Source organism: Aegilops tauschii, chromosome 5 (assembly GCF_002575655.3).
Source record: "Aegilops tauschii subsp. strangulata cultivar AL8/78 chromosome 5, Aet v6.0, whole genome shotgun sequence".
In the NCBI taxonomy this organism is placed as follows: domain Eukaryota; kingdom Viridiplantae; phylum Streptophyta; class Magnoliopsida; order Poales; family Poaceae; genus Aegilops; species Aegilops tauschii.
The window spans coordinates 24,000,971-24,073,059 of NC_053039.3; the positions used below are offsets into that span (position 1 = coordinate 24,000,971).

The 72,089-nt window shown below is 45.5% G+C and overlaps 1 protein-coding gene, 1 non-coding gene and 1 pseudogene across 10 annotated transcripts; 1 reads left to right on the forward strand and 2 right to left on the reverse strand.

Moving 5' to 3' along the window:
* Positions 1-16,137: 16,137 nt before the first annotated feature.
* LOC109786840 (protein FAR1-RELATED SEQUENCE 5-like) lies at positions 16,138-19,807 on the reverse strand (annotated as a pseudogene).
* A 612-nt stretch (positions 19,808-20,419) lies between these two features.
* LOC123493930 (uncharacterized) lies at positions 20,420-26,133 on the reverse strand. Its single transcript, XR_012183941.1, has 4 exons — positions 26,003-26,133; positions 20,901-21,072; positions 20,693-20,806; positions 20,420-20,598 (listed from the first exon to the last, which is right to left on the reverse strand). It is a non-coding gene; the product is annotated as an uncharacterized protein (transcript).
* LOC109786841 (uncharacterized) lies at positions 22,093-25,082 on the forward strand. 9 transcript variants are annotated; one of them, XM_073499665.1, is made up of 4 exons: positions 22,093-23,206; positions 23,284-23,386; positions 23,828-23,893; positions 24,651-24,994. In XM_073499665.1, exons 1-2 carry the CDS (start codon positions 22,162-22,164, stop codon positions 23,295-23,297), a joined length of 1,059 nt encoding a protein of 352 aa, XP_073355766.1. In that variant the 5' UTR covers positions 22,093-22,161; the 3' UTR covers positions 23,298-23,386; positions 23,828-23,893; positions 24,651-24,994. The 9 variants fall into 9 exon arrangements, with proteins under 9 accessions (XP_073355766.1, XP_073355760.1, XP_073355763.1 ...); XM_073499659.1 differs by having other exon boundaries at positions 22,093-23,386; positions 24,651-25,082; XM_073499662.1 differs by having other exon boundaries at positions 22,093-23,386; positions 24,688-25,082.
* Positions 26,134-72,089: the final 45,956 nt, after the last annotated feature.

The following is a 72,089-nucleotide window of genomic DNA, read 5'->3' on the forward strand; positions in this document are numbered from 1 at the left end:
CGAGCAACTAGCAAAGCAAAGATAGAAGTGATTTCGAGGGGTGGTCATCTTGCCTGCAAGGTTCTCAGAGTTGTCGAAAGCTTGATCCTCGTAAGCGTACTCAACAGGTTCCTCGTTCACGAACTCGTCTCCCGGCTCTACCCAAGACAAGAACACAAACAAACGGAACCACAATCAACAACGAGAAATGCGCAAGCAACTTGATGCAAAACATGTATGATATGCGAGATATGATATACGATGCATATGCGTGCTCCGGAAGGAAAATGATGAACATGGCAGTAACTTGGCAAACCAAGCATGCCACTGAAAAGATGAGATGATTTCGGTCGAAATCGATATAAAGATCACCGGAAACGGATGCAAGGTTTGCAAATGGCAAGCAAAACAAGAATGACACGAATCTGCGATTAACAACAAGATAGCACTTAAAAAGCAACAAGCAACAATGCTACAGCACCCCAACATAGCAAAAAAGCACATGGCAGTGATCTACAGGAGATTCTTGACAAAAGATAAACACTGAGCTACGGCTAGTTCACAACATTTCAAGCTCAAACAAGCATGGCAAAAGTGCAAAAGATAACAGGTTCACAGACTTTGTGAAAAACTGGACATGGCAGAAAACAGCATCAGGTAGCAATGTTCGGAGCATGAAATCAATATGCTACTGGAACTTAACATAGCAAAACAAGGCATGGAAGTGTTCTACTAAATGCACATGACAAAAGTCCCTTACTGACCATAATCCAAAAAGGACCAGAAGATATGATGGCAAGCATGTAAACATAGCAAGTTTCGTTATCAGGTTTCAGACTTAGGAGAAAACAGAGCATGGCAGAAATATTAATATGTAGGCCTCTTTGTGAGCTTGATGCACTCACTACATAGCAATGCGTTAAAAACCAAGTACACCTACAGCAAGATGGCATGTTTATGAAGCTATCCATGGAAAGAACAATTGCATATTATGTATGGATCAACTACAATAAGCTTGGCAATATTGCATATCATGTTAAGAATCTGCCAGAAATATTTTATATCAAAAGTAGAGCAAGATTGAGTAATGCTATGGCACTCCATAATTGCAACACATTGCAGGAACGGATCAACTACAACTATAGCTACAAAACATCCTTACTGAACATCTCAAAAATATGCATGGATCTCTCTGTAGCATCAAGTTTACATGGCAACAACATAACAGCAGACAAGGACTTGAGAAATCACCAAGTCCCTGAAATCAGAAATATTACGGGGCCTAGTTTGCATGCTTGTGCTAGTCACCGCAGAGATCACAAAAATAAATGGGCTACTCCACTGGAAAGATGTCATGGCATACTTCAAAACACATGTAGAGCTCATGCTCATAAGATGCACAGATTAAATGATACAAAAATGAAAAATCTCCAAGTTCTGATAAGAACCAGAGAATAACAGCAACTAGCCCTCGTCCAACAGAGATTTGGGCATCAAGATGACCTCTACTGAACATGGTGCAATTGAACAAAATGAAGAGCATCACGAGACGAACAATTTGACATATTACACGCGCGAATCGGATCTACATGCATGGAGTTACGCACTAAGGAACATAGGCATATGCTGAGAAAAAATCAATGACTTAGAGAAAAAAACGGGGGGCTCGGGTCAACCTTGGTCAACGGATCTGGATCGGGCCCTTCGAGCTCGTGCTCATCCGGAGCGACGCCGGAGGAAGGAGACGCCAGGCCGGCGGAAGGCGGATGGCGCGGCGACCACCGGCGACGGGGCGGCGCGGGGCGGCGCGGCCACGGCGGCAGGGCACGGCGGGACAGCGGCGGCCGGGGCGCGCAGCGGCGGCCGGAGGCAAGGGCGGCGTCGGCGCGGCGAGGAGCTGCGGCGGCGCACGGGCGAAGGCGGCGGGCGGAGGCGTGGGCGTCGGGCGGCGGAGCTGCGGGCCGGGAGGGCCGCGGGTGGGCCAGCGGGCCTCGGCGGCGACGGCGGCGGTAGCGCGACACGTGGCGGCGGAGGGCGGAGTGGACGCGTCCGGCCGGAGGCGGACACGTCTGGCGGCGCGAGGGAAAAACGAACTAGGGTTTCGTCTGCAAATGTATTTCGGGATGCCCGCATATTTATAGGTAGAGGGAGCTAGTAGGCTTCAAATGAGGTGCGGTTTTCGCCCACACGATCGTGATCGAACGACCTAGAGCATGGAAGAGAGTTTGGTGGGTTTTGGGCTGGTTTTAGAGGGTGTTTTTGCTGGACACTCAAATGGACTTTGCGGATGCCCGGTTAACCGTTGGAGTACCAAACGACCTCCAACTGGAACGAAACTTGACCGGTGGTCTCCGGGTGGTATATTAAGGCCACTTGACAAGCCTCGGTCCATTCCGAGAAAGTTTGACACACGCACACGAAGGAAAACAAGAGGGATGCACCGGAGGAGATAGGAGCGCCGGATTGCAAAACGGACAACGGGGAAAATGCTCGGATGCATGAGACGAACACGTATGCGAATGCAATGCACATGATGACATGATATCAAAATGCATGACATGACAAAATACAAAACGAAAGACAAAACCCGACAACGGAGGGAAAATCATTACACATAGCCGAAAATGGCAAGAGTCGGAGTTACAAATATGGCAAGTTACATGCGGGGTGTTACAACACTCCACCACTACGAGAGGATCTCGTCCCGAGATCTAGGACTGAAAGAACTCCGGATATTCGGAACGGAGATGGTCCTCGCGTTCCCAGGTGGCTTCCCGGTCAGAATGGTGCGACCACTTCACTTTAAGAAATTTGATTGACTTGTTGCGAGTCTTGCGCTCAGTTTCTTCAAGAATAGCAACGGGGTGCTTATGATAAGACAAATCTTCTTGGAGGTCAATCTCTTCGAAGTTGATAGTGCGCTCAGGCATCTTGAAGCACTTGCGGAGCTGTGACACGTGGAACACATCGTGCACGTTCGCGAAGTTGGAAGGAAGCTCAAGTTGATAGGCGAGGTCGCCTCTTTTGCCAATGATCTTGAAAGGACCCACGTATCTAGGGGCAAGCTTCCCTTTGATACCGAAGCGACGAGTGCCTTTCATTGGAGAGACGCGGAGGTAGACATGGTCTCCGATCTCGAAAGCCAAATCACGATGCTTACTATCATAGTAACTCTTCTGGCGCGATTGCACGGCTTTGAGATTATCACGGATGACTTTACACATTTCTTCAGCTTCTGTGATTAAGTCATTGCCAAGAAGTTGGCGTTCACCAGTCTCTGACCAATTGAGAGGAGTACGGCACTTTCTGCCATAGAGAATCTCGAATGGGGCCTTGCCCGAACTCGCTTGGAAGCTGTTGTTGTAGGAGAATTCAGCATAAGGAAGACAATCTTCCCATTTCATACCAAAGGAAATGACACAAGCCCTGAGCATATCTTCAAGAATTTGGTTGACTCGCTCGACTTGGCCACTAGTTTGAGGATGGAAAGCTGTGCTGAAGCGAATGTTTGTGCCCATGGCCTTCTGGAAGGAGTCCCAGAACTTAGAGGTGAAGATGCTTCCACGATCTGAAGAAATCAATTGTGGAATGCCGTGCAAAGAGACAATTCTGGAGGTGTATAGCTCTGCTAGCTGAGCTGCTGTGATGGATTCTTTGATTGGAAGGAAATGAGCCACTTTAGAGAGCTTGTCGATGACAACGAAGATAGCATCATTTCCGCGCTTGGACTTTGGAAAACCAGTCACGAAGTCCATTTCGATGTGATCAAACTTCCATTCCGGAATAGCAAGAGGTTGGAGGAGACCAGCTGGTCGTTGGGGTTCTGCTTTCACTCTTCGACAGACATCACATTCATTCACGAATTGAGCAATTTCTCGCTTCATTCGAGTCCACCAATACGACTGCTTGAGGTCATGATACATCTTCGTACTTCTAGGATGAATGGACAGGAGAGAATTGTGCGCCTCGTTCATTATGACTTTCCTTAGATCACCTTTAGGAACCACAATCCGGTCCTCGAAGAATAAAGTGTCTCTGTCATCAATGCGATAGCACTTGTATTTGGAAAGGCCCTTGTCGATACCACGTTTCACCTTCTTCACCATGGCATCAAGGAGTTGTGCCTCACGAATTTGATCTTCCAAAGTAGGAGAGACTATGAGGTTGGCAAGAAAGCCTTGAGGAACAACTTGGAGATTCAGCTTGCGGAAAGCTTCACAAAGATTCGGTTGGAAAGGCTTGAGGATTAAGCTGTTGCAATAAGCCTTCCTGCTTAAAGCATCTGCAATGACATTTGCTTTGCCTGGAGTATATTCAATACTCGGATTGTACTCTTGAATCATTTCGACCCATCGAGTCTGCCTGAGGTTGAGGTTGGGCTGAGTGAAGATGTACTTGAGACTCTTGTGATCAGTGAAAATGTCCACTTGTCTTCCCAACAAGAGATGTCTCCACGTTATTAATGCATGGACAACTGCCGCCAACTCAAGATCGTGAGTGGGGTAGTTCTTCTCGTTGGGCTTCAACTGACGAGAGGTATAGGCCACAACTTTCTTCTCTTGCATTAATACAGCACCGAGACCTTGAAGAGAAGCATCACAGAAAACTTCATACGGCTTGGATTCATCAGGAGGAGTCAAGACAGGAGCGGTGACTAGTTTCTCTTTAAGAGTGTTGAAAGCAACGTCACACTCAGGAGACCAGACATACTTCACATGCTTCTGGAGGAGGTTGGAAAGGGGCTTTGCAATCTTGGAGAAATTCTCAACGAATCTTCGGCAATAGCTTGCAAGACCCAGAAAACCGCGAAGCTGCTTGACATTTTGAGGAGGTTCCCAATTCACAACTGCGGACACCTTCTCGGGGTTAACAGCGATGCCCTTGGCAGAGATGATGTGACCAAGGAAAAGAACTTCATCGAGCCAGAACTCACATTTGGAGAACTTCGCATAGAATTGATACTCTCTGAGCTTGTCGAGCACCAATCGCAAATGTTTGGCATGATCCTGCTTATTCTTGGAGAAGACCAAGATATCATCGAGATACACCAGAACGAATTCATTGGTATAGGGGTTGAAGATGAAATTCATCATACGAGAGAACACCGGAGGAGCATTGACAAGGCCGAAAGACACGACAGTATATTCATAAGAACCAAAGCTTGTTCTGAATGCTGTCTTGGGAATATCTTCTTCACGAATGCGAGTCTGATGATAACCCATACGAAGGTCAAGCTTCGAGAATACTTTAGCCCCTTTGAGTTGCTCAAATAGCTCATTGATGTTGGGAAGTGGATACTTGTTCTTGATTGTCTTCTTGTTCAATGGACGGTAGTCGACACAAAGTCAGTCCGTGCCATCCTTCTTCTTGACAAAAAGAACACCACAACCCCATGGAGAAGAACTCGGTCTGACCAAACCCAGACGCTCTTGTTCATCGAGCTGTTTCTTCAATTCCTTCAGCTCGTTGGGTCCAAGCTTGTATGGACGCTTGCAAACAGGTTCAGTACCAGGCTCTAGTTCGATAACGAACTCAACTGGCCGATGAGGAGGCATACCCGGAAGCTCTTCTGGAAAGACATCTTGATACTCGCAAACGACTTGAATTTGAGAGATGGCATTCAATTCGCCCTTCTCATTGAGAGAGAAAAACCGAATGGTTTCATCACGAGCGGCATAAATAATCACATCCTCAGACGAGTGTGTCAATTGAATTTCCCTGGCAGCACAATCAAGTTGAGCCTTGTGTTTAGAAAGCCAGTCCATCCCGAGAATAAGATCAATATCCGAGTCACCAAGAACAATTGGAGAAGACTGAAAACTATAGTCGCCCATCTTGATGGTAACATTCGGAACCATGGAACTTGCATTCATGAATTTACCCGGAGAGACAACTGATAGCGGTCTAGGCAAATCTTGATAAACCAACTCATACTTAAATGCAAATGGTCTTGATATGAAAGAAAGCGATGCACCAGTATCAAAAAGAACTTTTGCAGGAATATCATTAACAGGAAGATTACCCATTATCACATCAGTAGATTCCTCCGCTTGAGCTGCATTCATCATGTTCACATTAGCAGACTTTGGATTATGCTTGACCACTGCATTGCTGGAAGATCTGACAGGAGGAGGAGGAGGAAGGCGCCTTTGGTTCAGGCACTTGTTAGCATAGTGACCTTTCTGCTGACATTTGTTGCAAGTCACCTCTGAGAGTGGACGGTGATAAGGAGCATTGGACTTTGGAGCTTGATTCTGAGACTTGTTCTGATAGCCAGAGTTGGAAGAACCATGGCCACCTTTGTTCTTCTGCTGGTAAGGCTGACGAAACGGAGGAGGAGGAGGCAACCAGAACTTCTATTGCTTAGCTGTCACACGTGAGGAAGAAGAAGACTGAACTGCGTCTCTGACTCTCTTCTTAGAAGCCTCACACTTGAGCTGAGCAGCCTCTTGCTTCAGTGCCATATTGTAGAATTGATCGAACTGAGTAGGCTCAACAAGAACGAGAGCTAACTGCAGATCCTCTTTAAGGCCACCTCTGAAGTGATAGATCATGCTTTTTTCATCAGGAACGTCTTGTTTAGCGAAGCGAGCAAGTTTCTGAAATTGAATGTTGTATTGATACACAGACATGTTGCCTTGCTTGAGATTGCGGAACTCCTCACGCTTGCTCTCAACAACACTTTGTGGAATGTGGTGCGCTTTGAAGTCCCGACAGAAGTCAGTCCAAGTGATCACACGACCTCCTCTGGAATCTTTGTATTGTTGATACCAATCAGCAGCTTGGTCCTTGAGCTGGATAGAAGCGAACTTGACATAGTCCTCAGGCCTGACATTGCTACATTCAAAATGCTTGTTGATGTCCACGAGCCAATCATCGGCATCCGTGGCCTCGGCACAGTAGCTGAAAGACTTGGGCTGATTTGCGAGAAACTGGTTGAGAGTGGCAAAGTGAAACTGATTGTTGCCTTGACCTTGATTGCCTTGATTGCCTTGCCCTTGAGTACGTTCTTGCAAGAGTTGCAGAATCATCTGAGCATTGGCGTTGGTGGCTGCCATGATTGCTTGCCATGCCTCCGGAGGTGGAGGTGGTGGCGGAGGGTTCGCTTGACTCCCTTCATTGCGATCCGGATTCTGATGCGTTGGCGGAGCCATCCTGAAGAGGGTGACATCCGTTAGCATCTTGATGGACAAATAGATAAGTAGAATCAACGGATAGAAATTGCAACATATAGTCTACACAATAAGCATTCGAACGAAGATGAACGAATGAATTCCGTAGTAAATCATCACACTTCCATAAGTTGAGAAGCCACTTGAAAAAGATATGGAATGAACATATGAATTCGAAGCAACTCGAATACAACAATACAAAATAAAACAAAGTACTGGCTTGTAGAATAAGCCGGAACAAACATATGATAGAGATTTCGTCCGAAGTTTTCGTGGTGGGGCCCACACGGGCTCAATCGTACAGCACCATCATGTACAAGGTTGTGCACATGACATACGAAGCGTCCCCGAGTCGGCCTAGCCATGGACTCTTTAAGACACTACGAGACCACTGTAAAATCAACCGTATACAGGCGGACCACTAGACGTCGAACCCCAATCTCATATCATGCGTCTGTCGGAAAGATATCCTAAGGCTACTTGAATTCCCACTTATAAACTCCCGAAACTTTCTGGTTATGCAATCTGGTGTAGGGGATACAGGGGACACAGAATATATCACCCAAACTAGCAATCCCTAGATCCAGCTGTATCCATCCGTCAACACATAACCAAGAAACCTTCGGAAATCGTTTACCTCAACCTTCGAAAAACATCCGTTATACAAGTTATGGCAATACTCCCGAACTCCCGCCCAGTACTGGGTGGCGTCAAGGTGATCTCACCAATAACTGCATAAAAGAGATTTCGATGTCGGCGAAACTCAGGTATTCCAGAACTGCAACGATAAAATTGTGACGACAACACCTCGGAGCTCAACTACCCGGGACACTGCCACAACCCCTAAATGACAGGAGGCACCAAGAACAATGTTCTCGTCACAAAACCATCGGAACGATTCCAAGATACCCGCGTGATCCTAAAAAAATAAATTTTAGTGAAATTTGAGGAGAGGATAGTCAAAACTTCTACGTCAGGAGACCTCACCAGAGCGACAAAAAGACTGGGGAGTACAAAGAATCCTACTCTCCGATATATATAATCCTAAGACTCAAAACATTTTTGTTCTAGACTCAACAACGCCAGCGATTCGATCAAGCAGGGGGCTCCTAAGTCGGGGATGGCTCTGATTACCAACTTGTAACGCCCACGATGCGGCTATATCTCCCACGTGTCGAGGCACGACTTAGAGGCATAACCGCATAGTGGTTTTGTCGCAAGAAGGGTCATCTTCACACAATCCCATGTAATGAACAAGAATGGGATAAAGAGTTGGCTTACAATCGCCACTTCACACAATACATAAATATTATTCATACATCATCCAAAATACAATCATATAGACCGACTACGGTCAAAAACCAGATGAAAATAAGACAACCCCAAATGCTAGATCCCCGATCGTCCCAACTGGGCTCCACTACTGATCATCAGGAAAAGACACATAGTAACGACCACGTTCCTCGTCGAACTCCCACTTGAGATCGACGCCATCATCTGCACTGGCATCGTCGGCACCTGCAACTGTTTTGGTAGAAATCTGTGAGTCACGGGGACTCAGCAATCTCACACCCGCGAGATCAAGACTATTTAAGCTAATAGGAAGGATGGTGTACTGAGGTGGAACTGCAGCGGCAAAAGCATGTATGGTGGCTAACTTGCGCAAATGAGAGCGAGAAGAGAAGCAACGGAACGGTCGTCATCTAGCAATGACCAAGAAGTGATCCTGAACACCTACTTACGTCATACATAACTCAGACCGTGTTCACTTCCCGGACTCCGCCGAGAAGAGACCATCACGGCTACACACGCAGTTGATGTATTTTAATTGGGTCAAGTGACAAGTTCTCTACAACCGGACATTAACAAATTCCCATCTGCCTCATAACCGCGGGCACGGCTTTCGAAAGATAATACCCTGCAGGGGTGTCCCAACTTAGCCCATCATAAGCTCTCACAGTCAACGAAGGATAAACCTTCTCCTGGAAAGACCCGATCAGTCTCGGAATCCCGGTTTACAAGACATCTCGACAATGGTAAAACAAGACCAGCAAAGCCCCCGAATGTGCCGACAAATCCCGATAGGAGCTGCACATATCTCGTTCTCAGGGCACAACGGATGAGCCAGACGTCGGGTTGGCATAGACCCTGGTTGCCCAGGGGGCGCCGGACATCGCTCGGTTTGGGCCAGCACTCGAAGGAGCACTGGTCCAGGGGTTTAAAATAAAGATGACCCTCGGGCTCGCGAAAACCCGGGGGAAAAGGCTTAGGGAGCAAATGGTAAAACCAAGGTTGGGCCTTGCTGGAGGAGTTTTATTCAAGGCGAACTCTCAAGGGGGTCCCATAAATCACCCGACCGCGTAAGGAACGCAAACTCAAGGAACATAATCCCGGTATAACAGTAACTAGGGCGGCAAGAGTGGAACAAAACACCAGGCATAAGGCCGAGCCTTCCACCCTTTACCAAATATATATAGATGCATTCATTAAGTAAGAGATATAGTGATATCCCAACATATCCATGTTCCGGCATGGAACAAACTTCAACTTCACCTGCAACTAGCAACGCTATAAGAAGGGCTGAGCAAAAGCGGTAACTTAGCCAAACAACGGTTTGCTAGGAAAGGATGGTTAGAGGCTGACATGGAAAAATGGAAGACATGATATAGCAAGTGATAGGTAGTGGAGCATGGCAATAGAGCGAGCAACTAGCAAAGCAAAGATAGAAGTGATTTCGAGGGGTGGTCATCTTGCCTGCAGGGTTCTCAGAGTTGTCGAAAGCTTGATCCTCGTAAGCGTACTCAACAGGTTCCTCGTTCACAAAGTCGTCTCCCGGCTCTACCCAAGACAAGAACACAAACAAACGGAACCACAATCAACAACGAGAAATGCGCAAGCAACATGATGCAAAACATGTATGATATGCGAGATATGATATACGATGCATATGCGTGCTCCGGAAGGAAAATGATGAACATGGCAGTAACTTGGCAAACCAAGCATGCCACTGAAAAGATGAGATGATTTCGGTCGAAATCGATATAAAGATCACCGGAAACGGATGCACGGTTTGCAAATGGCAAGCAAAACAAGAATGACACGAATCTGCGATTAACAGCAAGATAGCACTTAAAAAGCAACAAGCAACAATGCTACAGCAATCCAACATAGCAAAAAATCACATGTCAGTAATCTACAAGAGATTCTTGACAAAAGATGAACACTGAGCTACGGCTAGTTCATAACATATCAAGCTCAAACAAGCATGGCAAAAGTGCAAAAGATAACAGGTTCACAGACTTTGTGAAAAACTGGACATGGCAGAAAACAGCATCAGGTAGCAATGTTCGGAGCACGAAATCAATATGCTACTGGAAATTAACATAGAAAAACAAGGTATCGCAGTGTTCTACTAAATGCACATGACAAAAGTCCCTTACTGACCATAAGCCAAAAAGGTCCAGAAGATATGATGGCAAGCATGTAAACATAGCAAGTTTCGTTATCAGGTTTCAGACTTAGCAGAAAACAGAGCATGGCAGAAATAGTAATATGTAGGCCTCTTTGTGAGCTTGATGCACTCACTACATAGCAATGCATTAAAAACCAAGTACACCTACAGCAAGATGGCATGTTTATGAAGCTATCCATGGCAAGAACAATTGCGGGACGGCGGCGGCCGGAGGCGAGGGCGGCGGCGCGGCGAGGAGCTGCGGCGGCGCACGGGCGACGGCGGCGGGCGGAGGCGCGGGCGTCGGGCGGCGGAGCTGCGGGCCGGGAGGGCCGCGGGTGGGCCGGCGGGCCTCGGCGGCGACGGCGGCGGCAGCGCGACACGTGGCGGCGGCGGGCAGAGTGGACGCGTCCGGCCGGAGGCGGACACGTCCGGCGGCGCGAGGGGAAAACGAACTAGGGTTTCGTCTGCAAATGTATTTCGGGATGCCCACATATTTATATGTAGAGGGAGCTAGGAGGCTCCAAATGAGGTGCGGTTTTCGCCCACACGATCGTGATCGAACGACCTAGAGCATGGAAGAGAGTTTGGTGGGTTTTGGGCTGGTTTTAGAGGGGGTTTTTGCTGGACACTCAAATGGACTTTGCGGATGCCCGGTTAACCGTTGGAGTACCAAACGACCTCCAAATGGAACGAAACTTGACCGGTAGTCTCCGTGTGGTATATTAAGGCTACTTGACAAGCGTTGGTCCATTCCGAGAAAGTTTGACACACGCACACGAAAGAAAACAAGAGGGATGCACCGGAGGAGATAGGAGCGCCGGATTGCAAAACGGACAACGGGGAAAATGCTCGGATGCATGGGACGAACACGTATGCGAATGCAATGCACATGATGACATGATATGAAAATGCATGACATGACAAAATACAAAACGAAAGACAAAACCCGACAATGTAGGGAAAATCATAACACATAGCCGGAAATGGCAAGAGTCGGAGTTACAAATATGGCAAGTTACATGCGGGGTGTTACATCCATCCCCCCAAGATGATTTCCAAGACAACACATGCATAGACACTCAATGTAGCTGTGTTGGTGATGAGCACGTCTCCCCTAGTGCACCATCACAGGTGCTCCCTCTAACTTGGCACTGTTATATGTGCTTGCATGTTATGTATGATGTCTAGCTTGTATTGCTTCTAATTTTGTTGAATTTCATCTGCTTACTTTACACATTATACTTGTGACTAAGACACGTGTTCCTGTTTCTAGAACATACAATATCTGTCTATCACACCATGTTCTTACATCAAAGTACATTTTTTCTGAAGAACTAAATTGTTATTCGTTTTTCTTGTCGGCTTGACTCAACATGGCACAGAGAAAGAGGAAGCAAGACAAAACGACAGGGAAAGGGAAGCGGAACAATCCTGCAGATTCTGCTGGTACTGATGGTGCAATAGAAGGTCAAAGTCCAGCGGAAAATTGTACCGACAGGGTATCCCATGCTACACGAGCTGCAGAACAAGCTAAACAGAAACAAATAGCTGCCACCAAACAAGCAGAGACAACCCTAGTTGTTGCAACACCTTCCAGAGTACCACCAGTTGCACGATTTACTCGTTCGTCAACTCAGCTAGCAGCACGTTCCCAAGCTCCCTTGCCACCTGACACTACTTCCGAAGCACTCTTGACACAAGATGAATTGGCTAGATCAGATGAACTTTGTGAGCTTCAACAGCAAGAAGGTAGTTGCTGGAGTCAAGTTACAGTTGCATGCTTCTTTATATGTAGTCTCACAGTTTGATGTACACTAACACTTCCTATGTTTGTTGTTGGACTAGCACCTAGGCGCAAGAGGAAACAAACATCAGGGATAATGCTCGATAGGTTAACTAAATCTAGAGGAGGAAGAATGGAGATCTGTTTTGCGGCAGGTTTAAAAAGGCCACGTGATGCTACAGAGTCAGCCAAGTTAGTATCAAAGGCAGCGGTTGCTGTTAGGTGTCATGTATGTATCCTCCCAACATGGATTCAGTACAGGAATGACAAAGACGAAACCCAGTTCAACACCTTCCTTGACCATTTATCTATAAGTATGGTTATGTATGGAAACTAGTAATATCGTCTTGCTCTGTCCAATACTTTCTAGGTTGTTGATAATGAGACTCCCATAATTTTCAATAGATGAGGTTCAAGTTGGATAGCCAAGACGATGCAACCAGACAAGCTTGCACCCATGTTTTAAAGTCTGCTCTGCGACAATATCGGTATAACTTGAGGAAAACTCACTTTGAAGGCAAGGCTAATAGTGAACTTGCCCAAACATCTCCAGTGGAAAATATATCTGATGAAGACTGGAGAGGCCTCGTTAAACACTTGTCCGATCTGAAGTATCAGGTACATTATATATATGTCATCAGATCACATGTTGAAGTCCTACTTACGCATGTGCCACACAAATCTATCTTCTTGTAGGTGAACTGTTCAAAGAACAAGGCCAACCGTACGAAAGTGAAATTCCAACAGACGACAGGATCTCGTAGCTATATTGCACACTACGAGGCTCTTGTAATTAGTTGTTGTTTCACTCTTTTCGCTGTACCATATTATCAGATCTATATTGACTTGTTCCAAATGCAGAGGAAAGCCCACAAGGACCAAAAAGTACCTGAACCAAATGTTGTGGAAATCTTCAAGGACTGTCACACCAGCAAGAAGAAGGGCATGACTACACCAGTCAAAGCCGCTGTTGTAAGTCCTTAATCATCATGCCTTTTAACTACTACTTACTCTGACTTGTGCCTTGAATTGCATGGTTTGCAGCCAATGTCTATTACTCTTTTCAATTTTATACACAATTGTCTTAGCGTATCATTGCACCTTACAAGGTTTTAAAGAGAGGAGTGATGTTCCTTTGATCTTGACCTGTAATCTAGTTCCGTGCTGGACTTGCCCACACAACATTACAATTTCCTGTTTGTCTGTTCTCAGTTGTTTTGTGATATGAATGATGTCATGCTATGCTTACCGTATTATAAACTTCGTCTCTTTATCCTTAGCCCTCAATACAATGTGAAGAAATAGACAATACATTAGCGATGGTACATGGTCATATGTTTGGAACCTGGTTTTATTATGTACTTTGCAATAAAATACAACTATTATTTTACATGGGTTCACCAGAATAAGTTCTGTATATAGACCAAAGCTATTTTGTTTGGTTTTGCTGCCTCCTTAATATCTTCTGTTCTGGTACTACTAATGTAAAACCACAACTTTTCAGCGAGCTATGGAAAAAAATGGTGGAACCGCCACCTTTTGAAGGTGGCGAGGCAACTATAACCGCAATGTCAGCTCTTGCTGCAGTGGGGCAGTACCTGTCCACTAACAGTGCCAAAAGCACGTTCCTGCGTAATACTAGCTTGGTTGTTAAGGCAATCTCATCCAAACTGCCTCATGATCAAGATATGCAAGCTCAAAACAATGTTGTATCTGCGCTCCAGACACAAGTCCATTCCCTAACAGAGACCCTTTGTGAAACAAGGAGAGACATTGTTCGATGTTGTCAAGATATGCATAGTTTTGAAACCAGACTATTAGACATTTGCTATGTTGTTCAGGAGCCTAGGAGAACTGAAGGCGAAGGTTATGGTGCTCCATCAGACAATACAGCATGAAAACGTAACAGTCAGGTCAAATGAACTGAGCTTCTAAACTTCTGCTGGTGCATTTATCTGCTAGACTGTTACCTTTTATGCCAACCTTCCTTTTGTTTTATAGTTGTAATTTGTTTTGGTGCGATACAAAATTTGTCCTTAATGTGCAGCCACCGGCTGAAGAAAATAGCAAGCCATTTTTGTATAGTGTAGGGTGTTCCCTATATTTGCACTGGTGGCGAACTTTAATGCCCACCGGCTGTAGTTAACATGGGCCTCCTACGGGCCGTAGAAACAATGGGCCTTCTAAGGTCCGTAGAAACAATGGGCCTTCTACGTGGCATAGAAACAATGGGCCTTATACGGGTTGTAGACACAATGGGCCTTCTATGGGTCGTATCATCAATGGGCCTTCTACGGGCTTATGATCAGTTGGCCAAACATGGGCCAATAACAGACCACATTATGGCCGTAAAATGGGCTAGAGTTGAAATCGTCCGTTCATGGGCCGACCATAACGGGCCGTCGTTAATCGGCCGTATTTTGATGACGCTATGAAAACGGTCCAACGTATTAACGGGCCACAAACGGGCCGACTGTAACCACGGGCTGAATGGCCCACAAGCAGAAAATGACAGTAACGGGCCGTAAGTAAACGAATGTGGAAATGAGCCCAAGAATAAATGGGCCCTGAGAAGGCCGAAAGATAACATGGGCTGGAAACGGCCCAACGGAATAATGGGCCGTTAATGGGTATAAAGTGATACACTGTTCATTATGGGCCAGTTTCACCATGTGCCGTTAATGGGTATAAAGTGATACACTGTTCATTACGGGCCAGTTTTACCATGGGTCGTTAATGGGCCGAGAGTAATAAGGGCCTCATATGGGCCGAAAGACGTCATGGGCCATACATGGGCCGGAAGTTAAAACGGGCTGGAATTATATTGGACGGCCCAGATGACGCTACTGGGCCTAATTCAGATAGGCCGTAAACGGGCCCTGGGTTAGCGGGCTGTAAATGGGCTATATGCGAACAGGCCGTTAACAGGCTTGCCGTGGGCCAGCCCGCTACCTTTTGACGAAGTCAAACGGGCCGGCCTTTTCACAGGAATGGGCCTCTGTTGGGCCGTGCCACGTGTCGACGTATCATAGGCGCTTTGGGTCCAATGAGTGGATGACATCTGTCCCAACGGTGAGCCGACACGTGTTTCCTCCAGCCAATGATGATTTTACACGTGGAAAATCCCCATTGGTCAGGGCTGTTAACGGGTTATCGGATCCAAAACCGGACCCGATAGCTTAACGGCGTTCCGTTACGGTGGATGCCACGTGTCGGTCACCCTTGACGAAAGCACTTCTGTGACGCGCGATTTATCGCCGTGGAAGTGGACACTTCCGTGATGATAATTTTGGTAATGTCATGGAACACTTCTACGACAGCACAGGTATGACTATCTTGATTCTGTCATAAATTTGTCATGGATGTACATGCATGACAGAAAACGTGACCTACTGTGACAAACACGTATCATCACGGAAGTGTATATTTTTTGTAGTGTCAGTCATGGTTAGTGAAAGTTATCGTTCTTTCTCGTTTGGCTTTTTTGGTTTTTTGCATTGCTAACTGTATTGGCTAGCATGGTAGTTTGTACACAGCCGTAACCTTACAGTTTTTGCACGTGATCGTTTCATCTTGTTTTCCATAGTTTGCACACAATACAATATGTATGAACTAAAATGTGTTGACCGAACACAGAAATATACGCGATGGCAGACTCAGTATAAATGACATGGCATATTCAGTAGAACTAACATGGCAGATTCAGTAGAAAAGGCATGGCAGATTCAGCAGAACAGGCATGGCATATTCAGTTGAAACAACATGGCAGATTCAGTAGAAAATACACGGCAGATTCAGATGAAAAGACATGGCAACTTCAGTACCACACACGATGCACCTCAAGAGTCATTCTCCCATTTTTACAAATTTATAACATCTAGCTTGCAAAAAATGTCACCAACAACCAAGTCACAGTGCTCCAACACAGATAGCCCGTCCCTTTCTTTGTTTTCTTGTGCTTTGCTTGAATCTCCAACCCCGATTTGTATCTTATCTCTTTTGGACGCCCCTTTGTGATGGAACGGGGCGGGTTCCTGACCTGGGTTTGTGTGCTTGCTGTTCCAGATCCTACCTCCGAGTTTTCAGATGATGGCCCCATGGACGAAGGCACACTTGTGGTCCGGGGGAACCTGTGTAAGGCTTCCTCAACTTTCCTCTTCTTGATCTCATCAAGCTCTCTTTTCAGGGCCTTCCTGTGTTTTTCTGCGACCCTCGCTGTCTCATCGCTCTTGCACGCTTCATCTATTAGCTCAGCATAGTTCTTTGTCAACACAACGTGCCTCACGGCATCCATGGTTGACTCTAGTCTCTCATCATGCACACCCAAAACTGCATTTGATTGCGGCCCCAATGCGTCGTCAGCGTCCCAAGTCCATCACCGCCGTATGAAATGGCGGGGCATTCGTGCCACCGCGTTCATGTCCATTACTTTCAGTATGTGACAGCACACAATCCCGTCCCGTTTGAATTTGCAGCATTGGTAGTAGTATTCGCCTTCGCTTATCAAGGCCTTTACAAAGTAGTTCCTCCCCTTGTCTGGGTCTTCAGGTTCTGAATCCGACATGCCCATGATAGAACACACCTTGAACGTATGTTCGTCCACCTGGAAAGCCGTGTACATGCTGGCACACTTTATTTCTTCCTGGAATCTATAAGTTTTGTGTGGTTTGTTAAACTCTTGTGTGATGTTTTTTGTACCACCTTATGTTGTTGTAGGCTGTAACGTAGGAAAGGCATCTAAAATGAATGATGGCTATGGCATCTGCATGATATTTTTTTCACATGGAAAATGCATAACATTTTTAATTGGCATGTGCATTCCATACCATCATGGCCAATGGAAGTACAGTTCGTTTAACCATGGCAACTACAGTTCATTAAACATGGCAACTCCAGTTGAGTAAACATGGCAACCGCATGTCATTAAACATGGCAACTAGAGTTCATTAAACATGGCAACTAGAGTTCATTAAACATGGCAACTGTAGTTGAGTAAACATGTCAATTGCATAACACCTTTAATTCGCATTTGCATTCCATACCATCATGGCCAATGGAAGTACAGTTCATTAAACATGGCAACTACAATTCATTAAACATGGCAACTGGAGTTCATTAAACATGACAACTGTAGTTGAGTAAACATGGCAATTGCATAACATCTTTAATTGGCATTTGCATTCCATACCATCATGGCCAATGGAATTACAGTTCATTAAACATGGCAACTGCAGTTCATCAAATATGGCAACTATAGTTGGGTAAACATGGCAACTGCAGTTCATCAAATATGGCAACTGTAGTTCATTAAACATGGCAAATTGTAGTTCATTAAACATGGCAACTACATATCATGGTTACTCTGTACTCGATGGCTACTTTCAAAAAATCATCATTTTCAAATAAGCTTTTCAACTGCAATGCATTATACATGGCACCTACTACCTTCATGCTTGTGCAAATTAGATTGTAACACAACTGACTTACTTGTTAAAAATCTTGTTGGTGTATATCTTGCTCATCTGCCTCTCCATCGGTAAATACGTTAGCAATTTTGGCTGCTTGAGCGCGGTGTTTGCTTCTTGTTGTAGCTCAGATCCCAGTATTTTTTGTTGCAAAGCAGAGTATTGCTTGGCAAACTACAGCAATGAGTTGCCAGGGCTCACGTACCGCTTCAAAACAGCATTGAACCCCTCGCTGCGCTGCGTACTCTGCAGAAACATGAAAGAAGCATAGCATGAAGTAGGTCGGCACCCAGTACATTCGCTTCTCCCACAGGCTAGCAAGCGTCTCGTTGTCTTGCACTTGATATGTTCCAATCATAGCCATCCAGCTCCTTTCAAACTCCTCCACCGTCAAGTTGTGGTCCACGCACAGCTCGAATGCCTTGTGCAGCTCTAGACGGTCAGCAAAGAACGGTCCTAGCGTCTCCTCAGCCTTCTTTATAATGTGCCACCTGTAGTGCCTATGCACTGCCAATGGAAAAGCCTCCTCTATGCCTGCACGCATGCTAAAATCCTGGTTTGTTATTATGTTCATCGGAGCAAGTCCACCCATGCACTCCAAGAAGGTCTTGAATAGCCAAGTGTACCCATCCGTGTCTTTGTTCCGAACGAGCCCGCATCCGAACTGCAATGACTGATTGTGGTTATTTATTCCTATGAACGGAGCGCATGGCATCTTGTATATATTAGTGAGATATGTCGCGTCGAACGAAATGCAATCTCGGAAATGTTTGTAGGCTCTTCTTGCAGCACCATCCATCAATACATGTTCCTGACACGGTCCTCATCGTCCAATCTTATCCTGTAGAAGAAATCTGGATCTTCCTTCGCTTTCTCATCGAAGTAGGCTATTGTGGCTTCTATGTCAGCCAACCTGCTCTCTCTACGGTACTTTGCCTTTAGGTTTGTGACGTCTGCCGGTATGTAGGGCATGCTACTCAGAGTCCCATTTTTGCTGTGGATGAGGGATAGTATCTGGACCATTCTTGATGGACCGACATTACAATCATGTAGCAGCTTTATGAATTTCTTCTCGAGGGGGGTGAATCCTCTATGGGCGGTCAGAAATTTTACCAGGTCAAACTTCTTTATGAGTTCGTGGTTGTGCTCGTCAAAATATTCAGTGACCACCCATCGTGCTCCATCTATATTCAGCTTACACCGGACAGGGCATTCCGTCTTGACAATGATACCTCTCTTTCGTTCCGGAACGATAGGCGCAACACCTTTCCCCTTCTTGTTCCTTCGTGCCTTGTAGTACCTCATCTCACCTCTGTTGTACTCGTTAGTTTTTTTAATTTTCCTATGGTATTCGGTGTTGACCGCAAACCCATGGAACTTTGCATATGTCTGGTAGAATTCCTTTGCATCTTCAAACAAATCAAATCTCTGCCCAACATACGGTGGCTTAGGTACCATGATTTCTGATTGCCCACCATCTTCATCCTCTTGTGCTTCGTCATCAGTTTCATCATTCACTTCAGTATCGGCGGCTGTTTCATGTGGTTGAGTGTTGCTTGTGCTGGTGTGCAAAGGTGTGCTTGTGGGCATTGCTGGAACGATTGCCATTTCCGACACTGACTCGGCATTGTTTGTGTCATGGTTGTTGGCTGGCTGGTGGAACGCGTCCTCCGTGCGCTCAGAGCTCCCCGCAGTAGATGTCTCAATGCCGCTGTTGATTGTTGTTGAAGGTCTTGCAATAAAAAAACAGGTACGAGCGTAAGATTTTGCTTGAGTGGCATGTCTATCGTAACGGAGTACAACAACTGCAATGTGATTTGGCATGACATCATTCACACATTAAGCCGTGAATCTGCATATGGCCATGCATGGCAACTGTAGTTCTCCAGTCATGGCAGCTACAGTCCAACAAACATGGCAACTACTGTTGCCAACGCATGGCAACCAGCTTCTTTTAGCATCAAAACTTGGATTATATAGCCATGGCAGCTACAGTCCAACATACATGGCAACTACTGCTGCCACTACATGGCAACCAGTATATTCCAGCATCGAAACTTGTATTCTAGGCTTGAGCTCACTAGGCAAATGCGATCAATCATGAATGTCGCACACACTCTTATAGCAACTGCCAAATCCCGAAGACAATAGATGACTCTTTGCACACGACCACTTGGTAGCATTTTTTGTTTGTTTTTTCCACCACCACCGTTACAAATCTAATTTTCCTCACATGCTATTCCTAAAAGCAAATGCAGTACTGTTTTTTGGTTGACATTTTTTTACCTTGTTGTTCCGCATGTGCCGATCTTATATGGTCTGTCATTCCAATTTGATGTGCTCTATCTGCAATAGCGATGTCCTGCAACTATGAAGCTTGCCATGAGACGTTTGCCGATGTGGTTCCACCGTAACTACCTATGATCATGGTAGCAGATGGTCGTTGCATGGCAAATGTAGTTTGTTCAACATGGCACATGTAGCGGTGCATCCATGGCACACATGTTTGTTCACACGTGTCATCCATATTTGTTTTAGACATTTGTAATCACATTTTATGACACATGGCAACTCTAGCTGTCCAGGCATGCCAACTGCAGCTATACAGGCATGGCAACTGCAGCTGTCAGCTATGTTCCTTTCTCCTAATTCACTGTCCACGACTTCACTTCATGTACTCACCTGTGTACGACGTTGATGGTAGGTACATGGTTGCCGCCTGATGCCACGTGCTGCATGAAGGTCCTACATTTTTCCGATGTAACTCGTGAGTCTTTTGCCATCCTTGCAAGTTTAATTTCATGTCCACAACAGTAAGTTTCTTTTTCGTATGCGTTACCTTGATTTGCCACATTAGCTACTTGAAGTTGGTTGCACGTACATTTGTCAGCGTTAGCGCCCTGTGACTGAACTTGCAATGGTGCCCCCCTGACTGTGGTTTGGTCATAAGAACCTGCGAAAAATGAGATTGTAGGACATAAGTAGAATAACATCTTCATCGTCACGAACATGGCAACTGTTTCTTTTTTGTTTATCATGCATCATACCGATGCCTGCGTACTGCTCCAGTAGTGGCAGCAAAAGCCCTGCAGAAATGAGTTGGTTGTACTCTGCTGCATCCCAGGGGGATGTTTCCGGCCTTTGAGAAAACCAAGGATCATTGCCGTCTTCGTGATTCATTCTTCCGCTTTTTTTTTTCTGCCAATGTGTTTTCAGTCACTGCATGAACAAGAACGCATCAACAATCCGCAAAATGCATTCTTGTTGTTTGCACGTAGAAGATAACACGGCAATCTTATCACATTTCCTGCGTAGGCAACCAACACATCATGGCAAGTAGGACATGCACATTCATTCTCTTTTCTGAAATCTGGATGCCAGCTATCATTTTGAAGCGATGGCAACAGCCAACAAAATAGGATGGCAAGCAACAAGGCAACATGGTGGCAGCTAACGACCACGATAGGTGGCAACTGATGTTAGATACAAGTGGCAATTATTTTTCCTCCCTCCCTATGCCAAATTTCTCCTTTCTCTCCCTATTTTCAGTGATTCATGCGCATCCTTTATTACCATCTACTCGCACCAAGCCAACCCAGAAGCTTAGCTCAACTCTAGCATAGTATATAGTAGATCCGGCGTATGTTGGTGGGCAAATGCGAATACACACAAATCCGTGGTGTGTTTCCCCTGATAGCGTTGATCCAGTCGCCATCTTCGTGGGCAAATTTGCAATTTCAAATTTCTGGACAGAAGAAGGACGAGAAACAGAAGGAGATCAGAGATCGACCTGCTTTTTGCTCATCGTCTTGGGAGGGCGGGGTTGGGGGGGGGGGGCTGGGGGGGGCTGGGGGTGGGTGGTTGGCGGTGGGAAGGCGCTATGGATCTGCTCTGGTTGCCATGGCAACCAGCGAAGGGAGACGATGGAGGTAGGGGATCGAGAGGTAGGAGACGACGGCGGCAGGTCGGACTGGGGATCGAAAGAAGGCCGGGACAACTAGCGTGCTGGGTCGTGCGGGCAGCGCGGTCGTTTGCCCGGACGTGTGGGCGATTTTGTCACACAACGGACGTGCGAGCTGTGGCTGCACGCGCCCGGACGCGGTCGTGCGGGCGGGGTCATCTCCATGCCACACAGGGCGTGCGGCACAACCAACCAATACACCATACGTGTGACTGTTATCGGCGTCGTCCTAAAAAAGAGGATAAACAATAGCACGCACTAGCTCATTTTCCAGTCAGGCATTAATTCCGGAAGCGCCGAAGCCACCCCTCAAGCCCCAAATCCCCAATCTCAGTCCTCCACCCCCAATGCGGCCGCCGGAGCAGTCACCGCTCCAACAGGCCGCGCCGCCGGAGCAGCCAATCCTCGACGAGCTCCTCGAGGAGATCTTCCTCCGGCTCCCCACGGCCGCAGACCTCGCCCGCGCCTCCATGGCCTGCGTCTCCTTCCGCCGCGTGGTCGCCGGCCACGCCTTCCGCCGCCGTTTCCGTGCTCTCCACCCGCCGCCCCTCCTAGGTATCCTCGACCTCCCGTTCATACCTGCCGAGCCGCCCCACCCCTCTGCTGCCGCCGCCCGCGCCTACGCCGACGCCGGGGCCGACTTCTGGTGCTCCTTCCTCCCATCCCGCGAGCGGTGGGGCATAACCGACGTTCGTGACGGCCGCGTCCTCCTCGCTGGCGTCCCCGAGGGAAGCATCTACCCATGGGGCGGCAGCAAATTGCTAAGGGACTTCGCCGTCTGCGACCCATTGTTCCGTCTCTACCTTGTGCTGCCTGTCATCCCTGACGACCTAACTGCATTAGTCCATGAGCCAGATATCACGGATGTGGATTACTTCCTTGTGCCTCCTGCCGAGGATGAGGACGACGGTGTATCCTTCAGAGTGATGTGCTTGGCGCGATGCAAAACCAAGCTGGTTCTCTTCGTCTTCTCTCGAGGTGCCGGACAATGGCGTACTGTTGCATTTGATTCCGGGTCTGAGCTTTATTGGGCCTCAAGGCGCTACTATTGGCGTCGATGCTTTTGTCGGGCATTTTTCCCAGAGAACAGATTGCTCATGCTTGACATAGACAGGATGAAGTTCTCTGTTGTCAACCTACCCATTGAGCCCTGGCCTGAAGAGTATGAGATGACCTTTGTGGAGGCAGCTAAAGGAAGCCTTGGGATGTTTACTATCTTCGACGATTTTGATGAGAAACAAGGTGGTGTAGTCTTTCACCTATGGTATGGCATACTGCGAAAAGATGGGGACAGCGCAAACTTGTGGCAAGCGAACGCGATGATCTCCTTGCCTTTATCGTATCGGCATTATAGAATCATGGGTGTAGCTGGGGGATACCTGCTCCTGCAAGGTATTCCAAAAGACCTGCTCTTGACATCACCTTCGGCAGAGGGTAAAGAAACGGATTGTTTTACACTGAATCTTCAGACTCTTCAGCTTGAGCGGTTCTGTGGGACTGCGGACATGATTTACGAAGACCACCTGTATGCTGGTCTCCCACCATCCTTGTCCGTACCAACAATTTAATGCGGTAAGTTTGCTCTCAGTCTTTTCCTTTTTGCATTTTGCATTGCAATGTGACATAGGTGTTTGTTTCATGCTACTATGCTTTGTGATTCTTTTTACTTGAGCTTACAGTCCTTAATGCTGCTGCAACCAAGATATATTCTGCCCATTATAATCCTTATAAGCACTTAGACTTATTGATCCTTGGGTGATATTCTAGTTGCTAATCTTAGAAAAAAAAAGTATTTGTTCCTTACCTTGCTTAATTGATGTCTCTAGTATCATACAGATAAAACAAAGCAGCAGCATATTATTGATTGAAATATTCTTATAAACTTGCTTTGGAAATGAGACTGCCTATTTCCCCATAATATAGATTTATTCCTTCTACATTAATAACTATCTTCTATATTTCTGGTCATTCACCTCGGCATTCATTTCTTACTTCCTTCATGATTGATTGCAGATTAGCATCTTCATACTGCAGTGCTCCTTTGTACATAAAAAAACTTACAGTTCTTCTTAATTTAAGGTGAATGCTCCCAACAATTACTGGAACAAGTTTCTTCCTGATAAGATTAAATATAGTGTCTTGTCATTTATAGCAGGAAGTAGCGCCATTTATCAAAACCGGCACTTTTAACCATCTATTTGTTGACTATTGTTGGGTTCTGCAGTTTCGATCATATGTAGTGGATTCCTACTAAATGTTACCTTATTGGTTGGTTAGACCCATAGCGAGCATGAGGTAGCATTCCAAAATTGAGTTTTGCTGTTGTGATTTTAGTAAAGTCACCTAATTCATGATGTCTGGTAGGATTAAAGGAGAGATTGTAATGATCTGTGCAGCAAGTTGCATGTTTAAATATATGTTATGCTGCTCTTGCGCAATTAGGTTTTCCAGTCATACTGTCGAATGTCGATGTTCCTTGTAGTAAAATTAGGTAAAATTGGCTGTATTTCCAACACCATTTTCACATTGACCTTATCATCAGTTTTGTTTCAAATGCAAGCAACGTATTGTCAGTTGTAACAGTTATCTATGCATTCAAATGTCCTTGTGATAATTAGGCCCAGTAGTATGTCGTCTCTTGAAGTGAAATCACATGGGTACTTGGTTGAATTATTTAAAAAGGTTTGTGCAATTCTGCACATTTCTGAACTGAAGCATTTGAGCCAAACTGTACATTCAACCTTTGACCATATAAGTTCTACTAGATACCGAAAATTTATATGATTGTATTGCATTGCATCTAACAACAGCGGTTCATCATTCATCTATTTAGCAGGCTTTAATCTGCATTATGGGGTCTTATTTTGTGTCAGACTGCTGGTTTGGACTGCAAGGATGGCGACCAAACTTCACTTGTGTTTCCAGGTCACTTGCTTAGCCGCCATTTGGTTTTTGACGACATGTATGTCTGCCACATGAAACCCGTTGGTTCGGCATGTTTAGGTCTTAGATGGTTTATATATCTTATTAAAAGCTGCTATAAGTCATGTCAGCTGTGTATGCACTTGTCCTGCTATTGGCTAAGCTTTTCCTAGAACCATCAGCTAATGTTTGAGCGTACATGGAATTCTAGCGCTGCTATTGCATTAGTTTTCAACGTTGCTGCAGTGTTGTGTCAAAGTGTTCATCAGAGATTGGTATGTTTCAGAACATCACTGTGTTTGCTGCTGTTTTTGTGCTCCCTGATATATATTCTTTTTGCAAGCAAGAGCTCCCTGACATGTCATTTACATTTGTTATTGTCTATCATGTGTTGATCACATTTCATTTCTGGGGTTGACTCATTTTTTATACTTCTGATCAGCTCATTTCTGCTCTTTTACTGCCACATGTGTGGTGTATTCTTTCAGAACATAGAATGGTTTTGGTCTCCCTTATATTATTATCTCCTCTTCCTCTAATCCAGTAATCGTTTCACTGGGGGTGAGATCTAGGCTGGTCTATGGCAGATCAGTATTTGGTTATGCCTGGAACGGGATGTGCCAGGAAAATTTCTTGCCACTAAAACTACACAAGCATCGTGCAAACGTTGGTTGGTGCTTGCTCAATGAATAGCTAGTTCTGCGGCTCCATGTGCCACAACTTCATGTGTTTTTTTTTTTGCATGGCTCCACAACTTAGTGTTGCATAGACTATTGTAGTAGTTGGAGAGTACATGGAGCGCTTATCTTTGTTACCTTATTAGAACCCGTTGCATTCATTGTCAAAGAAGTTTGTTTCTTTCATTTGGTCAAGAAAGTGTGAGCCTTCTTTTTATACGGGCTGCTAATTTTCATGTTGGTATAATGTTAACATTCTGAAGGCTTTGTTCAGTTGGTGGAGATGCAATCCCCTAGTGGCTTCAATCCACCCCGTCACCGATCCCCACTTCATTCCCACACCAAAATCTCTGCCATAGAATGCCATTCGGTTTGACCTCTTGCAGTCTTGCCACTGGGGCAAATATAATATTTCAAAGAATCAAACCATTCAATTCACTAGTTCCAGAGATAGATCCATCGATCAATTGGACATGGCAGTTGCAGCAAGCAGAGATGAGCCGTGGAGCTTCGCCGGAAAGACCTCCATGGTCAGCGGTGGAAAAGGGGATGGGAACCCTAGAAATCAAAAGGGGAGAGAGGATCTTACCGGCCTGATGTTGGGGAGGAAGACCGGAGTAGGCTGCAGTGTCCGCTAAGCTCCGGCCCCTGCTCCGCCGTCCAGGCCCGCCGCCGCCTACGCCGCTCTCGCCTTCTCCTCTTTTTCTGTTTCGATGGGCTCGGCTGAGCGATTTCGTTCCATGCATGACGAGGCGTGGGTTAAATCCCGGCGGAAACCCGGCGGTTCGGAGTGGATTTGGACGGGGTATGAACACGGCCGGGTCCAACCGAACGTGCATACGAGGTAGGTCAGGATCCAACCCCGGCCGGGACTAAAACCACGCGGTTCGGCGGGGTTTTGACCTGATCCCGGCGGGGATGGGATTAAACGAACAAGGTCTAAACAGGTTATTAGGCCACCATCAATCATTGTCTTAGATTTGGTTGTACTTTTTCTTCTAGTCCAACAAAGCATCTTAAAAGAGCTTTTGGCAGACTAGAAAAAAGAACACTCTTTAGAAAAGATACGGTGATCTGGCCCATTGGATATGTGCGTACGATCGATCAACCATGTCATTTCCCATCTGAATGGTAGTTGTCTTTCATTTAGTTGATCCATTCAGTTCCCACATGTAATGTGCAGCTTTCATTCATTTGAGATATGATTTCCACCCACCATGCATGTTCAGTTCCACACTACATATAAAAGCTCAAAATATCATCCTCTCCCCTCATGGATACTCCTCGAACCCGTTTGTCAATTGAGATGATACATGTTCTGTCATAATCTCCTCACTTGAAGCTCAACATCATTTATACTATCTGGAAATGAGAGGTCTCGGGATCATACCCTACCCTCATGTGTCAAAATATCTAGAAGTAAGAGGCCTCGTCTGATGCCGTCGCCATGCTCCAGTTTATACATCATTTGGAGAATGTGCTATGTGTTTAGGGTGACCGGGTTACTCTTCCATTTAGCTTTGGTTCATGGTGTCTGCTGGTTTGTCATACTGAGAGGCATGGACTTCTTCAGCCATGCTTTGTACCTGGTCGCTGCCTTCATTATCCTTTTTGTTCTTTGCCTTTGATCCACTTTTGTGATTTGTTTTTTCTTTGCCTGACGAAACCACTTGAGCGCTGCACTTTCATGTTCTTATCATCTGTTTGGTGGCCCTTCATATTTTGTTTCGTGTTAGAAGTTATGGTCCAACATACATGTCCAATCTCAAAGCAGAGTGTGAAAATTACCTAATTTTGGGCCATGTAACATAGAATAGTAATGACTGTTTCAATTGCATTTGAGCAAAGCACATAATAAGTTAAATGGGAATAGAGCAGATTTTTGTTTTGGATAACAACATTTAGTTTGAAATACTCAAGTAGGGTGCATGCTACGTACGTACCATATTCATGAGATTTCCATAACATGTCAGAACTCAGTGTATCAACTTTAGCCCGCAGTCACTGACGAGCCACAGAGACGTACTATCAGCAAGTCGGGACGAGGACAGGGTGATTACCCTAATCGGTGGCGGGCCGCAGAAATTGGGACCATAAACAGGCTCCGGCGGAGTGAAGTATGATTTAAACCTTTAGATTGTAGAGCTCACCTTCAAATCCCAGAAGTGTGTACACTATCCTCTGAAATCGCGATCGTTTTTAACCCTAAACCAACCTAAACCTTTTTGTAAGCACAATTGGGATCGCTCATTTCTCTCACTGACAACCTGGGCCTACGTGTCATCTCCATTTTCCTCATCTATCTGTCCTCTTCCCTTTCTCTCTTGCGTGAGCTCATGCGAACCAGGCAGCAAGGTAGCATACGTGCTTCTCGTGCGCAACCTGGGCGAGTGCTTCGGCCACGCGCATGAACGCTTGGAAGGAGGTGGCCTCGATCTGATCGCCACATCGATCGAGCTCTTGGATATTACTACATGCAAAGCAGCCAGTTTGCAACGCTACAGCCCAGTACGCATGCATGTGTAATGTGTAAACACAGAAAAAGAAAAGGGAAACACTTGCCCTCATACGTCTGATGTTTTCTCTTCGTCACACCAATCCTGTACCGTAGATTCGTTTTCCATCGTATGGCCAAAAACCTCTGCCTCTCTCTCCACTAAATGCACGCATTAATCAAGAATGGAAGCTGCCCCACCAACCCGGTGATTAGGCACCCACGGTTAGGGAAATCAAAACGGGTCCATAATTGATCGCTCCACCACTGTTCTAGCCACGCTCGGCGATCCCTCCGATCTACCTGCCGTGGAAGCGCATCAGCCCATCATGGTGGTCCGCAGCGCCGACGTCCTCTCCTACAGGCGACCATGGTGGCCTTAATGGTGAGCACCTCGCCAATCTGGGCATGATTTCGCTCCTCCGTCCTCATCTTCTTTTAGCGCCTTTTCTAACCTAGCCGCCCGTGTAGCCCTTCAACATCGACGCACCAAGGTGTTCGGGTGCCTCGCCAACATCGCAAAGGAGGTCGATGTTATTGGTGTCCGGCCCCGGCGTCCCTTGTTCACAACGACGAAAGGACCATGCATCGCTAGTCCATACGACGTGCTACATGCGTGCCCTACTTTTGCATCTTCAGTCTGTATAGGTGTGTTCAGCTTTGCTTCGTCTCCATGCTTCGTACGTTGCCTCCTAATTTCCCACATATTATGGAGAAGATGTGGCTCCTTCATGATCTAATTTTGAATGAGTACCTCTAAATATTTTGTTGTTCTCGCTTTTAAAAATCTATGCTTCGAGTTCGCAGATTATCTTGGATTGCATGACACGATGCTTCCAAAATTTCATGCTTCATATGCTTAGTTTGCTTCATAAGTACCATGGTTGTGTTTCTTCAACAGTTTCCTTCATATGTTTGAGGCTTGTGCTTCTATACTGTTCAGTTTTCTTCATTAACACTGTTCATATTGTTTTCTAGGCGTTCTATTTGTAGTCAAATAAAACAATTCATGCCTCCTAAATTTCTCCAATGCCGACGGGAGTGGAAGAAAATGCTTTGCCAACGGTGAGCATGGAGCCGTAGTCATTGGTGGGCATGACATGTGGAAAGAAGTTGAGCATCTCAGTGGATATTGTACTATTCATCAACTTGGAAGCAAACTTTGTAATTGTTACGTTGCACATTTTGGAGCAAACTTTGTAATCGACCATCGGCTTTGGAAGCACATGGTCATTTTGTTTGTAGTAGATGTAATTGTTACGTCGCACATGTATGTTGCACCATCTTCTAAATTTCGTATCCGGCATTTATCTATCTATACCTATATCTATACCTACAGACTCTCAAGAAATTACCACATTAATTAAAAATAGGAACCGTTAATCTGGTGGGACCGAGTTATAACGGCCAGATTTAATCTAGGCTCCCAGGTTTTTTTCTTTTGAGTTGGAGACTCCCAGGAAATTACCATGTTAATTAGAAAATAGGAGCCGTTAATCTGGTGAGACCAAGTTATAACGGGTAGATTTAATCTTGAATTAATCAGTTATACAACTTCGGTAGACCAGGTCTATGCATACCAATGATCGACAAAAAAAAAATAGACAGTCACGATAAAAAGGACTCCTCACAAGGCAATCACGTTAAAAAAGATTCCATACAAATATGTATCCATGAAGATTTTTTCCCTATTATGAGACAACCTGAACTCTTTGATGCGTACCTCCTAATTAAAAATAATTTCAGAAAAGTAATTAACAACTAAAATTACTCCCACGCCGAAAAGAGGCAATCACATTAAAAAGGATTCCTAACAAAAAAAGGCAATCATGATTAAAAAAGATTCCTTACATTCTTCCTTCTGTATCCGTGAAGATTTTTTCCTATTGTGAGCCAACCTGAACTCTTGGATGCATATCTCCGAAATAGAAGTAGTTTCAAAAAGATGCGTAGTTAACAACAAAAATTACTCCCATGCTGAAAAAAGGCAATCACGATAAAATGGATACCTCGCAAAAAAGGGCAATCACGATCAAAAAGGTTTCCTCACAAATTCTTCTGTCGTTCCTTTCCCTTTGTATTATTCCATTAATATCTTTGTCCTTTTAATTATGAGGCAAGCTGGACACTGCGAGCGTGCCAGATCGAGAAGATGCCACCGACGATGCGCATGAGGAACACCTTCGTTGTCCAGCTCCCGGCCGGCGTGCCTCTCCGAGAGCGGGGCCGGAGCATCCCGCTCTCCTTATTCGACGCGTATTGGGTCGCGCTACCCCCTCTCCGCCGCTTTTTCCTCTTCCTCCCTCCACCGGGTGCTGGCATCCCGTTCGCCGACGTCGTCCGCGTCCTTGCTTGCTCCCTCCAGAGGGTGGTTCCGGCCTTCCACCACTTCAGGCTTGACCAAGAACCGTGCTGCGACGGAACACCAACCAGCGGGAATCGCCGTCCTGGCCACAATAAGTGTCGCTGCGACCGGAGGCCCAATCGTTCCTGTTGTACGTCTTGGCCGCGTGCATCGCTGCCAACGGATTCCTAATAGCTCCGTCAAGGCCGGGTAGGGAGTCGCTAATGGCAGTCCGTGTGTGGCATGTACTGTACGTGATTTAGGCTATCTCATCTCTATTTTCTAGGAGTAATCAGCTGTGAGTTATCGGAGGTGACTGGAGCTTGCATGATAGGAACTCATGATGAGGTGGAGTTGCTTATTTGCATGGCCCTAATCCATGGCCCTACAACCCCCCACTCCCTGCGTCTGATCGCAGCTATCACCCATGTCGCCTGCGTTGGATTGATAAGTGGCCGAATAGCGAAAAGCAGACAGGCGATGTAAGATGCTTGCGGATGTTTGCATTTATATGTGTTGTTTTGCTATTTACGTCATAAGATGGAACACCAATGGGTTGCCAAAAAAAAGGATGGAGCAACCAGGGGAGGACTTACTCACCCTTATTCTCTATCATATATGTCGATTGTAAGTAAACATTTTTTACCATCTAAATATCTAATTGTCTTTGACGTTTATAGAGATTACTAATATTTATGTGAGAAATATCATGTCGATACGAATTTGATAGTCGATTTCCACGGACTTAGAATTTTTTTTGTTATTTGTTGTTTGGATTTGGTTTCCAACTTCCAAGCGAAGCTAATATAGTATTTTTCTTGATGCAAAGGGCCGCATGTTGTACAGACTTGCAATCCTAATTCAGTGCAGGTCTTGCATTTTTGAACCGTTTTGCTCATTATGTTTTAAGATGGAATATCAAAGAGCTGTCAACAACAGAATATGGATCATCAAAGAGAGGATGCTGTGACCGTTGTACGCCTTCACATATGAGCGTTGGAATTATACTTTGTTTCCCAACTACTTTTATCATTTTAACATATTAGATGTTGCACCTTGGGGTTCCCGTATTGTAACGCCCCGAGACCGACGCTCCAGATGCCTCCCATGTTTTTCGTCATCGTCGTGTGTATTTATTTGTTTGTTGCATTCATCATCGCATCATCCACATTGCATCGGCACTTCGTTGCCGTCATTTTTCCAAAACTTGCATCTGCTCGTAGTTGCCGCTTCTTCCTTGTCTCTGTTGACTTGTCATATCAACCGGACCGCTCTCTTCTCTCTCTTCTCTGAGCCCGTCAAAACCCCTTATCTCCATGTATCTCCATGGCCTTTCGTCAAACCTATCGCGCGCGTCTGAAAGCTGTCCCGAACCCGACCTGGGCACTCGTCACCGTTGGATCCGGATCATCCCCAAACTTCCCTAAATCATCATCGGTTCCTCGTTGGACTCTCCTAACCTATTTATCTCGGTTGTTCAATTATGATCGGAGGATCCAAATTAACCCTGCCCTAATCCTCATGCTATATAAACAGATAACCCTAGCCTAGCCTCCTGTCCCATCCATCCTTTCCCATCGCGCCGCCGCTAGCCCACCTGGTCTCCTCCTCGTCTTTCTCACCGAGCCAACCACCATCCGTCTGTCTCAGATCCACCTCCCTCCGACCGCCTCCCGTGATTTCCGCGCCACCAAAAATCCCCAGCAGTTCGCAGCCTCCTCCTACCCGCTTCACCCGCAGTCAACAAGCTCCTCCCGAGCAAGGGCTTCTGCCTCCTCTCGTCCCAGAGAAGAGGACCTTCTCCTGGAGCCCCTCCTGTGCTCTCCTCCTGCAGCTCGCCTTGCCGGACTTCGCCGCCACCGGAGCACCACCACTAGGGACATCAACCATCAGGCCGTTTCCCCTGCCCTGTTCCCTTCTTCTCCTTCCCATTTTAATCTCTCTATTTTCTCTCATGTTCGTCGCTCTCTGTTCTCTTTCTTCACAGCGCCCGAGGTAATGGCCGTTGCCCTTGTGTAGTCTCTGCCGCCACCATGAACACCTCCCCGTCGTCTGCCTCTCTTCCAGCAGTGCCGCCGCGCCTGCTCCCCTCTTCTCACGCGGGACGGCCCCGTCTCTGCGCCACCGCTTCCCTGCAAGTGCAGCCACGCGCCTCCTCTGCGCCAAGGCCGCGGCCTCGCCTCGCGTCTCCCCGCTGCTGTCCGACCTTGCCGGCGAGCATCCCGCCAGGCCAGTCCGCTCCGTCTGGCCGCCTCCTACCATTCAGGTCACCCCATCGCGTCCCTGCCATCTCCCCTGCTGTCTCTCTCCTTCCCTTCTCCCGTTTCTGTCCGAACCCTGTCTTTTCTTCAGTTAATAGCAGCCATGGAGCCGCCTCCGCTTCGATTCGGCAGGGAACGGGACCTCGACGACCTCCACCGCCCGGATCCGTGTCTCTCATGCCGCCAGCTTTCGCGTCTGCTTCCGCTACCCCACGCCGGCGCGCCGCCCTTCGCCAAGTCCACCGTCACCGGCCTCTGCTCGCTCTGCTTCGAGCAGAGGAGCTTCGCTCGTCCCGCACGAGCGCCTTGACCCTGCCTCGCTCGCGTTGACTGCGCCTCCAGCGTGCTAGGCCGCTGCCCAGCAACACCCCAAGCCCTCTGGTGAGAAGCCCAGATCCAGCACCCCAGCCCAACACCCAGCAGTTTCAGCCTAGTGTTGTTTTTTTCTCGTCTGCGAATTTGTCTAATTTTCCAAAGATGACAAATTTGCAGAAAAACCCTCATGTTGATGCATTTAATATCTCACAAACCATGCATCGGATTGAAACAACTTATATATGCAAAATGCTTAGTTTTTCATCTAGTTTCATAATATGCAACTCGCACCCATGTTTGACATGCTTAACTTGTTGTTTGTTTAATTTTGCATAAATGCTATGCTAAAATGATTTAGTTCATAACTACATAACCGTAGCTCCAAATTCATTAAACTTTATATGTAAATGGGGTAGAAAAATGCCTAGTTTAACATGGTGCACTTTATTTTGATGTTTAACAACATTAAAATTGTGTTTAGGGCAGAACAGTAGCAAATTCGAAATATACATATGAGGATTTTCCGGAATTGTTGTTTGTTGTTCCGGCCTCATTTAAACTTGCCTAAATAATTAGTTTATTTATGCTTCACCTCTTGCCATGTTAATCAACATTTAACTTTGTTGGGTACATAAACGAGAGCGAACTAAATAACTTGAATGTTGTGTTTCGTCAATATGCAACTCGTTGCATATTGAGCTCCACTTAATTTGTGGTATTGTTTGTGCACTTTGCCATGCCATGCATATTTAAACCGGACATGCATCATACTTGTTTGTGCATCATGCCATGTGTATGTGGTGGTTGTTTACTATGTTGTTTGTTTCTTTCCGGGTTGCTTCTCTCGTTAGCTTCGGTTTCATTCCGGAGTTGTGAGGATTCGTTCGACTACGTCCGTTTGTCTTCTTCATGGACCCGTTCTTCTTCCTTGCGGGATCTCGGGCAAGATGACCATACCCTCGAAATCACTTCTATCTTTGCTTGCTAGTTGTTCACTCTATTGCTATGCCGCGCTACCTACCACTTGCTATATCATGCCTCCCATATTGCCATGTCAAGCCGCTAACCCACCTTCCTAGCAAACCGTTGTTTGGCTAAGTTACCACTTTTGCTCAGCCCCTCTTATAGCGTTGTTAGTTGCAGGTGAAGCTGAAGTTGGTTCCATGTTGGAACATGGATATTTTGGGATAACACAATATCTCTTATTTAATTAATGCATCTATATACTTGGTAAAGGGTGGAAGGCTCGGCCTTATGCCTGGTGTTTTGTTCCACTCTTGCCGCCCTAGTTTCCGTCATACCGGTGTTATGTTCCTTGATTTTGCGTTCCTTACGCGGTTGGGTGATTTATGGGACCCCCTTGACAGTTCGCTTTGAATAAAACTCCTCCAGCAAGGCCCAACCTTGGTTTTAACATTTGCCACCTAAGCCTTTTTCCCTTGGGTTATGCGGACTCAAGGGTCATCTTTATTTTAACCCCCCGGGCCAGTGTTCCTCTGAGTGCTGGTCCAAACCGGGCGATGTCCGGCGCCCCCTGGGCAACCAGGGTCTATGCCAACCCGACGTCTGGCCCATCCGTTGTGCCCTGAGAACGAGATACGTGCGACTCCTATCGGGATTTGTCGGCACATCGGGTGGCTTTGCTGGTCTTGTTTTACCATTGTCGAAAAGTCTTGTAACCGGGATTCCGAGACTGATCGGGTCTTCCCGGGAGAAGGAATATCCTTCATCGACAGTGAGAGCTTGTGATGGGCTAAGTTGGGACACCCCTGCAGGGTATAAACTTTCGAAAGCCGTGCCCGCGGTTATGTGGCAGATGCGAATTTGTTAATGTCCGGTTGTAGAGAACTTGACACTTGACTTAATTAAAATGCATCAACCGTGTGTGTAGCCGTGATGGTCTCTTTTTGGCGGAGTCCGGGAAGTGAACACGGTGCTTGTGTTATGGTTGTGCGTAAGTAGTTTCAGGATCACTTCTTGATCACTTCTAGCTTCACGATCGTTGCGTTGCTTCTCTTCTCGCTCTTATTTGCGTATGTTAGCCACCATACATGCTAGTGCTTGCTGCAGCTCCACCTCACTACCCTTTCCTACCCATAAGGTTAAATAGTCTTGATCTCGCGGGTGTGAGATTGCAATGTCCTCGTGACTCACAGATACTTCCAAAACAGTTGCAGGTGTCGATGATACCAGTGCAGGTGACGCAACCGAGCTCAAGTGGGAGTTCGACGAGGAACTTGGTCGTTACTATGTTTCGTTTCCTGTTGATCAGTAGTGGAGGCCAGTTGGGACGATCGGGGATCTAGCATTTGGGGTTATCTTCTTTTCATTTGGATTTGACCGTAGTCGGTCAATGTGTGTATCTGGAATGATGTATGAATTTATTTATGAATTGTGCGAACTGGCGATTGTAAGCCAACTCTCTTTATCCCATTCTTGTTCATTACATGGGATTGTGTGAAGATGACCCTTCTTGCGACAAAACCTACAATGCGGTTATGCCTCTAAGTCGTGCCTCGACACGTGAGAGATATAGCCGCATCGTGGGTGTTACAAGTTGGTAATCAGAGCCATCCCCGACTTAGGAGCCCCCCTGCTTGATCGAATCGCTGGCGTTGTTGAGTCTAGAACAAAAATGTTTTGAGTCTTAGGATTATATATATCGGAGAGTAGGATTATTTTTACTCCTCAGTCCCTTTGTCGCTCTGGTGAGGTCTCCTGACGTAGATGTTTTGACTTTCCTCTCCTCAAATTTCACTAATTTTTTTTAGGATCACGCGGGTATCTTGGAATCGTTTCGATGGTTTTGTGAGGAGAACATTGTTCTTGGTGCCTCCTGACATTTAGGGGTTGTGGCAGTGTCCTGCGGAGTTGAGCTCCGAGGTGTTGTCGTCACAATTTTATCGTTGCAGTTCTGGAATACCTGAGTTTCGCCGACATCGAAAATCTCTTTTATGCAGTTGTTGGTGAGATTACCTCGATGCCACCCACTACTGGGGCGGGAGTTCAGGAGTATTGCCATCAGTCGTATAAGGGATGCTTCTCGAAGGTTGAGGTACACGATTTCCGGAGTTTTTCTTGGTTATGTGTTGACGGATGGATACAGCTGGATCTAGGTATTGTTAGTTTGGGTGGGATATATTGCGTCCCCTGTATCCCCAACACCTGATTGCATAACCAGAAAGTTTCGGGAGTTTATAGGTGGGAATTCAAGTAGCTCCTAGAATATCTTTTCGACAGATGTATGATTTGAGATTGGGGTCCAACGTCTAGTGGTTCGCTTTTCACGGTCGATTTACAGTGGTCGCGAGGCGTCTTAAAGAATCCTTGGCTATGCCAATTCGGGGACGTCTTGTTTGTCATTCGTGACGTCCGCTGTACGTCGTGCCCGTGGGGCCTCATCACGAACACTTTGGGCGAAATCTCTATCATATGTTTGTTTCCGGCTTATTCTGCGAGCCAATCCTTTGTTTTGTTTTAAGTTGTGGTATTCGAGTTGCTTCGAAGTCAAATGTGGATTCCATACCTTATTCTAAGCGGTGTTCTCATATTTTTATGTGGATGCTAATCCTTCTTGATCATCAAGGTTGTCTTTTCAAACCTTTCCAACCGGTGTGCTTCTCTTCAAGTAAATCCGGTCATTCTAACATTCGCAAAGATCAATTCTAAGCTTTTTATCAACGGTGTTCGTTTCATCCGACCCAAGTTGCCTTTGTTTTCCCACCCTCCCACCCTTTTCTTCAAGGACTCAAATTTCTTAATCAAGTATCCTTTTTATTGATGTGAAGTCTCTTCATTCAATTCCTCCCTGTTCTTATCCGGTGATTCTTAGGAAGATACTAACGGAGCTTCAAGTTCATCATTCTCTTTTCTTCTCCGGTGGATTCAATTCAAGTTTTCGGGGTTAATCACATTCCTTTCCTTGTTTCAAATGCTTTCCCATGCCGGTGCACCTCTTAATCATTCATCTCTCTTTATTCATATCCGAAGGGACGAAGATATCTCAGAAGATTCGCGTTTCCATTCTCGATCCGTTCAAGTTATTTCGAGGTTGTTATCTCATTCAAGCCACTTAATTCAACCGGTGCAGTCTCTCTTAAAAATCATTCCAACGTTGTTTCTTTTGAGTGGGCCCTAACCCATAGGTCTTTTTCCAGGATCTTACCTGACTCTTCTTATTCTTTTCGGAGTTATTCTCAAATTCATTGCAAAGTGTGACGTAAGAATGAAGTATCATCAGCCATATTCCTTCTCCAAGATCGCTTTCAAATTCTTTTCATCGTTGGTTCAACCTTTCTATTCTTCATTCCGGAGTGCCTCAACAATTCATGGTGGTTCATCATCATTCTCAACATTTGAAGACGGAAGAAGAATTTCTCCTAAATCTTGGTCCGGTCTCTTGAAGATTCATAGTTCTAGCTTCTGCCATCCTCTCATAATTGTTTTTCCATTGTGAAAATTCTTCTCATACCCATCCGGAGCATTTCATGAGTTGTTTTCATGTCTTGATCATCCAAAGGCCATCATTTTAGAAGATTTCTTCGTTCTAAGTTTTTAGCCTCGTTCTCCAATTATTCTAAATTGATGTCTCTTCGTTCATCTCCATATTTTTCCAGGCATCGTTCAAGTATTCTCTAATCAGCACGTGATCTCTTCGTTCACTTCTATCTAAATTATCTCAAGTTTCTTCGTTCATTTTCTAATTCTTCCCGGTGTTTCTTTATCTTTTCTTCGTTCATTTTCAATTCTTACGGTGGTTCGTTCAAGAGTTCTCTTCCTTCGTTATCATATAGATTCATTCTTTCTTTCCAATCCTACCGGTGGTTCGTTGAAGACCTTCCCAAGTTTGCGCCATATCTATCTTAATCCTTTCTACAAGAATAAGTAGTATGCCAAATCCGTTGCTTGTCATCAATCTAAATTGGTGAAGGATACGCATAACATAATTCTTGTTCTTGTTTCATCCAAGTGATTAATTCCTTCTTCCGGTGTTCGTAATGGTATCAATTTCTCAGTTATATGTGTTCATCCTCTTCCGGAGTTCCAAGTTTTTTCCGCATTATCTCGTCGCGAAGATCCATCTAAATTATCGCAAGGCTTGACCTTGTGTTCTCAACTTCTCTTTTTTTATCATCCTTTTATTATCGGAGTTCTTCACGGAGGGTCTACATGATGGTTCATCAAGGATTTAATTAATTCTCGAAGTGTTCTTCAAGATTCTTGTTGGAGGAGCTCAAGTATTCTTCTTCTTGCATTCCGAAGTGCAATTCTTTCTACAATATCTTTTGAGGTGGTGTTATGTCCTTCTTGATAATTTCCATTCATGTTCCATGATTCACATGTTGTCAAGAATGAGGTATTTTAAATCCATCAATCTCTTCGTTGGAGTTATCTTGGTAGAGATTTCATCTAAATCCTTTCCTAAGGAATGTTGCTATTTGTGGTGCTTATCAATGATCCAAGTTTTCTCCTATCCTCTTGGTGAAAGAAGTTTTTCATCTTTTTGGTGCTCTCAATCAAATCAATGTTTTCCATTAGTGGCCGGTTGTCACCTCATAGTCTTGAGATGTTCTCCATAAGCCCACCACAAGCTTGTGTTTTCATTGTTGGTTTTCCAACAACTCCGTTCTAACCTTCTTGGAAGGGTGCTTTCCAAGCTCATTTGTGGTAGAAGTTGTCATTTTCTTCTCCATTCTTTTATTCCAATGATCTATCTTCTATTTTTTCTTTCGGAGGCATGGTGATGTTGCTCTTTTCGCTCATCATCTCGAATTGTGAGGATCGTGTTCTTTTCTTAGTTATCCATTTAACTGGAGTGTTGTGTCTATCATTCCTCTTTTAACCGGAATCTCATCCAAGTGCTTTCATTTTGCCAAGTTCATAGTCTATCCCTCCCATTTTCAACCGGAGTGTTGTCGTAATTGTTCTTTATCGTTCCTTGTACATCTTGTTTCAACCGGAATGGTTTCAACGTCTATCTTGTCACTTAAGCTCTTCTTTATCGCCGTATTCCTTGTTCCTTGTCCAACAGAGTGTTTTCATTTCGTTCATCTCCATGGTATTCCTTCTTTCAATTTTTTCAACCTCTCAAGGCTCGTGGTTTCACTCGTTTGTCACAGAAGCAACTTAGTTTTACCTCTTCCTTCTTCCGTTTCTCTCCGGTGCCATCCTAGATCTCGGGACGAGATCCTCTTGTAGTGGTGGAGTGTTGTAACGCCCCGAGACCGACGCTCCAGATGCCTCCCATGTTTTTCGTCATCGTCGTCTGTATTTATTTGTTTGTTGCATTCATCATCGCATCATCCGGATTGCATCGGCACTCCGTTGCCGTCATTTTTCCAAAACTTGCATCTGCTTGTAGTTGCCGCTTCTTCCTTGTCTCTGTTGACTTGTCATATCAACCGGACCGCTCTCTTCTCTCTCTTCTCAGAGTCCGTCAAAACCCCTTATCTCCATGGCCTTTCGTCAAACCTATCACGCGCGTCCGAAAGCTGTCCCGAACCCGACCCGGGCAGCCGTCACCGTTGGATCCGGATCATCCCCAAACTTCCCTAAATCATCATCGGTTCCTCGTTGGACTCTCCTAACCTATTTATCTCAGCCGTTCAATTATGATCGGAGGATCCAAATTAACCCTGCCCTAATCCTCATGCTATATAAACAGATAACCCTAGCCTAGCCTCTTGTCCCATCCATCCTTTCCCATCGCGCCGCCGCTAGATCACCTGGTCTCCTCCTCGTCTTTCTCACCGAGCCAACCACCATCCGTCTGTCTCAGATCCACCTCCCTCCGACCGCCTCCCGTGATTTCCGCGCCACCAAAAATCCCCAGCAGTTCGCAGCCTCCTCCTACCCGCTTCACCCGCAGTCAACAAGCTCCTCCCGAGCAAGGGCTTCTGCCTCCTCTCGTCCCAGAGAAGAGGACCTTCTCCTGGAGCCCCTCCTGTGCTCTCCTCCTGCAGCTCGCCTTGCCGGACTTCGCCGCCACCGGAGCACCACCACCAGGGACATCAACCATCAGGCCGTTTCCCCTGCCATGTTCCCTTCTTCTCCTTCCCTTTCAATCTCTCTATTTTCTCTCATGTTCGTCGTTCTCTGTTCTCTTTCTTTACAGCGCCCGAGGTCATGGCCGCTGCCCTTGTGCAGTCTCTGCCGCCTCCATGGACACCTCCCCGTCGTCTGCCTCTCTTCCGGCAGTGCCGCCGCGCCTGCACCCCACTTCTCACGCGGGACGGCCCCGTCTCTGCGCCACCGATTCCCTGCAAGTGCAGCCACGCGCCTCCTCTGCGCCAAGACCGCGGCCTCGCCTCGCGTCTCCCCGCTGCTGCCCGACCTTGCCGGCGAGCATCCCGCCAAGCCAGTCCGCTCCGTCCGGCCGCCTCCTACCATTCAGGTCACCCCATCGCGTCCCTGCCATCTCCCCTGCTGTCTCTCTCCTTCCCTTCACCTAATTCTGTCCGAACCCTGTCTTTTCTTTAGTTAATAGCAGCCATGGAGCCGCCTCCGCTTCGATTCGGCAGGGAACGGGACCTCGACGACCTCCACCGCCCGGATCCGTGCCTCTCATGCTGCCATCTTTTGCGTCTGCTACCGCTACCCCACGCCGGCGCGCCGCCCTTCGCCAAGTCCACCGTCACCGGCCTCTGCTCGCTCTGGTTCGAGCAGAGGAGCTTCGCTCGTCCCGCACGAGCGCCTTGACCCTGCCTCGCTTGCGTTGACCGCGCCTCCAGCGCGCCAGGCCGCTGCCCAGCAACGCCCCAAGCCCTCTGGTGAGAAGCCCAGATCCAGCACCCCAGCCCAACACCCAGCAGTTTCAGCCTAGTGTTGTTGTTTTTTTCTCGTCTGCGAATTTGTCTAATTTTTCCAAAGATGACAAATTTGCAGAAAAACCCTCATGTTGATGCATTTAATATCTCACAAACCATGCATCGGATTGAAACAACTTATCTATGCAAAATGCTTAATTTTTCATCTAGTTTCATAATATGCAACTCGCACCCATGTTTGACATGCTTAACTTGTTGTTTGTTTAATTTTGCATAAATGCTATGCTAAAATGATTTATTTCACAACTAAATAACCGTAGCTCCAAATTCATTAAACTTTATATGTAAATGGGGTAGAAAAATGCCTACTTTAACATGGTGCACTTTATTTTGCTGTTTAACAACATTAAAATTGTGTTTCGGGCAGAACAGTAGCAAATTCGAAATATGCATATGAGGATTTTCCGGAATTGTTGTTTGTTGTTTCGGCCTCATTTAAACTTGCCTAAATAGTTAGTTTATTTATGCTTCACCCTTTGCCATGTTAATCAACTTTTAACTTTGTTGGGTACATAAACGAGAGCGAACTAAATAACTTGAATGTGGTGTTTCGTTAATATGCAACTCGTTGCATATTGAGCTCCACTTAATTTGTGGTATTGTTTGTGCACTTTGCCATGCCATGCATATTTAAACCGGACATGCATCATACTTGTTTGTGCATCATGCCATGTGTATGTGGTGGTTGTTTACTATGTTGTTTGTTTCTTTCTGGGTTGCTTCTCTCGTTAGCTTCGGTTTCGTTCCGGAGTTATCAGGATTCATTCGACTACGTCCGTTTGTCTTCTTCATGGACCCGTTCTTCTTCCTTGCGGGATCTCAGGCAAGATGACCATACCCTCGAAATCACTTCTATCTTTGCTTGCTAGTTGTTCACTCTATTGCTATGCCGCGCTACCTACCACTTGCTATATCATGCCTCCCATATTGCCATGTCAAGCCGCTAACCCACCTTCCTAGCAAACCGTTGTTTGGCTAAGTTACCACTTTTGCTCAGCCCCTCTTATACCGTTGTTAGTTGCAGGTGAAGCTGAAGTTGGTTCCATGTTGGAACATGGATATTTTGGGATAACACAATATCTCTTATTTAATTAATGCATCTATATACTTGGTAAAGGGTGGAAGGCTCGGCCTTGACCCTAGTGTTTTGTTCCACTCTTGCCGCCCTAGTTTCCGTCATACCGGTGTTATGTTCCTTGATTTTGCGTTCCTTACGCTGTTTGGTGATTTATGGGACCCCCTTGACAGTTCGCTTTGAATAAAACTCCTCCAGCAAGGCCCAACCTTGGTTTTAACATTTGCCACCTAAGCCTTTTTCCCTTGGGTTATGCAGACTCAAGGGTCATCTTTATTTTAACCCCCCCGGGACAGTGTTCCTTTGAGTGCTGGTCCAAACCAGGCGATGTCCGGCGCCCCCTGGGCAACCAGGGTCTATGCCACCCGACGTCTGGCCCATCCGGTGTGCCCTGAGAACGAGATACGTGCGACTCCTATCGGGATTTGTCGGCACATCGGGCGGCTTTGCTGGTCTTGTTTTACCATTGTTGAAAAGTCTTGTAACCGGGATTCCGAGACTGATCGGGTCTTCCCGGGAGAAGGAATATCCTTCGTTGACCGTGAGAGCTTGTGATGGGTTAAGTTGGGACACCCCTGCAGGGTATAAACTTTTGAAAGCCGTGCCCGCGGTTATGTGGTAGATGGGAATTTGTTAATGTCCGATTGTAGAGAACTTGACACTTGACTTAATTAAAATGCATCAACCGTGTGTGTAGCCGTGATGGTCTCTTTTCGGCGGAGTCCGGGAAGTGAACACGGTTCTTGTGTTATGGTTGTGCATAAGTAGTTTCAGGATCACTTCTTGATCACTTCTAGCTTCACGATCGTTGCGTTGCTTCTCTTCTCGCTCTTATTTGCGTATGTTAGCCACCATACATGCTAGTGCTTACTGCAGCTCCATCTCACTACCCTTTCCTACCCATAATCTTAAATAGTCTTGATCTCGCGGGTGTGAGATTGCAATGTCCTCGTGACTCACAGATACTTCCAAAACAGTTGCAGGTGTCGATGATACCAGTGCATGTGACGCAACCGAGCTCACGTGGGAGTTCGATGAGGAACTTGGTCGTTACTATGTTTCGTTTTCTGATGATCTGTAGTGGAGGCCAGTTGGGACGATCGGGGATCTAGCATTTGGGGTTATCTTCTTTTCATTTGGATTTGACCGTAGTCGGTCTATGTGTGTATCTGGAATGATGTATGGATTTATTTATGAATTGTGCGAAGTGGCGATTGTAAGCCAGCTCTCTTTATCCCATTCTTGTTCATTACATGGGATTGTGTGAAGATGACCCTTCTTGCGACAAAACCTACAATGCGGTTATGCCTCTAAGTCGTGCCTCGACACGTGAGAGATATAGCCGCATCGTGGGTGTTACAAGTTGGTAATCAGAGCCATCCCCGACTTAGGAGCCCCCCTGCTTGATCGAATCGCTGGCGTTGTTGAGTCTAGAACCAAAATGTTTTGAGTCTTAGGATTATATATATCGGAGACTAGGATTCTTTTTACTCCTCAGTCCCTTCGTCGCTCTGGTGAGGTCTCCTGACGTAGATGTTTTAACTTTCCTCTCCTCAAATTTCACTAATTTTTTTAGGATCACGCGGGTATCTTGGAATCGTTTCGATGGTTTTGTGACGAGAACATTGTTCTTGGTGCCTCCTGACATTTAGGGGTTGTGGCAGTGTCCCACGGAGTTGAGCTCCGAGGTGTTGTCGTCACAATTTTATCGTTGCAGTTCTGGAATACCTGAGTTTCGCCAACATCGAAAATCTCTTTTATGCAGTTGTTGGTGAGATTACCTTGATGCCACCTAGTACTGGGGCGGGAGTTCGGGAGTATTGCCATAACTCGTATAACAGATGCTTTTTGAAGGTTGAGGTACACGATTTCCGGAGTTTTTCTTGGTTATGTGTTGACAGATGGATACAGCTGGATCTAGGTATTGTTAGTTTGGGTGAGATATATTGCGTCCCCTTTATCCCCAACACTTGATTGCATAACCAGAAAGTTTTGGGAGTTTATAGGTGGGAATTCAAGTAGCTCCTAGAATATCTTTTCGACAGATGTATGATTTGAGATTGGGGTCCAACGTCTAGTGGTTCGCTTTTCACGGTCGATTTACAGTGGTCGCGAGGCGTCTTAAAGAATCCTTGTATATGCCAATTGGGGGACGTCTTGTTTGTCATTCGTGACGTCCGCTGTACGTCGTGCCCGTGGGGCCTCAACACGAACACTTTGGGTGAAATCTCTATCATATGTTTGTTTCCGGCTTATTCCGCGAGCCAATCCTTTGTTTTGTTTTAAGTTGTGGTATTCGAGTTGCTTCGAAGTCAAATGTGTATTCCGTACCTTACTCTAAGCGGTGTTCTCATATTTTTATGTGGATGCTAATCCTTCTTGATCATCAAGGTTGTCTTTTCAATCCTTTCCAACCGGTGTGCTTCTCTTCAAGTAAATCCGATCATTCTAACATTCGCAAGATCAATTCTAAGCTTTTTATCAACGGTGTTCGTTTCATCCGACCCAAGTTGCCTTTGTTTTCCCACCCTCCCACCCTTTTCTTCAAGGACTCAGATTTCTTAATCAAGTATCCTTTTTATTGATGTGAAGTCTCTTCATTCTTTTCCTCCTTGTTCTTATCCGGTGATTCTCAGGAAGATACTAACGGAGCTTCAAGTTCATCATTCTCTTTTCTTCTCTGGTAGATTCAATTCAAGTTTTCGGGGTTAATCACATTCCTGTCCTTGTTTCAAATGCTTTCCCATGCCGGTGCACCTCTTAATCGTTCATCTCTCTTTATTCATATCCGAAGTGACGAAGATGTCTCAGAAGATTCGCATTTCCATTCTCGATCCATTCAAGTTATTTCGAGGTTGTTATCTCATTCAAGCCACTTAATTCAACTGGTGCAGTCTCTCTTAAAAATCATTCCAATGGTGTTTCTTTTGAGTGGGCCCTAACCCACAGGTCTTTTTCCAGGATCTTACCTGACTCTTCTAATTCTTTTCGGAGTTATTCTCAAATTCATTGCAAAGTCTGACGTAAGAATGAAGTATCATCAACCATATTCCTTCTCCAAGATCGCTTTCAAATTCTTTTCATCGTTGGTTCAACCTTTCTATTCTTCATTCCGGAGTGCATCAACAATTCATGGTGGTTCTCATCATCATTCTCAACATTTGATGACCAAAGAAGAATTTCTCCTAAATCTTGGTCCGCTCTCTTGAAGATTCATAGTTCTAGCTTATGCCATCCTCTCATAATTGTTTTTCCATTGTGAAAATTCTTCTCATACCCATCCGGAGCATTTCATGAGTTGTTTTCGTTTCATGATCATCCAAAGGCCATCATTTCAGAAGATTTCGTCGTTCTAAGTTTTTAGCCCCGTTCTCCAATTATTCTAAATTGATGTCTCTTCGTTCATCTCCATATTTTTCCAGTGCATTGTTCAAGTATTCTCTAATCAGCTCGTGATCTCTTCGTTCACTTGTATCTAAATTCTCTCAAGTTTCTTCGTTCATTTTCTAACTCTTCCCGGTGTTTCTTTATCTTTTCTTCATTCATTTTCAATTCTTACAGTGGTTCGTTCAAGAGTTCTCTTCCTTCGTTATCATATAGATTCATTCGTTCTTTCCAATCCTACCGGTGGTTCGTTGAAGACCTTCCCAAGTTTGCGCCATATATATCTTAATCCTTTCTACGAGAATAAATAGTATGCCAAATCCGTTGCTTGTCATCAATCTAAATTGGTGAAGGATACGCATAACATAATTCTGTTGGGGAACGTAGTAATTTCAAAAAAATTCCTATGCACACGCAAGATCATGGTGATGCATAGCAACGAGAGGGGAGAGTGTTGTCCACGTACCCTCGTAGACCGACAGCGGAAGCGTTATCACAACGCGGTTGATGTAGTCGTACGTCTGCACGATCCGACCAATCAAGTACTGAACGCACGGGACCTCCGAGTTCTGCACACGTTCAGCTCGATGACGTCCCTCGAACTCCGATCCAGCCGAGTGTTGAGGGAGAGTTTCGTCAGCACGACGGCGTGGTGACGATGTTGATGTTCCACTGACGCAGGGCTTCGCTTAAGCTCCGCAACGGTATTATCGAGGTGTAATATGGTGGAGGGGGGCACCGCACACGGCTAAAATATTGTATATCAAGTGTGTTTAGAGGTGCCCCCCTGCCCCCGTATATAAAGGAGCAAGGGGGAGGCCGGCTGCCCTAGGCGCGCCAAGGAGAGGGGGGGAGTCCTCCTCCTAGTAGGAGTAGGACTCCCCTTTCCTAGTCCAACTAGGAAAAGAGGAGGGGGGGGGGAAGAGAGGGAGAGGGAGAGGGAAAGGGGGCTGCGCCCCCCTCTCCTAGTCCAACTAGGATTCCTCCTGGGAGGGGGCGTGCCACCTCCTGGCTGCTGCCCTCTCTCTCCCCTCTAGGCCCACTAAGGCCCAATACTTCCCCGGGGGGTTCCGGTAACCCTCCGGCACTCCGGTTAAATCCGAAACTACTCCGGAACACTTCCGGTGTCTGAATATAGTCGTCCAATATATCAATCTTTATTTCTCGACCATTTCGAGACTCCTCGTCATGTCCGTGATCACATCCGGGACTCCGAACAACCTTCGGTACATCAAAACATATAAACTCATAATATAACTGTCATCGTAACTTTAAGCGTGCGGACCCTACGGGTTCGAGAACTAGGTAGACATGACCGAGACACCTCTCCGGTCAATAACCAATAGCGGAACCTGGATGCTCATATTGGTTCCTACATATTCTACGAAGATCTTTATCGGTCAGACCGCATAACAACATATATTGTTCCCTTTGTCATCGGTATGTTACTTGCCCGAGATTCGATCGTCGGTATCTCGATACCTAGTTCAATCTCGTTACCGGCAAGTCTCTTTACTCGTTCCGTAATACATCATCCCGCAACTAACTCATTAGTCACAATGCTTGCAAGGCTTATAGTGATGTGCATTAGTGAGTGGGTCCAGAGATACCTCTCCGACAATCGGAGTGACAAATCCTAATCTCGAAATACGCCAACCCAACAAGTACCTTTAGAGACACCTGTAGAGCACCTTTATAATCACCCATTTACGTTGTGACGTTTGGTAGCACACAAAGTGTTCCTCCGGTAAACGGGAGTTGCATAATCTCATAGTCATAGGAACATGTATAAGTCATGAAGAAAGCAATAGCAACATACTAAACGATCGGGTGCTAAGCTAACGGAATGGGTCAAGTCAATCACGCCATTCTCCTAATGAGGTGATCCCGTTAATCAAATGACAACTCATGTCTATGGCTAGGAAACATAACCATCTTTGATTAACGAGCTAGTCAAGTAGAGGCATACTAGTGACACTCTGTTTGTCTATCTATTCACACATGTATTATGTTTCCGGTTAATACAATTCTAGCATGAATAATAAACATTTATCATGATATAAGGAAATAAATAATAATTTATTATTGCCTCTAGGGCATATTTCCTTCAGTCTCCCACTTGCACTAGAGTCAATAATCTAGATTACACAGTAATGATTCTCACACCCATGGAGTCTTGGTGCTGATCATGTTTTGCTCGTGGAAGAGGCTTAGTCAACTGGTCTGCAACATTCAGATCCGTATGTATCTTGCAAATTTCTATGTCTCCCACCTGGACTAAATCCCGGATGGAATTGAAGCATCTTTTGATGTGCTTGGTTCTCTTGTGAAATCTGGATTCCTTTGCTAAGGCAATTGCACCAGTATTGTCACAAAAGATTTTCATTGGTCCCGATGCACTAGGTATGAAACCTAGATTGGATATGAACTCCTTCATCCAGACTCCTTCATTTGCTGCTTCTGAAGCAGCTATGTACTCTGCTTCACACGTAGATCCCGCCACGACACTTTGCTTAGAACTGCACCAACTGACAGCTCCACCGTTCAATGTAAATACGTATCCGGTTTGCGATTTAGAATCGTCCGGATCAGTGTCAAAGCTTGCATCAACGTAACCATTTACGATGAGCTCTTTGTCACCTCCATAAATGAGAAACATATCCTTAGTCCTTTTCAGGTATTTCAGGATGTTCTTGACCGATGTCCAGTGATCCACTCCTGGATTACTTTGGTAACTCCCTGCTAAACTTATAGCAAGGCACACATCAGGTCTGGTACACAGCATCGCGTACATGATAGAGCCTATGGCTGAAGCATAGGGGACATCTTTCATCTTCTCTCTATCTTCTGCAGTGGTCGGGCATTGAGTCTTACTCAATCTCACACCTTGTAGTACAGGCAAGAACCCTTTCTTTGCTTGATCCATTTTGAACTTCTTCAAAACTTTGTCAAGGTATGTGCTTTGTGAAAGTCCAATTAAGCGTCTTGATCTATCTCTATAGATCTTAATGCCTAATATATATGCAGCTTCACCGAGGTCTTTCATTGAAAAACTCTTATTCAAGTATCCCTTTATGCTATCCAGAAATTCTATATCATTTCCAATCAGCAATGTGTCATCCACATATAATATCAGAAATGCTATTGAGCTCCCACTCACTTTCTTGTAAATACAGGCTTCTCCAAAAGTCTGTATAAAACCAAATGCTTTGATCACACTATCAAAGCGTTTATTCCAACTCCGAGAGGCTTGCACCAGTCCATAAATGGATCGCTAGAGCTTGCACACTTTGTTAGCTCCCTTTGGATCGACAAAACCTTCCGGTTGCATCTTATACAACTCTTCTTCCAGAAATCCATTCAGGAATGCAGTTTTGACATCCATTTGCCAAATTTCATAATCATAAAATGCAGCAATAGCTAACATGATTCGGACAGACTTAAGCATCGCTACGGGTGAGAAGGTCTCATCGTAGTCAATCCCTTGAACTTGTCGAAAACCTTTCGCAACAAGTCGAGCTTTATAGACAGTAACATTACCATCAGCGTCAGTCTTCTTCTTGAAGATCCATTTATTTTCAATGGCTTCCCGACCATCGGGCAAGTCAACCAAAGTCCATACTTTGTTCTCATACATGGATCCCATCTCGGATTTCATGGCTTCAAGCCATTTTGCGGAATCTGGGCTCACCATCGCTTCTTCATAGTTCGTAGGTTCATCATGGTCTAGTAACATGACCTCCAGAATAGGATTACCGTACCACTCTGGTGCGGATCTTGATCTAGTTGACCTACGAGGTTCAATAATAACTTGATCTGAAGTTTCATGATCATTATCATTAACTTCCTCACTAATTGGTGTAGGTGTCGCAGAAACTGATTTGTGCGATGATCTACTTTCCAATAAGGGAGTAGGTACAGTTACCTCATCAAGTTCTACTTTCCTCCCACTCACATCTTTCGAGAGAAACTCCTTCTCTAGAAAGGATCCATTTCTAGCAACGAATATCTTGCCTTCGGATCTGTGATAGAAGGTGTACCCAGCAGTCTCTTTTGGGTATCCTATGAAGACACATTTCTCCGATTTAGGTTCGAGCTTATCAGGTTGAAGTTTCTTCACATAAGCATCGCAACCCCAAACTTTAAGATACGACAACTTTGGTTTCTTGCCAAACCATAGTTCATAAGGCGTCATCTCAACGGATTTTGATGGTGTCCTATTTAGAGTGAATGCAGCCGTCTCTAAAGCATAACCCCAAAATGATAGCGGTAAATCAGTAAGAGACATCATAGATCGTACCATATCTAATAAAGTACGATTACGACGTTCGGACACACCATTACGCTGTGGTGTTCCGGGTGGCGTGAGTTGCGAAACTATTCCGCATTGTTTCAAATGTAAGCCTAACTCATAACTCAAATATTCTCCTCCACGATCAGATCGTAGGAATTTTATTTTCTTGTTACGATGATTTTCAACTTCACTCTGAAATTCTTTGAACTCTTCAAATGTTTCAGACTTATGTTTCATTAAGTAGATATACCTACATCTGCTCAAATCATCTGTGAAGGTGAGAAAATAACGATATCCGCCACGAGTCTCAATATTCATCAGACCACATACATCTGTATGTATGATTTCCAACAAATCTGTTGCTCTCTCCATAGTTCCGGAGAACGGTGTTTTGGTCATCTTGCCCATGAGGCACGGTTCACAAGTACCAAGTGATTCAAAATCAAGTGATTCCAAAATTCCATCAGTATGGAGTTTCTTCATGCGCTTTACACCGATATGACCCAAACGGCAGTGCCACAAATAAGTTGCACTGTCATTATCAACTCTGCATCTTTTGGCTTCGACATTATGAATATGTGTATCACTACTATTGAGATTCATTAAAAATAGACCACTCTTCAAGGGTGCATGACCATAAAAGATATTATTCATATAAATAGAACAACCATTATTCTCTGATTTAAATGAATAACCGTCTCGCATTAAACAAGATCCAGATATAATGTTCATGCTCAACGCTGGCACCAAATAACAATTATTTAGGTCTAAAACTAATCCTGAAGGTAGATGTAGAGGTAGCGTGCCGACGGCGATCACATCAACTTTGGAACCATTTCCCACGCGCATCGTCACCTCGTCCTTAGCCAATCTTCGCTTAATCCGTAGCCCCTGTTTCGAGTTGCAAATATTAGCAATAGAACCAGTATCAAATACCCAGGTGCTACTGCGAGTATTAGTAAGGTACACATCAATAACATGTATATCACATATACCTTTGTTAACCTTGCCATCCTTCTTATCCGCCAAATACTTGGGGCAATTCCGCTTCCAGTGACCAGTCTGCTTACAGTAGAAGCACTCAATTTCAGGCTTAGGTCCAGACTTGGATTTCTTCTCCTGAATAACAACTTGCTTGCTGTTCTTCTTGAAGTTCCCTTTCTTCTTCCCTTTGCCCTTTTTCTTGAAACTAGTGGTTTTACTGACCATCAACACTTGATGCTCCTTTTTGATTTCTACCTCCGCTGCCTTTAGCATTTCGAAGAGCTCGGGAATTGTCTTATCCATCCCTTGCATGTTATAGTTCATCACGAAGCTCTTGTAGCTTGGTGGCAGTGATTGAAGAATTCTGTCAATGACGCAATCATCCGGAAGTTGAACTCCCAGTTGAATCAAGTGATTATTATACCCAGACATTCTGAGTATATGCTCACTGACAGAACTATTCTCTTCCATCTTGCAGCTATAGAACTTATTGGAGACTTCATATCTCTCAATCCGGGCATTTGCTTGAAATATTAACTTCAACTCCTGGAACATCTCATATGCTCCATGACGTTCAAAACGTCGTTGAAGACCCGGTTCTAAGCCGTAAAGCATGGCACACTGAACTATTGAGTAGTCATCAGCCTTGCTCTGCCAGACGTTCATAACTTCTGGCGTCGCTCTTGCAGGAGGCCTGGCACCCAGCGGTGCTTCTAGGACGTAATTCTTCTGTGCAGCAATGAGGATAATCCTCAAGTTAAGGACCCAGTCCGTGTAATTGCTACCATCATCTTTCAACTTAGCTTTCTCAAGGAACGCATTAAAATTCAACGGAACAACAGCACGGGCCATTTATCTACAATTAACATAGACAAGCAAGATACTATCAGGTACTAAGTTCATGATAAATTTAAGTTCAATTAATCATATTACTTAAGAACTCCCACTTAGATAGACATCCCTCTAATCATCTAAGTGATTACGTGATCCAAATCAACTAAACCATGTCCGATTAACACGTGAGATGGAGTAGTTTCAATGGTGAACATCACTATGTTGATCATATCTACTATATGATTCACGCTCGACCTTTCGGTCTCTGTGTTCCGAGGCCATATCTGTATATGATAGGCTCGTCAAGTTTAACCTGAGTATTCCGCGTGTGCAACTGTTTTGCACCCGTTGTATTTGAACGTAGAGCCTATCACACCCGATTAACACGTGGTGCCTCAGCACGAAGAACTTTCGCAACGGTGCATACTCAGGGAGAACACTTTATCTTGAAATTTTAGTGAGAGATCATCTTATAATGCTACCGTCAATCAAAGCAAGATAAGATGCATAAGGGATTAACATCACATGCAATCAATATAAGTGATATGATATGGCCATCATTATCTGGTGCTTGTGATCTCCATCTCCGAAGCACCGTGCTTGTGATCTCCATCTCCAAAGCACCGTCATGATCACCATCGTCACCGGCGCGACACCTTGATCTCCATCGTAGTATCTTTGTCATCTCGCCAACTTATTGCTTTTACGGCTATCGCTACCGCTTAGTGATAAAGTAAAACTATTACATGGCGATTGCATTTCATACAATAAAGCGACAACCATATGGCTCCTTCCAGTTGCCGATAACTCGGTTACAAAACATGATCATCTCATACAACAAATTATATCACATCATGTCTTGACCATATCACATCACAACATGCCCTGCAAAAACAAGTTAGACGTCCTCTACTTTGTTGTTGCAAGTTTTACGTGGCTGCTACAGGCTTAGCAAGAACCGTTCTTACCTACGCATCAAAACCACAACGATAGTTTGTCAAGTTGGTGCTGTTTTAACCTTCGCAAGGACCGGGCGTAGCCACACTCGGTTCAACTAAAGTGAGAGAGACAGACACCCGCCGGTCACCTTTAAGCAACGAGTGCTCGCAACAGTGAAACCAGTCTCGCGTAAGCGTACGCGTAATGTCGGTCCGGGCCGCTTCATCTCACAATACCGCTGAACCAAAGTATGACATGCTGGTAAGCAGTATGACTTATATCGCCCACAACTCACTTGTGTTCTACTCGTGCATAGCATCAACACATAAAACCTGGCTCGGATACCACTGTTGGGGAACGTAGTAATTTCAAAAAAATTCCTACGCACACGCAAGATCATGGTGATGCATAGCAACGAGAGGGGAGAGTGTTGTCCACGTACCCTCGTAGACCGACAGCGGAAGCGTTATCACAACGCGGTTGATGTAGTCGTACGTCTGCACGATCCGACCGATCAAGTACCGAAAGCACGGCACCTCCGAGTTCTGCACACGTTCAGCTCGATGACATCCCTCGAACTCCGATCCAGCCGAGTGTTGAGGGAGAGTTTCGTCAGCACGACGGCGTGGTGACGATGTTGATGTTCCACCGACGCAGGGCTTCGCCTAAGCTCCGCAACGGTATTATCGAGGTGTAATATGGTGGAGGGGGGCACCGCACACGGCTAAAATATCATATATCAAGTGTGTTTAGAGGTGCCCCCCTGCCCCCGTAAATAAAGGAGCAAGGGGGAGGCTGGCTGCCCTAGGCACGCCAAGGAGAGGGGGGGAGTCCTCCTCCTAGTAGGAGTAGGACTCCCCTTTCCTAGTCCAACTAGGACAAGAGGGGGGAAGGAAAGAGAGGGAGAGGGAGAGGGAAAGGGGGCTGCGCCCCCCTCTCCTAGTCCAACTAGGATTCCTCCTGGGAGGGGGCGCGCCACCTCCTGGCTGCTGCCCTCTCTCTCCCCTCTAGGCCCACTAAGGCCCAATACTTCCCCGGGGGGTTCCGGTAACCCTCCAGCACTCCGGTTAAATCCGAAACTTCTCCGGAACACTTCCGGTGTCCGAATATAGTCGTCCAATATATCAATCTTTATGTCTCGACCATTTCGAGACTCCTCGTCATGTCTGTGATCACATCCGGGACTCCGAACAACCTTCGGTACATCAAAACATATAAACTCATAATATAACTGTCATCGTAACTTTAAGCGTGCGGACCCTACGGGTTCGAGAACTAGGTAGACATGACCGAGACACCTCTCCGGTCAATAACCAATAGTGGAACATGGATGCTCATATTGGTTCCTACATATTCTACGAAGATCTTTATCGGTCAGACCGCATAACAACATACGTTGTTGCCTTTGTCATCGGTATGTTACTTGCCCGAGATTCGATTGTCGGTATCTCCATACCTACTTCAATCTCGTTACCGGCAAGTCTCTTTACTCATTCCGTAATACATCATCCCGCAACTAACTCATTAGTCACAATGCTTGCAAGGCTTATAGTGATGTGCATTACTGAGTGGGCCCAGAGATACCTCTCCGACAATCTGAGTGACAAATCCTAATCTCGAAATACGCCAACCCAACAAGTACCTTTGGAGACACCTGTAGAGCACCTTTATAATCACCCATTTACGTTGTGACGTTTGGTAGCACACAAAGCCTCCGGTAAACGGGAGTTGCATAATCTCATAGTCATAGGAACATGTATAAGTCATGAAGAAAGCAATAGCAACATACTAAACGATCGGGTGCTAAGCTAACGGAATGGGTCAAGTCAATCACGTCATTCTCCTAATGAGGTGATCCCGTTAATCAAATGATAACTCATGTCTATGGCTAGGAAACATAACCATCTTTGATTAACGAGCTAGTCAAGTAGAGGCATACTAGTGACACTCTGTTTGTCTATCTATTCACACATGTATTATGTTTCCGGTTAATACAATTCTAGCATGAATAATAAACATTTATCATGATATAAGGAAATAAAAAATACTTTATTATTGCCTCTAGGGCATATTTCCTTCAAATTCTTGTTCTTGTTTCATCGAAGTGATTAATTCCTTCTTCCGGAGTTCGTAATGGTATCAATTTCTCAGTTATATGTGTTCATCTTCTTCCGGAGTTCCAAGTTTTTTCCGCATTATCTCGTCGCGAAGCTCCATCTAAATTTTCGCAAGGCTTGACCTTGTGTTCTCAACTTCTCTTTTTTTATCATCCTTTTATTATCGGAGTTCTTCACGGAGGCTCTACATGATTGTTCATCAAGGATTTAATTCATTCTCGAAGTGTTCTTCAAGATTCTTGTTGGAGGAGCTCAAGTATTCTTCTTCTTGCATTCCGAAGTGCAATTCTTTCTACAATATCTTTTGAGGTGGTGTTATGTCCTTCTTGATAATTTCCATTCATGTTCCATGATTCACATTTTGTCAAGAATGAGGTATTTTAAATCCATCAATCTCTTCGTTGGAGTTATCTTGGTAGAGATTTCATCTAAATCCTTTCCGAAGGAATGTTGCTATTTGTGGTGCTTATCAATGATCCAAGTTTTCTCCTATCCTCTTGGTGAAAGAAGTTTTTCATCTTTTTGGTGCTCTCAATCAAATCAATGTTTTCCATTAGTGGCCGGTTGTCACCTCATAGTCTTGAGATGTTTTCCATAAGCCCACAACAAGCTTGTGTTTTCATTGTTGGTTTTCCAACAACTCCGTTCTAACCTTCTTGGAAGGGTGCTTTCCAAGCTCATTTGTGGCAGAAGTTGTCATTTTCCTCTCCATTCTTTTATTCCAATGATCTATCTTCTATTTTTTTTCCGGAGGCATGGTGATGTTGCTCTTTTCGCTCATCATCTCGAATTGTGAGGATCGTGTTCTTTTCTTAGTTATCCATTTAACTGTAGTGTTGTGTCTATCATTCCTCTTTTAACCGGAGTCTCATCCAAGTGCTTTCATTTTGCCAAGTTCATAGTCTATCCCTTCCATTTTCAACCGGAGTGTTGTCGTAATTGTTCTTTATCGTTCCTTGTACATCTTGTTTCAACCGGAGCGGTTCCAACGTCCATCTTGTCACTTAAGCTCTTCTTTATCGCCGTATTCCTTGTTCCTTGTCCAACGGAGCGTTTTCATTTCGTTCATCTCCATGGTATTCCTTCTTTCAATTTGTTCAACCTCTCAAGGTTCATGGTTTCACTCGTTTGTCAAAGAAGCAACTTAGTTTTACCTCTTCCTTCTTCCGTTTCTCTCCGGTGCCATCCTAGATCTCGGGACGAGATCCTCTTGTAGTATGGAGTGTTGTAACGCCCCGAGACCGACGCTCCAGATGCCTCCCATGTTTTTCGTCATCGTCGTGTGTATTTATTTGTTTGTTGCATTCATCATCGCATCATCCGCATTGCATCGGCACTTCGTTGCCGTCATTTTTCCAAAACTTGCATCTACTCGTAGTTGCCGCTTCTTCCTTGTCTCTGTTGACTTGTCATATCAACCGGACCGCTCTCTTCTCTCTCTTCTCTGAGCCCGTCAAAACCCCTTATTATCTCCATGGCCTTTCGTCAAACCTATCGCGCACGTTCGAAAGCTGTCCCGAACCCGACCCGGGCAGTCGTCACCATTGGATCCGGATCATCCCCAAGCTTCCCTAAATCATCATCGGTTCCTCGTTGGACTCTCCTAACCTATTTATCTCGGCCGTTCAATTATGATCGAAGGATCCAAATTAACCCTGCCCTAATCCTCATGCTATATAAACAGATAACCCTAGCCTAGCCTCCTGTCCCATCCATCCTTTCCCATCGCGCCGCCGCTAGCCCACCTGGTCTCCTCCTCGTCTTTCTCACCGAGCCAACCACCATCTGTCTGTCTCAGATCCACCTCCCTCCGACCGCCTCCCGTGATTTCCGCGCCACCAAAAATCCCCAGCAGTTCGTAGCCTCCTCCTACCCGCTTCACCCATAGTCAACAAGCTCCTCCCGAGCAAGGGTTTCTGCCTCCTCTCGTCCCAGAGAAGAGGACCTTCTCTTGGAGCCCCTCCTGTGCTCTCCTCCTACAGCTCGCCTCGCCGGAAATCACCGCCACCGGAGCACCACCACCAGGGACATCAACCATCACGCCGTTTCCCCTGCCCTGTTCCCTTCTTCTCCTTCCCTTCCAATATCTCTATTTTCTCTCATGTTCGTCGCTCTCTGTTCTCTTTCTTCACAGCGCCCGAGGTCATGGCCGCTGCCCTTGTGCAGTCTCTGGCGCCACCATGAACACCTCCCCGTCGTCTGCCTCTATTCCGGCAGTGCCGCCGCGCCTGCACCCCGCTTCTCACGCGGGACGGCCCCGTCTCTGCGCCACCGCTTCCCTGCAAGTGCAGCCATGCGCCTCCTCTGCGCCAAGGCCGCGGCCTCGCCTCGCGTCTCCCCGCTGCTGTCCGACCTTGCCGGCGAGCATCCCGCCAGGCTAGTCCGCTCCGTCCGGCCGCCTCCTACCATTCAGGTCACCCCATCACGTCCCTGCCATCTCCCCTGCTGTCTCTCTCCTTCCCTTCTCCTGTTTCTGTCTGAACCCTGTCTTTAGTTAATAGCAGCCATGGAGCCGCCTCCGCTTCGATTCGGCAGGGAACGGGACCTCGACGACCTCCACCGCCCGGATCCATGCCTCTCATGCCGCCAGCTTTCGCGTCTGCTTCCGCTACCCCACGCCGGCGCGCCGCCCTTCGCCAAGTCCACCGTCACTGGCCTCTGGTCGCTCTGCTTCGAGCAGAGGAGCTTCGCTCGTCCCGCACGAGCGCCTTGACCCTGCCTCGCTCGCGTTGACCGCGCCTCCAGCGCACCAGGCCGCTGCCCAGGAGCGCCCCAAGCCCTCTGGTGAGAAGCCCAGATCCAGCACCCCAGCCCAACACCCAGCAGTTTCAGCCTAGTGTTGTTGTTTTTTCTCGTCTGCGAATTTGTCTAATTTTCCAGAGATGACAAATTTGCAGAAAAACCCTCATGTTGATGCATTTAATATCTCACAAACCAGGCATCGGATTAAAACAACTTATATATGCAAAATGCTTAGTTTTTTCATCTAGTTTCATGATATGCAACTCTCATCCATGTTTTACACGCTTAACTTGTTGTTTGTTTAATTTTGCATAAATGCTATGCTAAAATGATTTATTTCATAACTAAATAACCGTAGCTCCAAATTCATTAAACTTTATATGTAAATGGGGTAGAAAAATGCCTAGTTTAACATGGTGCACTTTATTTTGCTGTTTAACAACATTAAAATTGTGTTTAGGGCAGAACAGTAGCAAATTCGAAATAGGCATATGAGGATTTTCCGGAATTGTTGTTTGTTGTTCCGGCCTCATTTAAACTTGCCTAAATAGTTAGTTTATTTATGCTTCACCTCTTGCCATGTTAATAAACATTTAACTTTGTTGGGTACATAAACGAGAGCGAACTAAATAACTTGAATGTGGTGTTTCGTCAATATGCAACTCGTTGCATATTGAGCTCCACTTAATTTGTGGTATTGTTTGTGCACTTTGCCATGCCATGCATATTTAAACCGGACATGCATCATACTTGTTTGGCATCATGCCATGTGTATGTGGTGGTTGTTTACTATGTTGTTTGTTTCTTTCCGGGTTGCTTCTCTCCTTAGCTTCGGTTTCGTTCCGGAGTTGTGAGGATTCGTTCGACTACGTCTGTTTTTCTTCTTCATGGACCCGTTCTTCTTCCTTGCGGGATCTCAGGCAAGATGACCATACCCTCGAAATCACTTCTATCTTTGCTTGCTAGTTGTTCGCTCTATTGCTATGCCGCGCTACATACCACTTGCTATATCATGCCTCCCATATTGCCATGTCAAGCCGCTAACCCACCTTCCTAGCAAACCGTTGTTTGGCTAAGTTACCGCTTTTGCTCAGCCCCTCTTATAGCGTTGTTAGTTGCAGGTGAAGTTGAAGTTGGTTCCATATTGGAACATGGATATTTTGGGATAACACAATATCTCTTATTTAATTAATCCATCTATATACTTGGTAAAGGGTGGAAGGCTCGGCCTTATGCCTGATGTTTTGTTCCACTCTTGCCGCCCTAGTTTCCGTCATACCGGTGTTATGTTCCTTGATTTTGTGTTCCTTACGCGGTTGGGTGATTTATGGGACCCCCTTGACAGTTCGCTTTGAATAAAACTCCTCCAGCAAGGCCCAACCTTGGTTTTAACATTTGCCACCTAAGCTTTTTTCCCTTGGGTTCTGCAGACTCAAGGGTCATCTTTATTTTAACCCCCCGGGCCAGTGTTCCTCTGAGTGCTGGTCCAAACCGGGCGATGTCCGGCGCCCCCTGGGCAACCAGGGTCTATGCCAACCTGACGTCTGGCCCATCCGGTGTGCCCTGAGAACAGGATACGTGTGACTCCTATCGGGATTTGTCGGCACATCGGGCGGCTTTGCTGGTCTTGTTTTACCATTGTCGAAAAGTTTTGTAACCGGGATTCCGAGACTGATTGGGTCTTCCCGGGAGAAGGAATATCCTTCGTTGACCGTGAGAGCTTGTGATGGGCTAAGTTGGGACACCCCTGCAGGGTATAAACTTTCGAAAGCCATGCCCGCGGTTATGTGGCAGATGGGAATTTGTTAATGTCCGGTTGTAGAGAACTTGACACTTGACTTAATTAAAATGCATCAACCGTGTGTGTAGCCGTGATGGTCTCTTTTCGGCGGAGTCCGGGAAGTGAACACGGTTCTTGTGTTATGGTTGTGCGTAAGTAGTTTCAGGATCACTTCTTAATCACTTCTAGCTTCACGATCGTTGCGTTGCTTCTCTTCTCGCTCTTATTTGCGTATGTTAGCCACCGTACATGCTAGTGCTTGCTGCAGCTCCACCTCACTACCCTTTCCTACCCATAAGCTTAAATAGTCTTGATCTCGCGGGTGTGACATTGCAAGGTCCTCGTGACTCACAGATACTTCCAAAACAGTTGCAGGTGTCGATGATACCAGTGCAGGTGACGCAACCGAGCTCAAGTGGGAGTTCGACGAGGAACTTGGTCGTTACTATGTTTCGTTTCTGATGATCTGTAGTGGAGCCCAGTTGGGACGATCGGGGATCTAGCATTTGGGGTTATCTTCTTTTCATTTGGATTTGACCGTAGTCGGTCTATGTGTGTATCTGGAATGATGTATGAATTTATTTATGAATTGTGCGAAGTGGCGATTGTAAGCCAACTCTCTTTATCCCATTCTTGTTCATTACATGGGATTGTGTGAAGATGACCCTTCTTGCGACAAAACCTACAATGCGGTTATGCCTCTAAGTCGTGCCTCGACACGTGAGAGATATAGTCGCATCGTGGGTGTTACACGTATATCTTTAGTGGTTGTTCTTCTCAACCATTTCAATTGAACGAACCTAGCCCATCTTTGCATGCAAACTTTTATGACCACCACTATCCATGATGGTACCCTGTATCTTAAATGGGTTTTAGTCTAGAAGATAATACTTCTCTGTGAAATATCCTATTGCTTGAAATCTCATAATTCATCTCCATGCACTTAGATAAAAAGAAAATTGTTTTTGATTTGGATTCCAATGGAAGCTAATATATTATGTGTGTTCATGCAAAGGGCCACAAGTTCTACAGAATTGCAATACTGTTAATTTTGAGAGTTCGTATATATTTTGCCAGTGTTGTTCATTGTGATTTCGAATCACTCTTGCAGGAATTTCTTGATGTAAAAGATATGACCTCTAGGACTACGTGCGAGGTCACTCATGATAAAATTGATTGTGCTGAAGTTGCTTCATAATAAGTTATAAGGATAAGCGGGGGAGCCCTTACTTAAAAATTATAATAATAAAGAGGACATGTATCATGAGTATGTATAATGTGGATTCCATGAAGAATTGTATCAACATATAGGAAGGTGAATATCATGATAGCACAAAAATATTGTTTAGGTAGAAAAGAAAATAAGAAAGTGTGCATGAAATTCTTATATACCTGCAAATTTAAGTTAGTTGGTTAACATTAGCCAAAAGAATTAATTTGTGTGAATATGTTTAGTTGATACAATTTTATTTAGCTTGCTATTACCAGCATGGCATTCTCAAAGTGTTTTTTGTTTAACTGACATATAAATTGATCGTACGGTTCATATCAAAGCTTGCTGGTTGCATATTATATTATAAAATAACCTCAAAGCCTGGCAGTTAGTATTTAGTCATCAACCCATGCAACTGCATGGGCTACCTGTTGTACCTATTTTACATCAATATTAAATATTGTTATGCACTTTTTAAGCACACTAGATTCATACGCACCACATTTTTGTCATCACGTATGTTCACAAGCTGTTGCTTATTCTCATTGGTCAACAGACTTCCGTATTATTATTAAGACTGATAAGATAAATTGTTTGTTAATTAGTATGACATATTTAACAGTGTTATTAATTAGTAGTGCATAATAAACTCTATAAGAAATAATATTTTAAGTATTTGAACCAACCGCAAAAAAATTATGAACAATGGTTGGTATCTTTTAAATGTATGTGAAATAACAAACATTCGGTGATTTATGTAATTTGGATCATCGTTATGTGGTACTACTTTGGTAGTGCATTTAACATACTAATATAACGGTTTGTTGGAGTATGTGTTTTACACCATTGTTTTTTCCTAATTCAGTGTGTACAAGCAAAAAATATATATATACGAGCCCGTGCGAATGCACGGGTTGACGACTAGTATGTCTAGTTTTGCTTCCTACCCACAAAGATGAAGCTTCGGTTACAGAATAACCAAGCGATGGAGGTTTGACAAAACATTTATGCTTCCTACTCAGTTGACCAAAGTTCCGGTTAGACACTAATCATGCTTCTATCAATAGCATACTATGCTTCCTATGCATCCAAATAAATTATGCTTCTCTTACACATTAATCAGGCATGCTTCCACCATTGCTGCCTGATGCTTCAAATGTTCAGAGATTACATGTTGTGTATAACCTAACATTTCAGTTTAGACGTCATAGTTTCAAGAATAGATTTTTGGAGCCTCTTTATTTTGAAGCATTTTTTCCGAATAATGTGTTTCCATCAAATGCGCTTCCATGGATCAAAATAATGTTTCCATACCACTTTGCGTGGCAAAAAAATCAACATAAACGATTAATTTTCTTTATTTGTTTATTGGAAGCCAATCCCTATTTAACAGGAAGCATTATTTTCTGTATTTGTTTGTGGGAAGCAATCATGATTTACCAAAACAACTAATGTAATTTCTAGGAAGCAATTAGTAACTAGAAGGACAGAATTAGGAAGGATGGAGAGGTCAGCGGGAGGAGATGCTATATACGTGGGAATGGTCAAAGCAGTTAATTAGGAGGGAGAGAACTCAGCGACTAAGCACCATATATCAGATCGGACGGATAGCATGATATTAATCCAACGCCCATCTACTGGTCTGATGGGAAGCAAGGGATCAGTAGTCTGATCCCTAGCGCTCCCGGAAAGAAAAAGGCATACATGCATGCAATGTCTAGCTAGCAACCAATGCACGCGTGCATGATCGATCTTGGATAAAATGTTGCCAGGAAGGAACAGGACTCTGAACAAGAGTCAAGGAACGGGCGAATAGCTCCCATGCGACGTCGTTGGTGTGAATTGTCTCTCATGCGACGTCGTTGGTTGTAATGGCTCTCATGCGACGTCTCCCAGCGCAGAAATAGCTCAAGCAGGACAACCCGTTTATGCGGCTAGTTGGCTGTTAGTTAGGCTGAGGTTTGGTTAGGACACCGGGGGTTATGTGCTCTGACTGGTGGGGTCCACCTAGAGCCACGTAGTCAAGAGTGACTGTGTGACCGTGCCCGTGCTGGACTGAGCGAGCGGCGCCGCCGTAAGCATCTTCTCCGGCAGCGGTTTCTTCTCCGCGGTGGTGGAGCGCATTTCTCGGTAGTGGCAGAGCTATTGCGAGTGAGCCCGAAACCCTAGTCCCACTTCCCAGAATTTTGGGGGATCTGTGGCCTGATGCTGCCCCTCTGTGCCCGTTTCTTGGCGATTTAGAATCGGGCTTGATTGGATCCGGGGGCTGTTTCTTCTCCGCGGCCCGCCCGGTGGTGGAGCGCCTTTCATGGCAGCGGCTATTGCGAGTGAGTATTTTCCAAACTCTAGTCCCATTCCCCAGAATTTTGGATAAATCTGTGGCCTCATGCTGCCCCTGTTTCTTGGCGTTTTAGAATCTCGATTGGATAGGAGCGCGGGGGCTGAATCAGATGGAGCGAGGAGACAGTGCTTCAAATCGGTAATGCCGCCCTCTTTTCTATTTTATTTGTTATCGAACTCGATTTGGTAGTGACTGTCGCTTACACTGCTGCCGCTGCCTGCCATTGACAAAACAGGGGAGGTTCAGGTTCTGCCACCACATTCGCAATTATAGTGGAATTTTTTCCCTGTAAAGCCAAGCTCAGTGATGGCAGTGTCCAAGACATTGATAGAGATACCACCGTGAGGTTGGATGTCGAATTTGCAGATGTTGATCCCCAGGAATTGGAGAGCATGAAGGAGAAGGCCGTGGGCAATTTGGTGGAGAGAATTGGGGAGAGTATTGTTTGGGGTCCAGAACAAGAGGTATCTCTGCAACGTTTCGATAACTATAATGGTGAATATGTGAGAACTGAAGATGGAGAATCAATGATTGCTGAAATTGATCAGCAAGAAGGGTGGGCAAGCAAACAAGTAATATTTTATGCTGAGCTAATTGATCTGCAAACTCATTCCAGAGTTGGTTATGTGCCATCAAAGATGGCTGCACAGGTGGAAGATAATGAGTGGGTTTCACAAAAAAAGATGTTGGCATTGTTGACTGAACCGACTGTAGTAGCTGAAGATACAGGGATTGATGCAGATGGAGAGGAGGGAACCCATGGTGCTAGGAAGATTGTTGTTGACTGGAATGTAGTAGAGTTGAATGAAAAAACAGATTTGGTCATTACACCAATATCTGACATTGATATGGCCGAAATGTTTGGCATTCAAGTTGATGACAAAGATAAGGAGAAGGATGACAGTTCTTTGCCTGCTGATGGTAACACATGCCGTAGAAATGCAAATGAGGATGAAGAAGAGCTGATGAGAGAGGCTGCAGATGATGTGGATGATGCAGATGATAATGAGTTGGTTTGTTTGTATGACAAAGAGAACCCAGTTATTGAGGTAGGAAAGTTGTGGCCAAGCATGCAGGAGTTTAGGATGTCTTTCAGGATCTATGCAGTGAAAAAAGAATTTGATGCCAAGACTATGTGGACTGATCGAAAGAAATTTTATGCTCGGTGCAAAGGTTATGATGGTGGTGGCAATCCTTGCAAATGGTACTTGTCTGCAAGACTACAACCTGATGGAAGTACAGTAAGGGTAAATCAAATACCACACCAGCATACATGTATGACCACTTCACAGAGAGTTTCATAGATGACATCACAGCTTTGGGTTACAGAGAAGATTACTCCTATTTTAGCCAAGACTCCAAACACTACTGCAAAGAGGCTTAAAGTTGACTTGGAGAAGTTGTACCCCATCCAGCTGCAATATACCACAGTGTGGAAAGCAAAACAAAGGGCCATGAAATCATTGTATGGTGACTGGGCAAATACATTTAGGATGTTGTATAGTTTTAAAGCAGAGGTGGAGAAGAGGTCACCTGGAAGTGTGGTGGAGATAGATACAGAGGTAACAGAGGATGGCAAGGTTTTTTTCAGCAAGTTTTTTATGTGTTTGAAGCCTTGCATAGATGGATTCAAAGCAGGTTGTCGTCCATATTTGAGCATAGACTCATCTTTTTTGACTGGAAAGTGGAATGGTCAGTTGGCTGCATGCAATGCTCTAGATGGACACAACTCAATGTTCCCAATTGCAATAGGAATGTTTCAATCAGAGACAGAGGCATCATGGATATGGTTCATGATGCAACTGAAAAGATGCATAGGGCTAGTTTCTCCTTTGGCCATCCACACAGATGCATGTAAAGGGTTGGAAAATGCAGTAAAAAATGTTTTCCCCCATGCTGAGCACAGGGAGTGCTTTGGACATATGTGGATGAATCTGATAAAAAAATTCAGAGGAGATGAATTTGGGCGTATGTGGCCAGCAGCAAGATCCTACACCAGACAGACACATTCCTATCACCTTGGTAAGATATTGGAATCATGTAGTGATAATGAATTTGCTTCATGGTTGAACACACACCATTCTCTGTTGTGGTATAGATCAGATTTTAATACTGCCATAAAATGTGATCATATCAATAACAACTTGGCAGAAAGTTTTAACAACAAAGTGAAGGATTTGAAAGACTTGCCTGTGCATGACATGGTGGACCAAATAAGGATCATGATCATGCGTTTGTGGGAGTTGAGAGGAAAAATTGCTAATATTTTGGAAGGGGACAAGCTTCCAACAGTGGTACAACAGGTGGTCAACAGGAGTAGAAATCTTTCACATCTATCTGTTGAGAAATCTTCCTTGTGGGGTGCTGAAGTTAGAGATACAAAGAGTGGCAAGAGGCATGTGGTAAATACTGAGTTGCATGAGTGCACTTGCCAAGAGTGGCAACACACTGGAAAACCATGTGAGCATTCCATACTTTTTTTGGCATCTAAACCCAGGTTAAATATGCACCCATATTTGCATGAGTATTATTCAGTACAAAAATTCAAAGCTGCATATGCAAGTCCAATTCCTGCACTGACTCACCAATCTCAGTGGCCTGAGGTGGAAATAGAATCTACCTTGTGTCCCCCTGTCACTAGAAGAAAGGCTGGGAGGCCAAAACAGAGCAGATTCAAAGCTTGGTTTGAGAAAGGTGGTTGTAGTAAGAAGGGGAAAAAGGAAAAGGAAAAGAATGATAAGCCCAAGAGGGCTCAAAAAGGTAACAAAAATAGGTGCAAGTTGTGTGAGGTACTTGGGCACAGAGTTGGTTCATCCAAATGCATCTACACTCCTCAGAGGCCAAAGTATGTTTATGTTACTGTTTTTGCAAGTTTTTGATTTTGCTACTTGTTCTAGTATCTAACCAAGTGAAATGCTTTACTTTTTAGGAGGAAGCGTGCAGAAAAAGCCCCACCTCTTGTTGTTGAACAGTGCTGGCCAGTGAAAAAAGCAAGACTCAATGGCTTTAGAAGGAAGAGCACTAAGCAGATAGTGTTTGGTGACAAAGATATGGAGCAAATTGAAACTGTTACTGCTGAACATGAGCTAAGTGTTTCTGTTTTGGACGATGTGATGCATACTGAATCTGTTTTGCAGGCGCTAGGGCAATCTGAAACTGTTGTAGATGAAGCAACTGTTGTGCTGCCATGCGAATCTGCTTTGACAGCTGTGTTGCCATGTTTGGAGGTTGTGCTGCCAAGTGTTGAGTTGCAAACTGAAGTAGTTGAACAATGTGTGCCATCTACTCAAGCTGCAGAAAAGCAAACTGAAGAAGTGGGACATGGTGAGGGGCAAAAGTTGAGGGGGCCTAGTGGAGTTGGCAACAAAACCATCAGCATCAACAAACTATGCGCCGTGGAACCAAACGGTGGAAAAAAGGAGAAGAAATCGAATGGTAGAAAGAAGCAAAAGAAATAGAGTCGCAATCATTCAAATTTGATGTGAAAACTTATGTTTGTTGTCATTTGATGTGAAAACTTATGTTCTTTCATGTGAAAACTTATGTTCTATGATGTTGATTTGACTTGAAATAAAATTAAAATTTGAACCCGACATTCAAATTTGAACCTATCTCCAATATTTTTGGAGTTCATTTGTTTGTTCTATGATGTTGCATTGTTTTATGTACTACTATGCACTTTAGTTCATAAATCCAACCCTTTTTGTGAAGTCCAACTCATAGTTACTGAAAATGTTGTCCAAACAAGCTCCAAAGTAAGGGAAAACGACCCCATTTCTAAGCAAGTTTTTTTCGACCTTCTCAAAATCACAAAAAAAGATTTTCTTAGCTTATATTATACCTATATAGGATCAATACGCAGTCTCACCTTTTTTTTTGAATAAGTATTCATATTATTAATTTATTTTTGAAAAAACACCCTTTAATACAAAGTCAGCAATAAAACAAGTTTAAAATTTTAAAATGCAAAAATAACTTCAGATCCTCCTTAGTCACTCCAAAATGAAGCTAAGGTGAGGTTTTTGATTTTTTGCATTTTCAAAACCTCAAACCCTCTTCTCACTCCTTTGAACTCTATGCAACCTCTGTCGAGATAGTCCAATTTGTGAAGGTTTTTTCATGCAAAGATCATTAAATCAAGTTTATCATTTTATATCATAACTATGTAACATAACAAGACTATATGCGCAGGTTTTTCATTTTTTAGAATTTTTTTTGAATTAGTTATACACATTTGAATGTTCGGTCAAACCTTTCAAAACCCCGTTGACTGCCTCCAAAACCCCGTAACCCTAGCGCCAAACGTCCACCGTCGATCTAACCCTAACGCCAAACTGTGGCCATCGGATAGGCCTTCTAGAAGGATTCCGCGGGGGCGATCCGTGGGAGCCCTGATTCTCCAATCTGATTGGCCACCGTTTTTTCTCTCTGTTCGAACAGATAAGGTTGAGCGGGGGAGCATCTCAGTGACCGTTGGGCCGAGCGGATCGGGCCCGGCAGAGCCTGGCGTGCGTGCGCACGGCCGTCGAGAGGGGGGGATGGGCTGCATGCGAGAGGGGGGCGAGGGTCAATGACATGTGGGCCATCCCTGTCCCATGCATGCCATGCAACGTCGCAGCCTAGCTATTCTGTGCTCGTGAACGCACGGCCGTGGAGAGGGGGGATGGGCTGCATGCGAGAGGGTCAATGACATGTGGGCCATCCCTGTCCCATGCATACCATGCAACGTTGCAGCCTAGCTATTCTGTGCTCGTGAACGCTGTGACACAGCCTAGCCATTTGCATGCGGGCTTGCATGCACGCATCGACGCAGTAAAGCGGGCAGCGGCAGGGGCGCAGCGTATAGGTACGTCGCATCTAAGCCATTTTAACAAATGCATGTTTGAACCTGAGACGAACGCGTCGGTGGTGCAGCTCCTTTTCCAGTGTCACGCGCGGATGAACGGGCTTGTTTCCCACGCGGCGTTACCGCCGATGCAACGCTGATGCAAGTGCACGAAACGATGCATCTCGCCTGTGCCGCCCGTGCCTCTTTGGATGCTCTTCCCGCCGTTTTTGAATTAATGCCCGCAATTACTTATGCCAGTACGAACGGAGAAGAGAAAAGGATTGAGAAGGCACCGTGTACACATTGACCACGGCTGCAACGCGGCTATAAAAGGGCACCATTTCCTCATCCCTCCCACACTCATCTCTCAAGCCTCCTCCGCTTCTTCTTTTCGAGCCAAATCCACCACTCGAGCCACCATGCAGTTCAACGGCCCTACCTATCGTCGTCCGCGCACCGTGCCGGAGAGGGAGTACCCGGCCGGAGTCATCGTCGAGAATAGCCTGAGGGTGTGGGCCATCTCAAGGTGGAGGGGCCCTAGAGAGCTGGCTCGCTTCTTCCTCCAAGCCGGCTACCGCCACCTCCCTCCGGGCACTCCGCCCATGTTCCACCTCCACGACCAGTATGATGGCAACGCCAACGGCTTCCCCATCGGCCTCTACGTCACCTTCACCAACCCCTACGACGCTCACCACCTCCTCGGCGAGGTGTTCTGGTGTGGATGCGAGTTTATCGCGTTCACGACCTACAACATCTTCACCAACTTCCACCACATCTTCCCTCACCCCAACGGCATGCACACCCTCCCCTACCAGATGCCGGAGAACGACGAGTGAGGGGCGCCGGCTAAGGAGGAGGGGCGGAGGAGGGGCGCCCAAGGAGGAGGGGCCAAGGAGTTGTTCGAGTGCGAGTCTTTCTGTCTAACTAGCTTGTGTTTGTGTTGGTTCGGGCGTGTGTGCCCGGGTCTTCTATCTATCTAGTTTTAATTATTTTCCTTCCATGTTTTATGAACTATATTTTGTAAGGGGATGCCCCTCTATATGTTTTATCTATCTATGCTACTAGGGTACCCGATGCCCCTCTATTGTGCTATCTATTAATGTTTTTTCGGGCCTAAAGTTTCTCCATTGCATTTTATTTATGTGGCCATGTGAACTAAAAAATGCACTAAAACATGATCCAATCATATAAGTTGTTGTTAGCACGTGTCTAGTTAATTATCTTCCTTTTATGTTTTATGCACTATATGTTGTAAGGGGATGCCCCTCTATGTTGTAAGGAGATGCTACTAGGGGCACACTAGATGTCTTCTTTTTTTGAGAGGGGCACAACCTTTTTGGTAGAAACACACGAGTAAAACTTTGAAAACACCATAGCACAAATCAAACAAATTTAAAAATGATGCTTGGTTGAAATAAACTTGAACCAAACAATTGCAACTTTTTTGGTTCACAAAGACTGCAAGTTAGACTGCTAACTAGAACCAACATTTTGTTTTAGCCGAAACAACACGGGACCCTACCATCGGACACGATAGCTTATGCATAAAAATAGCTCAAATAATTATCATATGAGTTATCTCAAAAAAGGTGACTGCAGAAAATTTAAAATTTGTGAAATAACCTAAAGCCGAAAAGATATATCCATGTCAATGACCGTGTGCACTTTTTTTTGCACGAGCTACACTTCTTTTATCAATGGGCCTGGATATGTTCTATTCGGCCCTGCCTAACTTCTATATGGGCCTGGCCTTTTCGAGCAACTGTGGACGGACCTTTTTTTTTCTTTTCTCCCTCTACCACTGAAACTGAAACCGACGACGAACTGAAGAACTGAAAAAAGGGGATGAAACAGAGTGGAGAAGACATGCCGAATTCGTACAGCGCAACACTTTTATTCAAATATCCATATCATTACGATTACAAATACCCAATCTACTCACTTACGACTAATTATCATCACATAAAAAATGCGAGAGCAATTACACAAACATAAAAAAGTCCGGCCATCAGCCCCATCAAATTGCCCTTCTTCTGCAACTCGATGAGTTTCTTCATCTGCTTGTTCAGCTTCTTCAGCTCTGCCGTCACTCCTGCATCCCCGACAGTAGCACCAATGGAATGGGCGGATCCAGGGGCCCCAGATCCAGACGCGCCCGATCCAAACTTGCCCAACTTCTCCGCCTCCAACAGAAAATCGAGCTCTCCTGATGCACCCTCCAGTTGAATCCGCTCTATGTACTCATCTAGCCACTCAAAATGGGTGCATTGCTTCAATTTCTGAAATCGGAAAGATGAACCCTAAATCCCAAATCCAATGAAAAATGGGCAAATATGAAATTGGGAGACAAAAACCAAAATTGGCATATTGAGAAGTAAAATCTCACCTTTCCCTGCTCTGGTTTGCTCTCGCATTTCACGAATTCCCGCCCAAGGTTGCCATTCTTGTCGGTCGTTGTGACTAGCCGCTTCAGGGGTGCGATACGTGGGCATGCAGGGCACCTTGTCATGGGCGCCGCGCCATAGCGCGGCCATGAGCGGCGGGAGGCTGAAGCGGAGCTCGACATTGCTAGGTCGCGGCCCGGAACGGCGTTGCTGCGCGTCGTCGCCGGAGAAGAAGAAGGGCGGAAGAATGGGCCAACAACGGTCGGGGAGGGGGGGAGGATGGGCTCGGGTGCTGCACGGCTCGGGGCACGGCTCGGTGTCCTCTTGTACCAATGATGACCTGGATAAGTTAGTGGGTCCCATGCTGTGGGTCCCGCTCACCTGACCAATGCGGGCTGAGTTGGATAAGTTAGTGGGTCCCACGATGTGGGTCCTGCTCACCTGATTCGAGTTTTAAACATGTGTCTTTGGATTAGGCAGCAGTGTCGCATGGGAGCTATTTTTTCCAACGCAGATGTCGCATGAGAGCTATTACAACCAACGACGTCGCATGAGAGACAATTCACACCAACGATGTCGCATAGGAGCTATTCGCCTGTCAAGGAACACACGTACCGACGAACGTGCCTTCCCTCGCATCATCGTTTCAAACACAAATTACACAAACACAAGACGAAATGTGGCAGTCCAAGCCAGTCCACGTCTGCCGGCGACCAGCAGCAAGCCTCTGCTCACGATGATCACCAAGTGTGGCGCGGCCACGGTGCTCTACATCGCGCCACTCAACACCGGCTGGTCGATGGTCCTCAACCTCTCTGCGCCGGCCATCACGTGACGCTCACCACCAACTCCATCGACGGCAGCAACCCACTGTCCCCGGTCTCTCCGCCAAGTCCATCGATGACAGCAACCCGTGGTCCCCGATCTCCTTTGCCGCCACCGCCACCTCTGGGTTCGCCGCCTCATGCTCTGTTGACGTGGCCGGGCTCACACGCTCCAGCGATGGCAGGACCGGGTTGAGCAACAACCGCATGGCACAACCATCTTCGGCGCCGGCCCGTTCTTCCTCGCATCCCCGGCATCTCCACCACGGCCGGCAGCTGCAGCAGGTGCCCCACCATCGACGTGCTGCCGCCGTTCGCGCACAGAGACATGTTCCAGGGGCGGAGCCAGAAAATTTAGCCATTGGGTTCATTCGCTAACTTATTGTGAGAATGTGATACAAATTAGTTATGTGTAAACTCTAATTTTACACAATCTTACAACAAGAGTTAAACATGCAATCAAAGATAATTGAACGAATAGAATTATGATATCACTTATCACATATTGTGTTACAGTAAAAATGAAGAGTGTTGTACATACCTGCTGAATGAGATCCTAAAACCTCCTTTTTTAAATATTGTAAATAGTGTGGTACAAAAATAACTTCAGGTCTTAGGTATAGTTTCTCATATTCCTGGAAACATTGAAGTAGATGCAAAATTAGTTTGACAAGTTTGAAATAAATACCATCGAGCAAAAAAAGCATGTTAAGTTTGTCGCATTTTAGAGGCACCATTCTGTTTTTTCATCATCTTATAAAGATCAAACAAAACATCAATAATAATGGTGGCCAATCGGATCCCAACACCGATAACCCTTGTGCTCATCACTGTAGCCTAGAAAAACACACTCGACAAACTGAGCATTTAGTTTGGTGCGTTCCCGGGGGCCAAGGAGGACATAGCAAACACAACCAAAAAGCCGAAGTGCTGAATAATCAGGAGAACGATCAGAAAGACGTTCTAGAGGAATACCACCCTACAGAGCAGATGAGGGTTGAATGTTTATGAGATATGTGGCAGTGGAGACAGCCTCGCCCCTAAAATGAGGCAGAAGAGAGGCGGCAATCATCATTGCACGAGCTGTCTCAAGAAGGTGACGATGTTTCCTCTCAGCCACGCCATTTTGAGCATGAGCACCAGGACAAGAGAATTGAGCAATAGTACCCTGCTCAGCAAGAAAACCACGCAACATTTTGGAGATATACTCGCCGGCAGAATCAGCACGGAACACATGAATATGTGTAGAGAACTGAGTGTGAACCATGGCAGCAAAACGCTTATAAATAGAGAGCCTCACTATGAGAGGACATAAAGTAAAGCCAAGTGTAACGAGAGAAGTCATCTATAAAAATAATATAATATCGATAACCCCCTTTGGAAGTGAAGGGTGCCGGACCCCACACATCAGAATGTACCAAATCAAAAGGTCGATGAGACACCGACTCGCTAGTAGGATAAGGTCACTAGACCTGTTTACCAAGCCTACAACCCTGACACTGTAAAGAGAAATCTCCTGAGACAGGCCCCAAAAGACCACGACGAACTAAAGACGATAGTCGAGAACCACAAAGATTACCAAGTCGATGATGCCATTGCTGGAAGGAGCTGGTAGCTGAAGCGACGAAGGCAGATGGACTGGCAGGTGAGGTGGCAGCGGAAGGAACATGAAGCCAGTCTAACTCCCAAAGCCCCTA

What these genes read in the sequence shown, in the direction of transcription:
- LOC109786841 (XM_073499659.1), top strand. Translation starts at nt 22,162, where the DNA reads ATGCGGCCGCCGGAGCAGTCACCGCTCCAACAGGCCGCGCCGCCGGAG.